Source organism: Taudactylus pleione, unplaced genomic scaffold (assembly GCF_031769625.1).
Source record: "Taudactylus pleione unplaced genomic scaffold, aTauple2 ptg000098l, whole genome shotgun sequence".
Taxonomy (NCBI): Eukaryota; Metazoa; Chordata; class Amphibia; order Anura; family Myobatrachidae; genus Taudactylus; species Taudactylus pleione.
Window position 1 is genome coordinate 1,353,456 of NW_028284500.1, and position 72,089 is coordinate 1,425,544.

A 72,089-nucleotide genomic window follows, 5' to 3' on the forward strand; every position below is an offset into this window, starting at 1 on the left:
TGACTCTCAAATCATTCAATTGTCTTAACCCTACCTCCCAACATTTGGACATGATAAGGAGGGACAGGTAGCGCGCGGGCAAAAAGGGACATGGCTTATGGGAAAATGGGTGTGGTTTATGGAAAACTGGGCGGAGCCTCGCAGCTTCCCCCGTTTTCGTCACTTTTGGGGCATGCACAGCCCCCAGGCAGTCCATAACATGAGAACAGATGCCGTGCGCATGCGAACGGCATCTGTTCTCCTCCTGCACACCCGCTGCTCTGCTATGCAGAGCAGCGGTTTGTGTTCCCCCCCAACTTCCCCCCCACCGCGGGACACTGCGGCCCACGGGTGGGACAGCGGGACAGTCCCAGAAAACGGGACTGTCCCGCTGGATGCAGGATGGTTGGGAGGTATGCTTAACTGTGTCAACTGACCCAGCCTAATGGGCTTAGACATATTAAATGCCCTCTGTCGCTCATATAACACATCAATTCTATAAGAATATAACGAAAAAACAATATAAGCTTTAATATTAGTAAATGCAAATTGTAAACATAATAAATAAATGTAATACAGACAGAAGATAGTAGGTTCGACCCACAGGCCCTCTTCTGTTTGAATGCACAAGACTTTTCTATGAATCCCGTCAGTGCCTGGAGCTGGTGATCGCCCTGTATGCTTCCTCTGCAATCCTACCCCATCGTTGCCGGGCTGGGTGGTTGTGGACAGAAATGAGAGACAGGGCGACAGGGAGAGGAGGAGAGAGATGAGAGACAGAGAAATGTGACAATGTGAGGGAGACGGAGTGGGGGTGATGGGCAAATACGGGGAACGGGGGGATGAGGAGAACAGAAATGAGATACGGGGAGGAGGTGGGTGTGTTGGACAGTACAAAGAAGGGCAACTAAAATGGTGCAAGGTCTACACCACAAAATGTACCAGGAAAGACTAAAAGCTCTCAATATGTATAGTTTGGAGCAGAGAAGTGAAAGGGAGGACATGATAGAAACGTTCAAATATATAAAGGGTTTTAACAAGGTAAAGGAAGGAGACATTCTTCAAAGAAAGAGAAGTATTTGAACAAGAGGACATGTTCTGAAACTGGAGGGTGGTAGGCTCAGGGGAGGTTTGAGGAAACATAACTTCACAGAAAGGGTAGTGGACAAGTGGAATAGCCTCCCATCAGAGGTGGTAGAGGCTAAGACAGTAGAGCAATTTAAACATGCGTGGGATAGACATAAGGACATCCTTCAGAAGAAGTAAGGATCAATCAGGTTTGAGGTAATAATAGGTTTAAAAATGGAGCAGACTAGATGGGCCGTGGTTCTTATCTTCTGTCAAATTCTATGTTTCTATGACAGAAATAAGAGATGGGGTTTAGGAGGATAAAGATGAGAAACAGGGAGACGAGAGACAGTGTGGGAGTGAGGGGGACGAGAAGAGAGACAGGAAGACAGTGGATGTGGTGAGGGGGACAGAGATGGAAGACAGTGAGAAGGGGGGTAAGAAGGGCAAGAGATGAGAGATAGGGGAGAATGTAAGGGGAACAGAGACGAAAGGAGAACAGAAATTTGAGGTTAAGGTGGACAGAGACGAGAGATAGTGAGATGGAGATGAGGGGAACAGAGATATGAGAATACATGAGCAAAGCATTATGGGGCATATTTATCATTATGCTCCATTTGCTCCGCCCCCGTTGAATTTGTTTTGAATCGGCAATGGTAGTTGTCAGTAGAGATGTGCGGGTTCGGTTCCCAGAGAACTGACAACCACCATGTTCGGAACCACTTTGGGATACTGAGTAGAACAGAGTCCCCGTTCGGATCTTCTTGCGCTTCTAAACATGTGAGGGTGGTTTTGCAAAACCAAAACACAGAGATGAATCCGGATCCAAAACCAAAGCAAAACACGGGGGTTGTTTCTTCAGAACTTGTTTTGTTGCAGATATATACTGTAGTTACTTGCTAATTTTTTGCTGTGCTCTCATCTCAGAATCAGCCCCCCTGCTTCACTCCAAATAACTAACCAGGCCTGGGCGGCGCTGCTGTCACCTTGTTGTGCCGTACTATTGATAGCTACATAGTCCATCACCACAAATATTATTAGTCCATAAATATAATAAGTTACTAACATTATCAGCTAATGACGTATAATTAGTCAGTTGGTTACAAAAATGTTGTCAGATACTCAGGGCCTGATGGTTTCTGCCGGAGGACACAGATGGGAATTGCATGGAGATCCAAGTAATTCCAATAGGCGTTCCTGGGCAGTGACTGGAGGGTGGGTTTGGCCACGGATCAAAGGTAGAGGGACCCCCAAACCAGTAACTTGCCCCATGTACTGGCTCATAATCATCATCCATAGGTTATTGTGCGGTGTTAAAGCCTCCTTGTTATTTCTTCTGATCTGTGTCACATTCTTAAATCTGTTCTTCCTGCAGCATAAGCCATTCTATTGTCTCTTCCACCTACTCCCTGTCCATCAGCCTTCTTCTGTATACCTGCTCTTATGTCCCAGCAGAGCTACTAGAGCCTCGACGACAGACACAGTCCCACAGTAGAGATGGCTAGTGAGTGAGTGTCTCAACACAATGACTCTAATCATTCAGATGTTCCAATGATTCGAGTCACTCAGCGATTGGTGAGTCGAGACACCCACCTCCCTAGCCTCTGTCAGTGGTAGCCTGAGTGAGTGGCAGCTCCGCCCCCTACACTGCTGATCCGACCTGATTATATGTGCAATGACTCAGTACAGAAGTATAATCAGGTCGGATCAGCAGTGTAGGGGGCGGAGCTGTCAGTGACTCACTCTAAGTCACACTGCTACTGCCAGGGCTCGGGGGAGTGCACTGACTAAGGAGAGTCAGTGCAGAACCTTCATCTACAGTGCTGGACTGTGGGGGGCGGAGCTGTCAGCGACTCACTCAGAGTCGCCGACACCTCTGCTTCCGACAGCTCTAAAAAGCCGTATCTCGAGACACACCACTAAAGCTGGCCACACACATGGCGATCTGCACACGATCAGCCGATGTGTACGTTTTCCCTTGAAACTCTCCCCGGCAGCTCTGCACACAATTTGGTGTCCAATCTTCATACGATCTCTCCTGCAGTCAGACTTTTTACAGTGCATCGCGTCCTAGATTGTCAGATCTGCCCTACTGCACGGCAGATCTGACGATGCGATGTGCGACCAGCGGGGACGCGCATCGTGAGTACACGATCTGTCATTCCAATGTGTCGGAATCAGCCAGATCTGGTAAAATATCGCTATGTGTGTGGCCAGCTTGAGGTGAGCGCTGCATTTATGCATTCTTACCCGCACTCTCTTTTTTTCAATGTCCACCTTTTAAATATAGCATAGTATACTTAAGCTCATAAATGTAAATCAAACTATATGTTGTTAAAACCAAATAAAATTGTGAAACGCGAATGAGACATCATTAAAAAAAAAGTATGTAATAAATTGTAGTTATTTTTCTTTCAACTGAATTGTAAGTTTTACATCTGCCCCTTTCATTGGAGCTTTATACTAGTACAACCGGACAATTCTCAATTTGCTTCACTCTGTACATGAAAATATTGTTTGGTCAAAGCAAAATGCTAAACGTGGCTGCAGCTGTGGGCTTGGATGTTGTGGAAGTGAGAACATATGTTATTCCCCATATAGTAATTAGCTGAGTTGTTGATATTGGGCAGTCATAGATATTTCATCCAGCCCCAGAAGATAATCATAACAGGAGCTCCGGTGACTTCTATCAGAGCCGGTAGCTGCCACAGTCCCCATATCTCTCAGATATCAGTAAGATTCCTACACAGCCGCTCACTCGCAGGGGGCTCTCTGGATGTTATTCCTCAGTTTCTCCATCAGTAGCAGGCCGTTCATGGCCAAGTGACGGCAGTCATCATCGGGGTCCTTCTCAGCGACATCTGAAAGAAAGCACCAAGCTCAGTGTGATGGAAAGGTTTGTACTTTACCAAACCATGCGGCTTCCATGTTTTCTTCACTTCTGCCTATATTGGGGGAGGGTACGAGATAATCTTGGCTTAGTTCTGATAATGGAGGATAACATGGAAGTCCGTTGGTAACACGACTGAGAAGGAACAATGAGAGAGATGTATCAGCTTTCTAAAGATTTGCCAATAGCACCCAAGCAGCTTCTACCTATCATTTTATAGAACAGAAGTAGGCCAACTGTTCCAGCTGCTGTGGAACTACATTTCCCAGGATGCACTGACACAGTTTTGCTATTAGGGCATGTTACAACTGTGCTAGGGCCTGCTGGAATATGTAGTATGACAGCACATTGAGTGCCACAGTTGCCCTCCTCTGTTATAGGATGTACTTGATGAATGCTATCTCGAACCTTATTCATTGCTATGGCCAACTTCTCCACTCTTTAGAAGACTTGATACAGTACATCCCTCCCCTAGTTGTGCTATAAAAATAATACATCAAAGAGTATAAGTCACCTACACTGAACTGGAAATGAAACAGATATCTGAGAAGGAGGTAGAATTATTCTACGTATAAATGTGCTTAGTGACCTCATCATACTACAGGAAGTCTCCAAGCCTTTAACACCTGCACCCGATTGGTCCTGAATGGTCACATGATGACACAGACAGACCCTTTAAATGACGCCAAGGTGTGTACGTATAAATGTAGAAGAGACAGCGGAGCAGTTTTATTCTTCATTTTCTCAAGAACGCTATGCAAGCCAAAACTGATATTACTCAGGCCGTGCTACTAATGTAATGAGGCTCATACATTTGCGATGGATTCTGCAGGCGCCAGAGATATCCAACTTGTTACAAATCTTTGATTTGCTGATTCGGACCAAACATTATCGGGATTAGTGCGTCTGGGATTTTTAAAATGTTGAATTTCCCCGACGAGGTGGAGGAAATACTGCTCCTTACCTTCCAGCCAGCATTTCATTTCCAGGGTCTCATCAGCCATGTCAGTCATTAGCCGTTCCCAGGGAACGCTCAGCAGAATGGTAGACACACAAAACAGGAGACCCTGTCTGACATATCTGTAGAGAAGAAGTTATATTAGTGTCCGGGAGCTCAGACACTATAGCACAGTCACACTTGTAAGGTGTAAAATGTTATAAACAAGTAAATGAACCAATGTTATCAGTCATATATACTGCAGGCCCCATCTTTCAGGAGTATTACCCGTGTGACAGAGAATGGAGACTACAGAAGGGAAAAGGATATGGAAGGAGGAAAGTCAGGGTGAGAGGGTGAGCACAAGATTGTCATACAGGCCTAGATCTATGCTGATCTCCCCAGAGAAGGTACATCCGGGGTTCTCCATCCTTGATCAAAGGAGGATATAGGTACTCCCAAGATGGCTGATGTGTTGAGTACATATATTTTGTACTTATGGATTGTTACCTACTCTGACATAGATATAGCATTTACTATGCAAGTTATGAACAGTGGATATAAATAAGACTTATTATAATGTAACATAACAGAGTAATAGAGAAAACAACAAAGTATAAGACAAACAGCAGAGATGAACAGAGATGAATGAGCTCAGTGCTGTGTGGTTGAAACTGAATGGGTATGAAACGGTTCATATCCCGACTACAGAGGATCCTTACTATGGCTGGTAAGTACCCTAACCCTCCCCCCCAACCCTTCTTTAGTGGGTCCTGCACCCTAAACCTAACCCTCCCGGGGGGGTGTGCCTAGCCCTAACCTTCCCCCAGTGGCGCCTAACCCTCCCCGGGGAGTCCCTAACCCTAACCCCCCTGTGGCTAAGTACTAAGACACCCAGACTTTCTCGATAGGTCCGGCGTCGGGATTAAGATAGGCGCTGAAATACCGACGCCTATGTTAAGTCCCCTGTCGGGCTTTAGACCGGCGTCATGTAGTCCGCCGGTCTATTAACTACTTCCCAGTGAAACACGTCAGCGAGTCTGAAGATGAATAAGTTAGTGGTCAGCGCTGAGCACACTTTGGCATCAACACTGGACGCAACTGAACCAGACGTGTAAGCACTGGACTATTCAGATAAAACCATCAATTCACTTCATATATTTAACTTACATTTTTTTATAATTATTAAAAATACAATTTTAAAAAGAAATTCTATAATTACTGTCCTAAAGGGAGAATATATTGTCATTGAGTGAGTCAAGCAATCCTTCAGATGGGGGAAAGGTAAGTGACATCAGAGCGCACTGCTGGATTTACTGAACCATAAGTGGAAGTCATCCATTGACCTGTAATATAACGGATTGCGCCACTCTGGCCAATATTACACACTCACTGGTCAGTATGAAAGCGCAGGATCCACACGAACTCCAGCAGCGATTTCCCCATCTGAGACGCCACCTGTGTAGGAACATGAGTGGGTTCACAGCTGTAATAGGAATAAGCTCACAACAACCCACCTCCCAAATATAGCAAATAGAAGTACTTTTTGCAGTGTACAGCGCTTCCAGCATTAACACTCCACTATAATGACAGCAATCTGCTATTTCTGGTGTTTTTTTTACAGGTGCAAATGGGTAAGAAATGAACAGCATTCAGTAACAAAAAATGGATTTATGAAGTTGTCATTAGTGGTCTGAGAGCAAAACGCAGAAGAAAAATTAAACTCTCAAATAATCTTCCACCAAAACCCTTCATGTTGCCAAGTTTGTGCATTATGCTTCTCCAAGAGAGAAATAGTGGATCCTACAAATAATATTCCTATGGGGACTGCCGTCAGGACTACTACAAGGTAGGGCATGATAGACCCTATTGATCTTTATTAGGGTGCCACAAAATGCCACTTTGGAAATGCTCATAAGAGAAGTGTAGAAGATCTTCAGGGTCCTTGGTCTTGAATATAGTTCCAGCCATTACGGTTTTGTGATGGTGTCATCGGCAGCCTATAGTATCTTATTCTATCTCTGCACTCTGATAGGGGAGACGTATCAAACCTAAAGAGGACAGGTAGAGAAGTTGGCCATAACAACCAATCAGCTTCAGCTATCACTTATTAAGGACATTCTATAACATGTAACGATACTGCCTTTGAACCTCTATATACCCCTGCCTATACCTTCTAATATCCTGCCTATAAACCTCTAAGGATGACGCTAATTTGCGTACGCAGTCATACAGTAAAGTCTCCAGACCTAGAACCTGTGGTTCCAAAGTACAAAGTATTATTCAAGTAAAAGTACAGCAGTTACACGCTATGATCCTCATATAATCTTAGCGCCAAGAGATTATACAGACCCAAGTACAATTATACATACGCAGCGCTCTCTGGTCCAGATGTAGGCATCAGCAAGAAACCCCTCGTCAATCAGCATTCAACACGAAGACTAGGAACCCAGGGTCAGAGCACACATATTTATACCCCCCAGAAATAAACAACACAATAGAGAAGTTTGTTGCTAATACAATTGGTCCTAAAGGAGAGGGCATATGTTACAAGGCATTTAACAGGTTGGTTCAAATAGACATAGCCCAGCCTCTAACAACTGGTGGTCTCTGGTTTCCCGCCTCATGCAAATCCTAACAGTGGTTCATATAATGTACATTTTGTTGCTTGAAGTCTCTGCGGTCCATAAGTTGAGAATGCATGTTGCGATCTCTCCATCGATATTACCGGAATACTGTTGAGAGAGTACACATCAGTACAATACCAAACATGGCTTACTTATCACGTATAAAACCTTAGTTACGAAATAACCTTTATTTCCTAGCAATGATAATAAATGTGCATACTCAAATTTTATACCTTATGGAACCTTGTATGTGAATATGTAATGTGTGAGTATGTGGGGTTTGATGTAAAGACGCTAGTTAAGTTGGGGAAGATGCGTGTGCATGTAGCTAATATTCAGCGTTTTCATACAGGGTCTTATGCATTCGCTAATATGCGACTAGTTAACAGCGCAATTGTGTGTATTAATGTGTGTATGAGAAATGGTGAAAGATGCAATCGCATGATGCTAATAGTAATATCGCCACATGTACTAAAATGTGACTTTATCTAAAATGGCGCTTATGCGGCGATTCGCAAAATGGCGTCTTGCGGCCAGTCGCAAGATGGCGTCGCTGCGATCCAATTTTAAACTGATCTTGTCTCAGACAATTATCCAGCTTCGACAGTCCACCCTTTGATAGCGAACAACATGCTATCACAATCTGATTTTAAATTATAAGTTAGGCTTACATTTATATACTATTTAGTGTTATTATGGGATGGCACAAGGTGGTTCTTAATCCATCAATAATGTGTCTCTGAGTGGGGACATAAAACTACTATTATACGCATACCGCGGATCTTGGAAGATCATGTGAAAGGTGTGGGGATACACCAGTCCTATAAAGGCAGTCTTGAAGGGGAAATTTGAGACTTTACATTATCTGAGGTGTTTTAAAAGAACATTTCAATAATACATTCTATGCATGTCTAAATATAATACATTAAATGATGGTATTTCCTAGTTCAGGGTTGTAATGCAGTTCTGTATTTACCTTGGTATTCATACTGACCACCATCATAATTTCGTTCTTTCGTTTTACTCTATTTTTACATTTTCCACACTTCAACACAATAGGAACACACCGGACACATATGCCAATTATTAAGATGACAATCAGTATAAGGATTAAGAATTTGCCGATGCTGGCGATCACTTCCTGGACCCATTCCCCTAGACCTGAGAAAAATTTCACTGGGTTCAGCCATGCAACCCATCCTTCTATCTTCTTCCCTACTTCAGCCACTGAAGCATTATGGTTCTCACGAAATTCCCATTTTAGCTGAAGAATTTCATCCATCTTCCGGTCTATCACTTCCTTAGGGTCGCTGGTATCATTGGTGACATAGGTGCAACATTTTACTCCAAATTGGGTGGCCAACGTTGCGCAATACCCTCCAGTAACAGCAGTTAAATAATTTAACACTAGTCTGTGTTGCACCAGTTCTTTCTTGTACGCTTACAATTCTCTCCCTGTATACCTGAATGTGTCATCGTACATCTCGGTGATATTATCTATCAATTTAGCAAGTTCCTGAATATATCTAAAGTTTAATGTACCCCGAGCGATCCTGGTGGGATCCAATGTGACTAGAACTTGAAAGCCAGTTGTCTCACTAATTAACTGAGTGGCTTTGTGCATGTCACTAGGTATCATATTTAATTTGCCTCTGTGTTCATATTGTGTGTGAAGATATGGTGACGGTGTGTTTTTATGTATACCAAGCATTTCAACATGTGTGAGGGTCATAACTTCTGGGACTACTCTTCCCAGGTAACACATACCTTTGGAACTCGGGGAGAGCCACTTATACGCTTTTCTTCCACATATAAAATATACATTATCAGGGAGAACATAAGGAATGGTATGCATCATTATCATTAAGCACATTTCTCTTGCAAACAATCCTATTTCTGGGTCTTCCATCTGGTACATGCAAGTTTCTGGCTTTATTATTTTAGCACAATAACCATCTGGTACCTTACCAATAATTTCTTTAGTGGAACTCAATGCACACCGGTACCTAAAATGTCTCCCACTAGATTTAATTGAGCGTAACAGATCATGGTTTATGGACTCATTATCAGCTCTTTGTGAGAAGGTCATCGTCTGATTATTCCCTGTCACTTCCCAAATCCCGGGTTTATTGGGGTTGGTTATGTTTAAACACAAAAGTGATCTATCTACTTGGAATTGATAAGAGTTTGAAATGAGGTGGTTTGGATGAGAGGAATTTTCCATCCAAGGTTTTCCCTTTCTGTAATTCTAAAATTTCCGTGCTATTCAGCGGAAATGGCACCAACCCTACATTATGCTGTCCCTGTGGCACATGTGAACACGTCCAGCAATCAGTTTGATTTAACACTTTGCCTACCATGCTATGATAATCCTCTAAAGGATACCCACCCCAGTACGGGTTATATTTAGGCTGGCACCGCTGGATACAATTCTCATCAACTAAGGACCCACAAAGCTCACAAATACAGGAATCTTCAGACGATAAACCTCCACACCGTCCCAGAGTATCCGGAATAACAGCTCTCTTAACAATAACAGTACTAAGATTGGTCAGACACTCCCCTGATTGGCATTGCACTCCTTCTGACTCCACTCCATCAGCACTGCCATCAACTCCCCTCTCCACAATCGGTCCCCCTTCACAGAAACCGGACATTCCCGAACCGACCAGGATGGTGAACACTCTAAAAGAGAACATGAAAATGAACACAGCAGGCCCGTCCATTGCCACAACAAGACCTGCAGATTTCTTTTAGTTCAGGTATCTCATTACAACCTTTTCAATCCTCCCAGAACAAGTTCGCGAGCGACAGGTCCACGCTATCAGCCTTGTCTCCGACTTGTTTCTCCACCGGTTGATTGACCTTTTTGCAGTGAGTGGAATGAACCCAGGTATCTCTCTCCACCACCTTCAACGATGTAGTACTTGTCAGCAGCACCTGGTACGGACCTTCCCACCGATCAGTTAAACAACCTGAACACAAGAAATTTCTGATCATAACATATTCCCCTGGTTCAACATCATGACAGTTAGTTTCAGGCATATCATTGGACAACAATTTCAGTTTCTGCTGCTGTTGTTTTAACTGTTTACTCATTGATATAAGATACTTTACAGTTACCTCGTTGTTACCTTTCAAGTCTTCCTGTGGACTTATAATCAAATGAGGTTGTCTACCGAACAGTATTTCAAAGGGAGACAGATTTAGAGGGGGTCTGGGAGTGGTCCTTATACTATGCAGGACCAACGGTAGTGCTTCTGGCCAACCTAGTCCAGTCTCTGCCATGATTTTACTTAACTTATTTTTAATAGTTCCATTCATCCTCTCTACCTTGGCACTGGCTTGCGGTCGGTAGGGGGTGTCAAGTCGGCTATTAATACCCATCAGCTTACACATATTTTGAAAAACATCACCTGTGAAATGAGTACCCCTGTCACTCTCGATGATTTTAGGGATACTGTATCTGCATAATAATTCCTGAACTATTTTCTTGGCAGTAAACGCAGCAGTATTAGTGGCCGCTGGGTAGGCCTCAACCCAATTAGAAAATACATCAGTGCACACTAATACATACTTAAGATTCCTGCAGGGTGGTAATTGGATGAAATCAATTTGTATCACCTGGAAAGGTCCATCGGTCGGTGGAATGTGGGACGGTTGAGTAGGGATCGCTTTCCCTATGTTCTTCCTGAAGCAGGTCAGACAGGACATTGCTATCTTTTCTGCTTGTGAAGAAAAACCTGGTGCGCACCAGGTGGCTCTCACCAACTTGCACATACCCTGTTTCCCAGATGAGTCAGACCGTGTGCTGCCTCAGCCAGGCTAATATGCCTTGGGGGCTACTGGCTTACCTTGTCCGGCCCTCCAGAGCCCGGAGGACTCTTGCCCACATCCCTTGGACTTCCAAATGGACTTTTCCTGGATTGAACACAAATTTTGCATCTCAATTAATTTCAGCATATCAATGGTTTGGAATGACATAAAATTGTTTCAATCGGGGAAGACATTTTTAACCCTGCTGCCCATTTTGCAGCTTCATCGGCTCTGTTGTTGCCCAGTGACACCGGGTCATCCTCACATGTATGGGCTTTACACTTGATTACTGCCACCGCTTTGGGCAGTTGGAATGCTTCTAAAATATGTTTTATGTGTCGTGAATGTGCAACTGGTGTGCCTGCTGCTGTCATAAAATTTCTCAGACGCCATAGAGCCCCGAAATCGTGCACCACCCCGAACGCGTATCTCGAGTCAGTGTAAATGTTAGCAGATTTGCCTGCTGCCAGTTCACACGCTCTAGTTAGTGCTACTAACTCTGCCACCTGGGCTGAGTGAGGAGGACCAAGAGGTTTGGCTTCTATGATGTCTGTGTCATTTACAACAGCATAACCTGTACATAATTCACCTGTGTCTGTTTGTCTATGACAACTCCCATCCGTGTAAAAAGTCACATCTACATTCTCTAAAGGTGTGTCGTGTATGTCAGGTCTAGCAGTAAAGGTCTGATTCAGATATTCCATACAATCGTGTGTATCATTATGTCCGCTGAACTCACCCTCCACCAGCAACTCGTCTCCTTCCACCCTTTGTAGATCATGTTGTACATATGGTAAATACGTTGCTGGATTCAACGTGCTGCAACGGTTAACAGTGATGTTTACAGGTGCGATTAGAGCTAGTTCCAATTTGGTAAACCTAGCAGAAGAGACGTGTCTAGTTTGAGCAGAGTTCAGCAGAGCAGATACAGCGTGGGGAGTATAGACAATCATAATATGACCCAATACTACGTCCTCACTTTTACTCACCAATAGAGCAGAAGCTGCTACACTTCTCAAACAGGTGGGGAGTGATCTCGCCACAGTGTCCAATTGGGCACTGTAGTATGCTACGGGCCTACTGGCATCACCATGTTTTTGTGTAAGGACACCTGCAGCACAACCATCGGCTTCCGTACAATACAAATCAAAAGGTTTTTCATAATCAGGTATTCCCAATGCAGGTGCTTTGGTCAGACTATCCTTAAGATTAAGGAAAGCCTGCTCTGACTCCTCTGTGTGTATGACAGGATCGGGCTTTGAGGAAGAGATTAAGTCCTGTAAAGGCAAGGAAAAAATAGAAAAACCTGGGATCCACATTCTACAATATCCACACATTCCCAAGAAGGTACGAATTTGCTGTTGATTCTGCGGCAGTGTCATGTTCTGTATGGCCTGGATTCTATCATTTGTGAGATGTTAGGCAGTGTCCCAAATATTTTACTCTGGATTGGCACGGCTGTAGTTTGTCCTTAGCCACCTTGTGTCCTGTATGCGAGAGATGAAGCAACAAAAGTTTAGTATCATTCAAACATGGCATAAACACAGCAATAAATCGTCCACATATTGAATTAGAACAGATCCATTTGCAGGTTGAAAAGATTGTAAACAGTCGTGCAATGCCTGGGAAAAGATACTGGGGCTGTCTATGAAACCTTGGGGAAACTGTGTCCATGTATATTGCACATCTCTGTATGTAAATGCGAATAGATACTGACAGTCAGGGTGGAGAGGCACAGAGAAGAAAGCAGAACAGAGGTCAATGACAGTGAAATGGGTTGCGTTTGGAGGGATCTGCATAAGAATGACAGCTGGATTTGGCACTACGGGGAATTGGCTTTCTACTACCTTATTAACACCTCTAAGGTCCTGTACCAGCCTATAACCCCTCCCACCACTCTTCTTCACTGGAAAGATGGGACTGTTGGCTACACTAGCTGTACGAACTAAAATTCCCTGTTGCAATAATCGTTCAATTATTGGAAAGACCCCTAATTCTACCTCCTGTTTTAGTGGGTACTGGGGAATTTTTGGAGCTTGCCTACCGCTTTTCAAATTTACCATTACGGGGCTTACGTTTGCCATTAATCCAGTGTCCTGTCCATCCTTAGTCCAAAGCGAATCTGGAATTTGGGACAACATTTGATCTACCTGGGATGGATTTTCTTTTAAACTGGTAGAGTGATACATTATCCTTTGGAGAATGTGCAACTCTCTCAGGGATATCTAAAAATACACCATCAGGGGTGCAATATATAACACATCCCATCTTACATAACAAGTCTCTACCCAGCAGGTTAGTAGGAGCAGCAGCAGCCAGAAGAAAAGAATGCCTGGTATGCAACGGCCCAATTGTAACCTCTGTGGACTTTGTTAAAGGATAATGTTGCACTTTACCTGTTACACCCATTGTTGGTACTGTCTCGTTGGTTTACCTGTAAATTAACGGGAGATTTTATCACTGACCTGGTCGCCCCTGTGTCTACAAGAAAAGGATATTCAGTACCAGCTACATCAATCATCATGACCGGTTCTTCCCTAGTACTTCCCGTTAACTTGACTATCTGTAGACTACAGGTATGACCTGACCCCTAGCGTTTGCTACCATTCTCCAATAAAGTATTAACGGCCACAATTGGAGCTGGTGCTTGCTGGATATTTGCTGGTCTCTGTGCGTATCCCTTATGGGGATATCCAGGTACTCTCTGGTTTGGGGGTCCTACCCTTTTTACTCTGCAGGTTCTACTTAAATGTCCTGGCTGGTTACAATTAAAACATATTCGTGGATCGGATGAAGTCACGGGTTGTTGTGAGGTTTGAGCAGGGCTAAGAGGTGGTGGATATGGGTAGGGATATGGAGGATAAGGGTATTGTGGGGGATATGAAGTTTGTGAGTAGTGTGGGACCTGTGGTTGTGTAGGGTTAGTAGAATAGAGCTGTGTTTGCTGTTGCGTGGGATTAGTGAGGGCATTTAACTGTTCAGGTGTAGGTGTGTGTATAGATGCAAGTGTGTCTGTTGGCTGTGATGTTACCGTCATTCCTTCCAGAGCTTGAATACTGACAGCCATTAGTTTTTCGCTCTGGGTCTCTCTCTTCTTTGAGATGTTTTTATCATGTTCTATGGCAGATTCTATGAGTGTATCTATTGTGACTCCCCTCCAGCCAGGTTGTGAGGTCTGAACCCGAGTATTTAAGTTTTCCTTAAGACCGTCCATGAGTACTGTGACTATCATTCCCCTGTGGTGAGTGCTCTCTTTAATATCTTCTATCCCAGTGTACTGGGTGATAGCCTGCAGAACCCGGTCGCAATACCCTTCTGCAAATTCACTCTCCTTTTGCTTTATGGTGAAAATTTTGTTCCAGGTAACTACTACCGGAAAATATATACCCAACTGAGTTACAATGCGGGAAATGTTACCTTGGTTTACTTGGTCCGTTAAGGGAACGTCACCATCCAATACACAATCCGTGATAAATTTTGTCACGTCGGTATTGCGTGGTAGACAGGCCCTTAACACCACACGTCAATCTTTATTAGTTGGCTCAAGAGAACTACCCAAATTCCTCAAAAATCTCTGACATTTGGCTAGCTCCTTTTTGGGATTGGGGAAATCATTTATGATGGAATTTAGTTCTGCTCTTGTCCAAGGACAATGCATTACCAACTTCCCTCGTGGGCACTACACCGTTCGCATCTGCAATTCCATTCTGAACAGTTTTTGCCCGAATGGGATGCAGACCGGTAGCGCTGCTACCTTTGACCTTGTTACTTGGCTGGGGGTTTAATCTGTTGCTGCTACGTATGGTATTAACAACTTCCTCTATGGGTGCAGAGGGTGTTAGCACTTCCCTTGCTGTTACCGATGGAGATGGCGGCACCACTCGTGATTGTCGTGGCGTAGAATCTATCATTTGTACAGCATGGGAAATGGCAGACATTACAATAGGCTCATCATCCACATCATGGATTTCTTTATAGTTGCTTAAGAGAGGGTACAAATTGCTTGTTACATTTTTATGGGTATTTTTGATAACTGTACTTGCACCTCCATCCACATAAGGTGGGGGTGGTGCGCGTGAACTGCTGGCAATACCTTCCACATCGCTACCTTGCTGCACGTGCGCGCCATTTTGCGGCTCGCCCGCATTGCAATTAGCGTCGCGGATGTATTCTCTGGCAATGCGCTCGCAACGCTAGTTTGCGTCGCTTGCGCATTTTTAAGCCACGCATCCCCTTCATGCTGCCACAACTTTAAACATCCATAATATTTGACCTCTCTCTCTCGGGAGCGCATCAGACTGATGTGATCCCGGACATTATCTAACACATCTTTATCAAAACTACCAATTCTGGGAAACGGTCTAACACTCTTCATCGTCATTTTAAACCATACATCACAATACCTTATTGCATAAGTACCGTACTTATTATGCATAATACGAAGGGCCGATCCAAACGGCGCTTCCATTAGCAGCACATCATTGTCTAACATCTCTATTGTTTGCATGGCTCCCATTCAGAGACAACTCCTATGTTTTTCAATAAAGATTTAAACTGGTGAAAGACAGTCAAGATACTTTCACTTACCTGTGGACGATTAAAACGGCAGCGCCCACACACCTGTGAAGATTTGAAGAAGGCTACTCCACACACCCGGATAAGATTTAAGAAGGCAACTTCCACACCTATGGAAGTTTAAGTCGGCTACTTCCACGCACCTCTATACAACAAAGACAACATGTACACCTGCTACTGTGTATAGAACGGTAAGCTGCTTACCGAGCGGCTAGCACTTAGCCCTTCAAGGTCATACGGAACAAGTTACCCCTACCAACAAATACTCACTGTTACACACTTTTTTCCTGCGCAGAAAAATACACGTTAACCCAGATATTGACAACAATTGAAAAGAATGTAAACCTCAACGGCTTTGTTTAAACACCGTGGCAGCACGACCGGAAGTACGTATACGCTATTGTGCGACCAGTTGCATACACAATAATGCGACTACCACACAACCATATGACAACTTTTAGCTGCGTACACAAAAATGCGTCTTTACTGTGCGCAAAACTGTGACTCAGCCGCGTGTTCAATACTGCGGCACCCCTTTAAATGTTAGGTTCTATCAACAAAGAAAAACAAACTTTTTCCTCTCCTGTCCCTGGATTCTAGTCAGCGTCCCTGGCTCACACGAAAACGGGTAGCGATCTCTCAGCACCGAGCTGTTGCAGGTAAACCCTGCATGTGGCCACTCCACCCTTTGGTGAGAAATCGATAACCGTAAGTGCCGTGTGAGCAGGTAAGTGACTTCACTACGAGCCCCCAACTAATGTTACTGCCTTTTTAACTTCTATATACCCCTGCCTATACCTTCTAATATCCTGCCTATAAACCTCTAAGGATGACGCTAATTTGCGTACGCAGTCATACAGTAAATAAAGACTCCAGACCTAGAACCTGTGGTTCCAAAGCACAAAGTATTATTCAAGTAAAAGTACAGCAGTTACACGCTATGATCCTCATATAATCTTAGCGCAAAGAGATTATACAGACCCAAGTACAATTATACATACGCAGCGCTCTCTGGTCCAGATGTAGGCATCAGCAAGAAACCCCTCGTCAATCAGCATTTAGCATTAAAACTAGGAACCCAGGGTCAGAGCACACATATTTGTACCCCCAGAAATAAACACCACAATAGAGAAGTTTGTTGCTAATACAATTGGTCCTAAAGGAGAGGGCATATGTTACAAGGCATTTAACAGGTTGGTTCAAATAGACACAGCCCAGCCTCTAACAACTGGTGGTCTCTGGTTTCCCGCCTCATGCAAATCCTAACCGTTTTTCATATAATGTACATTTTGTTGCTTGAAGTCTCTGCGGTCCATAAGTTGAGAATGCATGTTGCGATCTCTCCATTGATATTACCGGAATACTGTTGAGAGAGTACGCATCAGTACAATACCAAACATGGCTCATTTATCACGTATAAAACCTTAGTTACGAAATAACCTTTATTTCCTAGCAATGATAATAAATGTGCATACTCGAATCTTATACCTTACAGCTTATGGAACCTTGTATGTGAATATGTAATGTGTGAGTATGTGAGGTTTGATGTAAAGACGCTAGTTAACTTGGGGCTGATGCGTGTGCATGGAGCTAATATTCAGCGTTTTCATACAGGATCTTATGCATTCGCTAATATGCGACTAGTTAACAGCGCAATTGTGCGTATTAATGTGTGTATGAGACATGGTGAAAGATGCAATCACATGATGCTAATAGTAATATCGCCACATGTACTAAAGTGTGAGTTTATCTAAAATGGCGCTAAGGCGGCCATTCGCAAAATGGCATCTTGCGATCTCATGTCCAAGATGGCGTCTTGCGGCCAGTCGCAAGATGGCGTCGCTGCGATCCAATTTTAAACTGATCTTGTCTCAGCCAATTATCCAGCTTCGACACATGCCTTTTTGAAAAAGCCTCCTAGTGAGGAGAAACATGTTGAAGGATACAGAAGGAGCCTGTTATTAAGCAACTCTACATTCCTGGGAAACCTATTGCTTTGTGCCAAACGCTGGGTATTTACCCCAAGGACGCAGAGGTGCTATTCCATTGGGACTGTCTCAGCTTGTGCCATATTCCACCAGAGCACTGACTGCCGTGCATGGATGCATTGGAGGCGGTGCGTCCCTGCGGCTAGGAGTGGAGACAGAGACGACCCGTGCTGGTCATTGTGCCTTCGTCCCAAGTGTGACTTGAGTAAGCTCTGCCACAGACTTTACCTTTACACCTGTTACAGACGCTGGCATATTACTGGAGCTTACTGTGCTTCGCAGCACAGAGCCAGCGCTGAATATACAGTGCCTACGAATTGGTACATTGCTGGAGTACATTGGGACTGATACCTCACAGCTATCAAAGTGTCTGCTCAGGAGACTACACGGATACAGCAGCACACCTACTCTTTTAACATCAGTCATTAAGAGGGGCCTCTTATTATAATTATATATATTTTTCCCCAGGACTGAGTATATGGAATACCATTGATACACTGAATAGACCCATATATGCATTTTTAAATCCATTTTATTGGAACTTCAAATATCTGTGTATTAGCGCTACTGCAACATTGTATTGTAGTTCTTTATATGGCATATTGTTGGATTTTCTTGTACACATTTATTAGAAAGTGGACACATTAGTGTCTAATTTTGTGCCAATTGAATATATTATTTGAGTCATAGAGAGGACTTTCTTTCCTCTTTTATATGTTTATGTCCTATATAATTTTTTAGATTGTATTTTATTTATTGTGATTAAAATAGGATATTTTATTATCTGAATGTGTTGTTTCGTTTAGCGCCACCTTATACATTTTTGGTTGTAACATTGAATAACATGATTGCTAGAAGCTGATTGGTTGCTATGGCAAACTTCTCCAATTGTTTACTTAAGACTGTTTGATCAATTTCCCCATCTGTCCGTAAATTGCGCATGGGCTGCTTTGCTTATTTGTATTTTTCTTAAACTATTAATATGTATATTATTTTCTAACAGAAAAAACGAAAATATCACGTGACCGTACTGAGCAGAAGACTGCGAGCTGTGTATTACAGATATTTATATATAACGTGACCGTACTGAGCAGAAGACTGCGAGCTGTGTATTACAGATATTTATATATCACGTGACCATACTGAGCAGAAGACTGCGAGCTGTGTATAACAGATATTTATATATCACGTGACCGTACTGAGCAGAAGACTGCGAGTTGTGTATAACAACAGATATCACGTATCTGTACTGAGCAGAAGACTGTGTATAACAGATATTTATAGATCACGTGACCGTACTGAGCAGAAGACTGCGAGCTGTGTATAAGAGATATTTATATATCACGTGACCGTACTGAGCAGAAGACTGCGAGCTGTGTATTACAGATATTTATATATCACGTGACCGTACTGAGCAGAAGACTGCGAGCTGTGTATAACAGATATTTATATATCACGTGACCGTACTGAGCAGAAGACTGCGAGCTGTGTATTACAACAGATATTTATATATCACGTGACCGTACTGAGCAGAAGACTGCGAGCTGTGTATAACAACAGATATTTATATATCACGTGACCGTACTGAGCAGAAGACTGCGAGCTGTGTATAACAACAGATATTTATATATCACGTGACCGTACTGAGCAGAAGACTGCGAGCTGTGTATAACAACAGATATTTATATATCACGTGACCGTACTGAGCAGAAGACTGCGAGCTGTGTATAACAACAGATATTTATATATCACGTGACCGTACTGAGCAGAAGACTGCGAGCTGTGTATAACAGATATTTATATATCACGTGACCGTACTGAGCAGAAGACTGCGAGCTGTGTATTACAGATATTTATATATCACGTGACCGTACTGAGCAGAAGACTGCGAGCTGTGTATTACAACAGATATTTATATATCACGTGACCGTACTGAGCAGAAGACTGCGAGCTGTGTATAACAACAGATATTTATATATCACGTGACCGTACTGAGCAGAAGACTGCGAGCTGTGTATAACAACAGATATTTATATATCACGTGACCGTACTGAGCAGAAGACTGCGAGCTGTGTATAACAACAGATATTTATATATCACGTGACCGTACTGAGCAGAAGACTGCGAGCTGTGTATAAGAGATATTTATATATAACGTGACCGTACTGAGCAGAAGACTGCGAGCTGTGTATTACAGATATTTATATATCACGTGACCGTACTGAGCAGAAGACTGCGAGCTGTGTATTACAGATATTTATATATAACGTGACCGTACTGAGCAGAAGACTGCGAGCTGTGTATAAAAGATATTTATAGATCACGTGACCGTACTGAGCAGAAGACTGCGAGCTGTGTATAACAACAGATATTTATATATCACGTGACCGTATTGAGCAGAAGACTGCGAGCTGTGTATAACAACAGATATTTATATATAACGTGACCGTACTGAGCAGAAGACTGCGAGCTGTGTATTACAGATATTTATATATAACGTGACCGTACTGAGCAGAAGACTGCGAGCTGTGTATTACAGATATTTATATATAACGTGACCGTACTGAGCAGAAGACTGCGAGCTGTGTATAACAACAGATATTTATACATCACAAAAGAGAATAAAATGGACAAAAAAACAGAAGGGGATAGTTGGCAATACGTAGCCATGTGGGTAACCTAGTAAGTGTGGCCTATATGAAGAACAAACTAAATAAACAATAATGTTTAGAGGGGAGAAGACGAGGAAGGAAGGGCGGTGATAGGAGTGACAGGAATAGGGGCAGAGACTGCAGGCATTGTCAGGATAAAAAGCAGAAGACATCTAGGAAAAACACATGTGCATGTATAGTCTGGCTTTTCAGCTTTACATTACAAGTCTTTCAGAATCTGGAGGTAATGGGGGTCTGTGCACAAGGACCCCTCTGCAACAACATGCACCCAGCTCTGCTCTCCAGCAATGCCAGCTTCAATTCCACTGTGCGCCTGGATTTCCACCCATTTACAGACTAAGATGGTGGAGAAGCTTGTACAGATGTTAGTAGGAGTGAGGGTCTATCTTCCAGTGCAGAGTAGGGCAAGCTTTAGGTTTAAGCCTTTATGCATTTTTGGGGGCATTCCTTGCTGGGAGGAGCACATGACTTGAATCGGTCACCACTTTATAGCTGGTGGAGATCATATCTGGTTTTTTACATTTCATGGCACCTATGTTGCACTTTGGTAATGTAATGTAATAGAAATCTGCCCCCGTATCCAATTACTCAGGGTTCATTTAAGACATAAATAAGGACCCACTACTTCATCAAAGCCTTCCAGGTCTCATCCTAACCCGCTGCTACATGCTCAGTCCTCCCTGTCCGCCCCATCTGTGTCACGATAGTTTGTCTGCCCCTCCCCATTAGAATGTGCATCTAAGCTTCACGTCCCAATAGGGCACCTAACACTAGGTTGCTTACGCCCTGTTGCTTATTTGAGTGTTATCATCGCTAATGCAGCAATGTATATAAACCTTGTCCTGCATTGTATTGTACTGTCACTGGTTTCTTGCTCACTTATGTACTGTGTAAGGCGCTGCGGAACACTTGTGGCGCCATCAAAATAAAGGATAGTAATAAAAAAATATGAGCAGTATTTCAGGGGGAAAAATACAGCTATACAGTACACATTTATGTTTTTAACAAATAACTTATTTAATTCAATTTTATACATTACCATGGCATGTAATGACAGGTGCATCATGATGCCCAGGGTGTGGACCAATCTCCCGAGGATCAGACGGTCTTCCCCCAAAAGGTCAAAGGTCACAACAGGCCTTGGAACAATAATTATAGAAAATCCTTTACATTTATTGATATCATTTTGTTTAAAAAAACAAAACAAAAAACACTTATATTAAAGAACCAAAAGAAAAAAAAAAAAACAATAAAAAAACACCACCATACTGGTTGGTACAGGTATGCGATACATAATGGGAGTATAATAATAGTACCCTCACAGCAACAGAAAATGCATCATGAAATGATCAAAGATGGGAAACTTGCAAACCTACTATGGGCGTGATTCAGCATTGGACGGAATTGAAAGCTGCACACAGTCACGCAGGCAGCACACAGTCAGGCAGGCAGCACACAGTCAGGCAGGCAGCACACAGTCAGGCAGGCAGCACACAGCCACGCAGGCAGCACACAGTCACGCAGGCAGCTTTGCAAATCCATCCTTGCTAAAATGCAAATACAGCAGGAGGTGTATGACACCCCCTACTGCATTTGCAATCCCAGCACTGCGACCGAGGTCGCAGGCTGGGATTACCATCGCGACCATCGATGGTGGACGGTGCCTCAGCTTACTCAGACTGGCCAGCTTGCGAGGCCAGGAAACTGCGTCCGTCAACGCAGTTCCTGGCCTTGCCACTCCCGGAAAACAGGACGGACAAGCCCCCGTTTCTGGGAACGCCGGACGATTCCACACCGCCCCTTAAATGCCTCTGCCTGTCAGTCAGACCGAGGCATTGAAGGGGCTGTGTGCCATTACATAGCCCCTATATCCTTATTTTAAAAGAGGTTAAAGGGTGTAACGATAGGCTGGGGAGATGCATCTGAACATCGCTGTGATAGGGCTAAGGGAAAAGGAGATCCAAAGTAAATCATGCCTAAAGTGGAGTGTAGAGGAGGACAGCACACAGACATAGGTTAGAAGAGTAGCCCAAAGTTGGAATTCTTTTCTTGTCCTTGGGGGGGGGAAGGGGGGGGTGGGACGACAATCTTGTTCCACAGCGCTGTACAATCCGATGCCCATCATATCCTGCTGCAGCAGAATCTTAAACATTCTCCTGTGAAATCTTTACTACCTGGGTTATAGAAATGCTGGCACTGCCCATTGCAAGCAGAGAGTCACTCTTATTTCCTAAGCCAGCGGTGGGCAACAGAGAGCCTCCAGCCCCCAGCTCTGTGCCCAAAGTCAGACTATTCGCTACTTTGATATAAAGCAAAAAAGAGTGACCAAGAAAAGGAGAGAGTGCAGCGTATTCTGCACCGCCTAGTGGTGAGGGGGGGGATTTCTAGGTACCCGTTTCCATGTGTAATTTCAGAGCATCAGGAATTACAGGGGAAAAAAAAACTAAAGATTTTGGGTGGGGCGAGGAAACAGACTCTTTTGAAAACTGTGGGAGACATACCCATGCTGGCGGCGGATCCTAGAATCAAAGTACATACTGTCAGACAGATAGGAGAGAGCAGTGGGTCTCGGCTATTGATGCACATATACAATCATTAGACAGCACAAAGCAATAACTAGACATGGTACAATGGCGAGAGATGAGAGATTGATTGGTTGGAATGCTGGAGGCTTGAAAAAGAGGGCCACACCTCGAAACGTTGCCCAGAGGCATATTTTGAATACATTCATGTTTAATGACAATCTCCGAATACCGTCTTGTTACATGCTGGAACGTATCATATGATTGGGACAGGCACTGGAGTCTGCTGTACCCCTGTAATTCTGTGAGTGCCGGCATATTGTGGACACACACATATATATATATATATATATACACACACACATACACTCACACACATACATACACACATATATCCTGCTCACCTGTCGAAGTTCTGGATAAGTGGAAAAAAGAAGTGTCCAGCGACAGCATGAAATCGGTTTGGGGTGGGGGCTGGGGCGGTACTGGACTGACCCTACAGAGACAAACCCACAATATTTATTTACATACACAATGCATGCAATGCCTTACAGCATACTGTATATCACACTGTACATCACATACTGGGATCAGACAGACTATGATAGAGGTCACTAGGTTAGGAAGACTGAGACACTTACAGCCAGAGAGGTAAGGCGTGGGGACACACTGAGCATTGGGGACAGTAAGGCAATTTGGCTGCAGTTCTGACACATTTATTGGAAATTTTAAACAATTTTTTATTGGGTAATCATTTCAAAAACAGATGAGCATATTATTAATTATTACCCATGCCATAAATCAGGTAGGCAGCGGGAAGTAGCACACATCCTGGTCTGGCTGAATGTCATGTCCCGGCAATCTCGGCAGTGTTCATCCCCGGAGTCCCCAAATGGGAAGCGGACTTCCTAAGCAGTCAGGACATACACGCCAGAGAGTGGGATCTCCACCCGGATGTCTTTCAACTCCTGGTGGACAAATGAGGCCTGCCAGACGTAGAACTCATGGCCTCACGTCACAACCACAAGGTCCCCAGGTACGGGTCCAGGACAAGAGACCCCTCTCAGCCACATTCGTGGACGTTCTGGTAGTGAGGTGGGACTTCAATCTTGTATACCTCTTTCCTCTGATCTCCCTCCTCCCAAGGGTTCACCGAAAGTTCAAGCAAGAAGGCGGCACGGTAATGCTAATAGCCACAGCCTGGCCCAGGCGACATTGGTTCACAGACCTATGGAGTCTCTCTATAGACACTCCTTTTCCACTTCCTCTATGGAAGGATCTACTAGCACTGGGTCCTTGCCTGCACCCGGACCTACCTCATCTGTCTTTGACGACGTGGCTCTTCAGTCATCCCTCTTAAGAGCAAAAGGTTTTGCTAGCTCTGTGGTTCAGACAATGTTCAGGGCACGTAAACCTTCCTCAGCCCGCATCTATTACAGAGTTTGGCACTCTTACTTTCAGTGGTGCTCCCCCAGAGGCTATGACCCTAGGTTTTTAGTGTTTCCCAGGTGCTTGCCTTTCTCCAGACTGGGTTGGACCTCGGCCTCTGCCAGGCCTCCCTTAGAGTTCAGGTTTCTGCTCGGGCAATCGGGTTCCAGAGAAGGATTGCTCCCTTGCCTGATTTTAGAACATTCCTTCAGAGTGTTCTCCACCTTCAACCTCATTTTGTCCCACCGGTGGCTCCATGGGATTTGTCCTTGGTTCTCCGGGCTCTACAGGTTCCTCTATTTGAACCTCTGGACTCAGTAGACCTCAAGTGGCTGACAGCGAAGACGCTCCATCTCCTTTGCCCGCAGAGTATCTGATTTGGCAGCGCTCTCCTGACGCTCCCCATTCTTGATCTTTCATCTGGACAGAGCTGTCCTCCATACCCGGGCTGGGTACCTTCTTAAAAATGGTATCCCGGTTCCATTTGAATAAAGAGATTGTGGTTCTGGCCTTCCAGTTCTCGGATCTTTGTGCAGGTGAAGCCTCCTTGGATGTGGTACGTCCTCTTCAGATCTACGTGAATCGTACTAATTCTTTTAGGAAATCATATTTTGTTGTACGGCTTTCACAAGTGAGGCTGGTCAGCTAACATGACAATCTCTCAAGCCTACACGCAAGATGAACTTGCCGTTCCAAACAGGGTTACAGCACATACTACTCGGTCTGTGGAACCCTCTGTGCCATTCAAAGTGGTGCTTCTGCGGAACAATTGTGCAAGGCAGCCAAATGGTCTTCTGTCTCAGTTCTATGCCTTTGATACCTTTACCTCTCAGGATGCTTCCTTTGGGAAGATAGAATGATTATTTATGAAGTACACTGGAAGTAGGTAACCCAGAAAGAGGATTGCAATAATCAAGACGTGAAAGGGTGAGGGCAGTGCGGTTTTAGATAGCAATGCTTCCAAATTCATCCTACCAAAAGGAAAAAGAGGTAGGCTTGGGACACAGTGGTTATACGAGGTGGTAGGAGGGGAGCGTTTCCAAGATAACGTTTGTGAATTCTATCTGTTGCCTACAGTGACCATGAGGTTGGTAGTTTGCAAATTTCGGAAATTGTTAAATTATTCTTAAATTATAAAAGTTTCAACTTGACAAGAACACTATATAATAATATAACATTTATTTAGGACACATCCACTTTGGTATAATAAATTACAGTTAACACTGACACAAAAGGGTGGTGGCCATTTTGTGGGTTTGATCTAATACAAATGAAAATACAGCGAGCCCTCTCACTATAAATCAGAACCACATAGATTTCGGTCATGAACATTAGGTATAATGGGTCTCTGTCATGTCATTGGCTACCAGTAAATTGATTGTCGTATACTTAGATTTTACACCAAGACCACAAAATGGCGGCCTCCATTGGTATACACGATGTGTGCCCTCTCACACAAGATATGACATTCAGGTTATATATTCATCCCCTGCAAATACCTGGGCAATGCGCTTGGTGTTTTTTGCAATCCTTTCCTCTACAACTCTTCTCCAGTCGATAGGGGCATCTCCTTTCCCTGTCTCAGCCACGCTACTAGCAGGCCTAGAGGCCGCAGGTTTTTTGGGGGCCACAGATTCTGAAAGCTCCTGAGCTGCAGATGACAACACCTGAAGAAGAGAGGGAAGTATGTACATGGACAGTACAATCACGCTGACATAATCGCTCCTGTCATCTAGCTTTTGGCAGTGTCATGTTCAGTTGTATTATACTAAAAGCGGTGGACGCACAAATCAATGGCTGGCTGAAATGCAGACGTTAACTCTTTACGCAGAACGCTTTAGTGACATCACAAACCACAATAATAGGACATACATACGTCTAATATATCCAGTCTCTGTCGCAAGCTGTAGTTTAAGGAGCAGAATTCTCCGGTAAGATACTGGGACACCTGCAAAGAGGGAGAATTTTAATTTCACAGAAAATTCCCAAATTCCTGCCCAATATCATTATAAATCAAGAACCACGTGTTAAGACCATCTGAAAGTAGCCTCAAACATATATTTTTGGAACAATTGATGACACTAAGAAACTCTCTCCCTTTACTTGAATGAAATTATTTTCAAGCCAGATCTTGGTTGATGAGGTGAATGGTAGGTACTTAATAACAGGCTGCAAGAAGGCCCTCCAGATGGTGAGATAGATTCTTACCGGCACAGGATCGGTAACAGTGACTGCAACCATGGCCGCAAATCTGAACTCTGTGAAAAGCTCTACAGCGGGGCGGTCTTCGAGGTGCAGAAGGATTTTGGCAAGCTCCGTGCTGACCTACAGGGGACACACATGAATTGCAGCAGTGGTTCTATTTAGTTCCTTCTTAAAACCTGAAAAACTGATCCATTCCCGATCATCCGCAACTAGGGCCTGATACAGGAGTGAACACAGTGGAGCGATGTTTAGCTATTGCGCATGCATTCAGTCCCCTAATCTCTGATTATACCTCCTTGGTGGCAGCAGGGTTTGAGCGAATCTGGGTGGCTAGCGAGGCCATGGTCACCTCCAGCTTCTCCACATCTTCTGAAAACAGCACTAGGGAGATGGAAACAGACCTTGAGAACCACCAAAGTTCTCAGTAATCTCCTCTGGTACATGACAGAATGTGATTCATGGCGTCTGCCCTACCTTCCATGCAGTCCCGGATATATGCCGGTGTCTTACTCTTCTTTATCTCTGTGTCCGTGCTCATGTCATATGGAGGCAGGTCGTCATCGCTGTTGCATGGATTTGGGAAGACAATTATTACTATGTAGGTTAAAGCATAGTAGATAGACGGCTCTGGAAACCCATCACCCACTAATCACTGATAATGTGACCTCGCCCTCCAGTGATGATCACAGTGTTATAGGGGTTAATGATTTGTCCATATACATAGAACTACTACTATATTAAAGACCATATAGGAGCTTGGAGACACTTGCCTGTCTAGTTCAGATTCTGATCCGGATTCCATTTTGGGCTCCTCCTCATGTATCACTTCATTCTTGACAGGCTGGACTTTGGACAAGGAGCTGGGGGACAAAGTAATCATTAGAACTTACCACCCTGCATGTCTGAGCCCATATGATATATGCCCTGTATTTACTTCTGAGCTGGAACCTTCTCATGCTCTGCAGGGTCAGGACAAATGCGCGGAAGAGACAGCAGTGACTTCAGGTCTCTGATTTCTGCATCTTCTTCGTACTGTAAGATGTAATTGGCAGGTCAGGTACTACTAACAGTGGTGGTTACCTACTCGCACCTTCCTGACCATGCTCTAATAACCTAGATCATGGCGTGCCCTTATAATACCCCAAATGCTGCAAATGGTTACTCCTAGAATCATTGAACCTGGCATCTTCCAAAGGTCTTGGGGACCTGTTCTATATTAGGAAGATCGCACAAAGTTGCTGCACAGTCAGACATTACAGCGTATTGCAGGAGCAGGTGAAGGTGCAGACTTGTTTTTCAAACATACCACACTTCATCTTGCAAACAACGATCGCGACAAGCAATAAAATAACCCAGCGGAACTGATGCCCCTCATGGTCTTAATAACGAGGAAACTTACATTGAACGAGAGACTGGGACCCTCAGAATCCACATGACGGCTCAAACATTCAGCAACTACCATCCCCAAGCATCTGACCGGAGGAAGAGAACTGTCCAGATAAAAGCGGGTCCCAGAGGTTAGTGCGAAGAGTAACTCTGTGGATGAATTTGGAGGGGAGAGGGGAGTTGGCAGTGAGGAATGGAAGCACTGTTATAGGAAACTGCTTCAGTTTATCACCTCACCCTGCTTGCAGCTTTCAATTTCTTGTTTGTTCAGGAGACTCAAGCAGATGAAAATGGATCGACTCACGTGTAGCATCTGGGAATAAGGAGAGTGTTTCACTACACTGCCCGATGACCATACTTCCAGGAGGTCTCGCAGAACCTGTCAAAACAATACACAACCATCAACGTCTGCAGGAGGATGCAAAGTTTCTGCTATTGATAGAACCAGGAGAAGCCTGTCACATTCAGAGTTATGTCCAACTATAGCTACAATATATGGACTTTATATTAATTAAGTTGTAATTACTAATTATTTTAAAAGCCCATTGTTCACTTTTATCTGCGAAAGCCCCCCCCAAAAAAAAAAAAAAAAAAAAAGAGTCCTTGAAACGGGTGGGATACGGGATGCCGGCACTTGGGTTCCCGGTGGTCAAAATCCCCACGGCGACATCCCGACACCCTCTCAATAACACTCCTTCCCTGGTGCCTAAACCTAACTTTTCCCCTAGAGCCTAAACCTAACCTCCGCACCCTAAACCTAACCCTCCCCCCTTAGTGCCTAATCCTCCCCCTATCCCCACTACTTATCATCGGTATGCCGGCGCCGGGATTCTGACAGGTGTCGGGATTCACATACCATGTGCCGGGATATTGACCGCAACCCCATGAAACAAACAGCAGCACGTCATTTTGCAGTATGCCGGATATTTGGGCACACATTATTCATGATGACCGGATTTTAGATTAGTCTAAACAAAAGCTACATTTCCGAAGTGTAAATACATTACTTATCTACATTATGTGCATACACTATGTGTACTGAGCATGTATAACTCTCCATCTGCGAATCCGCTCGCAGTGTCTCCCAGCCACAGCCTGATTAAAAGGTTGCAGCAATTGGGGGGCGGAACGGGGGGAGTTCCTGGCCAGTTTTTCCGGAACCAGGGGCATGTTGCCCAGGTTTCCAGGAGGGACGAGGCCAGGGTGTGCGTTGAACACACATTTCCCGGCCTCGCAAGTGGCCAGGAAGCAGCCAGGCTGAGTAAGTCTCAGTTTTACGCAGCCTGGCCAAAGGGGCAACCATCAGGACCGATAGTCTCATTGGTGATCCCAGGCAGCGTCTAAGGAGGCGTCTAGTTCTTCCAGGTACCTCCTGATGCATTTATATTTCAGTTGGACGGTATTACACAGCCGCTTCTGTGTGTCTGTGCCATACCGTCCATCGCTGAATCAGGCCCTATGTGTGTTCCTCATTTTAAAGCACCAATCAACATATTAGACAGCTTCCTTGAACCTTAATCCCATTAGCTAGTCAGTATCCCACATGAAGTCACACCCATAGGAGGCAGGGCACAAACAACCACCAAGGAACAAAATAAAGAACCCAAAAACTTTGCAGCAAAAAAAAAAATAAAAAAAAAATACCCCAATGAATCCCTTCTCCAGGAAGACCGCGAATGTCAGGGAGGTCAGTGTCACCACTGGATTTGGAGAAAATGATTTCATCCGTAATCCCATTAAGTAACAGACTAAGTAATGGGGATGCTTAACATCCCTTACGTTAGGGAGGGCTCACTTGGACAAACTTCCAGGAGGTCTTGCAGAACCTACAGTCCCATTCGAAGATGGTGGTCGGAGACAGATAACCATCAAGAATCGGGGCAAGTAATACTAAGGAGTACAAGCTTGATTAGGTCTATCTAGATAGGCTGACACAATACTGAGACCACCCCAAGGATGTCTAACCTGGGGAAGATCCCAAGACTGGAAATGAGGCATGCTTCCCTGCTTCAGTAACACAACGGTGCATTCTGCAATGACAGATGCTCATACACCCATAAGTTACATTCACCTTAATCAATAAGGGTCTGCGACTGGTATCCAGAGACAAATATCCCAGAATGCTCAGCAGCATCTCTTTCTGCAGAAGAAGAAGAAAAACTACCAGTCATTTAATCTTAGTTCCAATCACAATGTATCAGATCTATTTTATAATAAGAGGACAAGAGCAAAAGGCTGACACTTACCTTGAGATTGTACTGCAGAAACAGCAGCTTCTGAGTGAGTAAGAACTTGGTCTTTTTATTCTTCAAAACCAGATCTCCCAGCAGCTGGGAGAGGGCAGCGGACCTGAGAATGACAGTGGCCTGTATAATAAGGACTGGCACATTACACTGCACTAAACAGCTTTGTGCAACGTTAAACTGGGTAACTGCAGTCTATAGGCCGCAGTGACACTTATGTTTGGAAACCAACCCTGAGGCACAGGAGTAGATGGAAGCAGAGGAAGGGAGATGTAGTGATATAGGAGTTTGAATAACTAAGCCATGCACCGTATGTATTATATTAAGCACAGCTTTCTGTGTGACTGTGGATATAATAAGTGATGTTTCGCCTATGCTTTTCTCAGAAACAATATGATGAATGCACTGGTTATAACCCAGCTGTATAGTTCTCAGGGGGATATTTAGACATTGACAGGTAATTAAGGATGTCTGACAATGTTAGCTCACATGTGCATGATTACAGATATCCATAAAACATGACCTGTTCATGGTACTTGGGGACTGGAGAACCCCTGGCTTAGAGCATCATTGTTGTCTAGCACTATTACCTTTGAGAGTACAGAGTACACATGTCAGCAGTGATTGTACATAAGATGAATAAAATACCGGCATGTGACAAAGAGAGAAGTAACAACAGAGTACATATAAAACATAACTACCAGTGCCAGAACCTGGCAACACTCCATCTAGAAGCTCTGTAGGAATACAGAGAAGAGTGACATTCAACAGCGACAGCGATAGGGGGAGGGGAGGGACAACATGGGTAGTGGTGGGAACTAAAGGGAGGCCGGTGGTTCAGTGTTCCATGACCTCACAGCTATTACCGACATACAGACCTCCTCACAACGTTATGATCAAGGACCACTCTGTTGTTTTCAATTATGCTCATAATGCTGGACTGAGCACCTGCGTCAAGGGATTACATATAGTTTCCATTGTTGGTAGAATCTAAATCAGGTAGATCTACTCTCCTATCCATGTACAGCTGGGTACACTCTAAACGATGTGTGTACCCAGCGATATTGTCAGCAGCGGGACCCGGTGGGGGTGCCGGCATCGGTAAGAGCATACACACTTGCCGATGCCTGCAGCAATGAACGACGGTGGGGAAGGGGAGCAGGGCCATGCCGCATTCGGCAGCATGGCATCGCTAACGATATCCCCAGATTGTACTTCAAGTACAGACGACTGGGGATATCGTTAACGAACCGCGGGAGCGCACATCGTTCATCGTATAGTGCGTACACACTAGACGATTTGAACGATATATCGTTCAAAGATGTCGTTATCGTTTAAGAAAATCGTCCAGTGTGTATGGGGCTTAAGAATAGTTATCTTTGTGTATCAATGCCCATTTCCCTATAGATTGTAGGCTTGCGAGCAGGGCCCTCTTACCCCTACATCGGTTTCTTATTATCCAGTTTTGTTCTGTTAATGTTGTTTCCAATTGTACAATGGAATATGCTGCGCTATGTAAGAAACTGCTAATAATTAGTAAATAAATATCAGCATTTTGTTTTGTGCGCGCAGTGCAAGTGTAATTGCCGTCGACTTGTGTGCAACTTTCAATCTACCCATAGGTTCTGGAAGGATACGAAGAACCCCCAAAAACTGCCAAGTGTTTATGATATTGGAGCAGACAGACTTCATGGTAAAAGATGCAATTTACCCGGGTGCCAAATGCACAAGTCCTGTTACCACAGGCTCCATCCACCGGTCAGGAACAGACTCTATCAATCTCCAACAGATCCTCTGCCAGATGCAATCTGATTGGATGAGAGTGTTCAGGCGTGGCAGCAAGAGAGTAAATATCTCCTCTGTAAGTAAATACAAGATGTTGTCATACAGCACTTCCAGCAGATGGCAGACTTTCATACCAGGAAATAAGTGTGTTCCTGTAAATCTGCAAATCAAAGCAAGCGGTTCCCCCGGGACATGGTTATATTTTACTGCCATTCAGCTTTTTTGTGGGGGTTACGAACTATTGTCGTTTGTAGCGGACAAATACTTACTCTGACGGCCCTGCATACAGACTTTACCCAGGAGCTGAGACACGAAAGAGATGGAGCAACCCTTACCATCTAGGAGAGAGAGAGAGAACGAGAAATATATAAGGAGTGCACATATATGTTTATCTATTGTATTCTACCGACAGCGCAAAGTATAAACATGTTAAAAATGTAATATTTCTAACCCAAAAATGGTTCCTTGTATCAGAATTTAGTGCCATGCATGGAGTCCGCTAGCTGGCATACACCTACCTCTTAGAGAGACAGACACCATCTGTAACACACGCAGTATGGCACTTCCCACCCGGGGGTAATAGTTTTTGGGAAAGAAAACAGATTTATTGTGTTTGTGGAGACAATTAGCCAGGTGGTCCGGCAAGCTGCAGATCTTCGCCAAGATGGCTTCATGCAGGATGGGTGTTGGGGTAGCCTCCAGCTGCTGCTGACAAACCTCCCAGATCACCTCGGCTAGGGCCCCGCGCTGTAGGAACTTCTCCAGCACATGGACACAGCGATCTAGGCGGATACAGGGCCTACAATAAGAAGAAAAGCCACTGCAGTATGCTGAGGGAAAGACACATGAAAGATTGAACAGCTATAGTACTCCTGTCGCCTACTCGCAACAGAAACAAGCTATAGATGGCGGCTTGGGCTTAGAAACTTTCCAAAAATACTACTTAGCTGCCCATTTTGCCCAGGTGGCTCTAGCCCATGCAGTCCCCCACCTTAGAGTGTGGGTGGAACTTTTTTTGGTCTCACCACAACCTTGTTCCCCCTACTATGAAATTCACACCTTCCATCTAAGACTGCTCCAGAATTGAACAATAAGACCTTAGCCCTAAAACTAGTCCTCCTTGTATCAGGCACAATATCAAGTTTCTCAGACTGCGGCCCCTCTCTGGGTTTCCTAAATTTTCAGAGCTCAAGATCATTTGAAATTCCTTCTCAGAATTCTTCTCAATATCTCCACCTGACAATTACTCACTTCCCTTGGGTTAGCCTACCGTAGAGTACAATACCTCCTGCATTTTACAATATTCCTCGAAGGGGCTATTTTCATTACTATATAACTTGCTGTTAGCATACAAACATCCCCCGAAGAAGCCACACGAGCTGGCCTGGGGGCAGAACATGGGGGAAGCCATGGACCTAGAGGAGTGGAAAACGAATTAGGGAAACCTGTACGTTCCACACTCACCCTGTTCTTCCCAAGCTGTCCATTAGCACTAAGAAAGCCTGGTCTGCTGGACCCTCTAAGAAGAAACTGTCCCATATCTCCAAACGTTCGGATGTCAGGAGGTCAAACCATTGTGGACCCATTTGGATTACCAAAAACCTGAGGAAAGGGGTGTAATGTGTTCTATTAAATTCAGCAATCTCCTGAGCAGATATTGGGTTCTCGCCTTTTCCAAGGTAATATTTCACGCTCGTCAGTGCTTCCACCAATCTGTCTCCATCGCGGATCTTAGGTAAGTCAGTTATAATATTTTGGACCGCAGAGCACACAGACAGAATGTCCTGATCCATCATAGAGGAACCTGCTAATCCTACAAAGCGAGAGAGATAGTGAGCTAGTAACCAATACCAACAAATAATGCAATACACTTCAATAGAACAGCACCCATCATCAAATCATAAGGCAAAAATAACAGAAAATGGCATGAACAGGCATTAATTTCTTAACAAATACCCTCAAGATGTATAAAAAGTATTTAACATAACTTTATTCAATCTGTAATCCACATATCTACATGTGGTTACTGGCATTTTCTTACTAAAAGGACAAAACCAGTTGCTTTGAGTATTTATTTACCAGTTATTTATATAGCACACACATATTCCGCAGCGCTTTACAGAGAATATTTGGCCATTCACATCAGTCCCTGCCCCAGTGGAGCTTACAGTCTATGGGCCGTTCCGCATGCTCACACACATAGGGTTAATCTTTGTTGGGAGCCAATTAACCTACCTGTATATTTTTGGAGTGTGGGAGGAAACCGGAGTACCCGGAGGAAACCCACGCAAGCATGGAGAGAATATACAAACTCCATACAGTTAGGGAATCTAACCCACGACCTCAGTGCTGTGAGGCAGTAATGCTAACCATTACATCGTCTGGGCTGCCCCGTTCATTGAAGACATGCCAATGGTAAAATATAAAACTTAGAATTGCACTACATTCGCCTGGCAAATCTATATTAAACGGCAATAATAATAAAATAATACAAATATTAATTCTACATTTAGCATAAGAGGGCCTAATTTAGATTTGGACACTATTCCGATGTTTACGGAGTTGAGCGATCATCATTTAACCGCACGTACGTCTAGTTACTCGCAGCGACTATTCACAGTGTGATTGACAGTCAGGGAGTAATTGGGGGAAGTAACGGTGTGGCGGAAGCAACGCAGGCGTGTCGCGACCATTTCGGGGACATGTCTCATCTTGCGACTGCAATACTGTACGCAATGAATACGGCTCTAATGTCTCAAATCCCGCGGCCATTCCGCTGGACCATAGACTCACTCAGGACTGCGACAATCGAATGATCTGCGACCGATGCTGAGTCTTTGTACGCAGATTCTGCCACGTGTTACCCAGTCGCTTGGGTTTGCAAAGCTGCAGGTGAGTGTCTCAGTACATCTCCCAGTGGCTGCGACATCTACATATTTTCGCATACAAATTTGCAGCTGCAACGGCATTAGTGTACAACTCTGAATCAGGCCCAAAGTACAACAGAAAGTTATACCGTATTACATTGGATCACTTTATGCCATTCTGGGCCTACATGTTGAGCATATTTATAAAATGCTTCCCCTTTGGAAGATCCTGGAGTAGAATAACCAGGTGGTAGGTGCAGGGAACATAGTGCCGTGAAATGTGTCATCACCCCCATCTCATATCACTGCTCAGAATCAGGATTGTGACATTTGCAGTGATCATGTAATTTTAGTTCCAGATCCTGAGAGCTCCCCGAGAGGTGGCAACAATTAGGATTTATGTTATAACAACTCAATGGTTCAGGTAACCTCTGCTCTCCCACTGATATGGAACTACAAGTCATATAGATAATAAGGCATTGCATGATGGGACTTGTAGTTTCACAGCTATAGAGCCATAGACTGCCTATTCATAGGGTACTGTCTAATTCCCCTTCACGGAGAGGACCCTGACGTCATCAGCCAGTGTCCAGCGTCATTCCCTGCCATCCAAATGGGCATAGAGGGGGAATATAACCATGTAGCGAGCCACCGTGCCAGAAGCGTGGCAAGCGCAGCGGACAACAAACTTGTTTAAGTAGGGACAAAGTACTTCTGTAGCTGGCTGTCATGGGCAGGAACTGCACTTCCGCCCTCACTCACGTCACTTCCAGGTCCCTAGCACAAAGGGGAAGTAAGCTCAACCCTATTTCCTAGCATAACAGACATTTGTGCTACCATTTTGGAATTTGCAGTTGTACAACAGATAGACAATAAAAGGATTTCATAGAGGGGCAGGGCATGATGGGACTGATAGTTGCACTTCACCTTTGGGGACAGTAGCAGCCTGCCCTTGCATTAAGATAAGAATATTTCTACTTTTTTGCAAGAATGACCAAGCAGACAGTGACTAAGTGTTGCTGGGTGAAATACATCATCAATTGCCTAGCACTGCTCTTCTACTGATATTACACCCGTACTCCAGTCACATCGGTTTATGCCACAGAATATACACGATATGTGTATGCATATACACACAGACATTGGATACATAATTCCGTTAGACACTCACCCCCTTCTCCTACACTGTCAACACGTCTAATTGATTTGATGGGCGCCGCCATCTTCCTCCTCTTAGCGGAAGCTCTGAGCAGCCATCTTACTACACCCAGACTGATCGCAGCAGTCAGAAGGTGAGGAGACAGTCATGTGACTCGCCCCTCTGATCGCTGTTGGATGATTATAGTATCACTAATTCCAGTTAGGCACAAAGTTCCCTTATCTAGCACTCTGCAGGGAGTTGGGATGTTGCAGTGTCATATGCACAGCATCTGGCTGTTCCCTTTCCAGAGACTCTGCACAGATTTGTAATTTAGTATTAATACATTGTGCTTTAAATTAATTACTAAAATATGGCAGGTGTGCATCATACTCACATATGTTTTTACTCTATATCAGTGTGGTTGTTTCATTGATAGTGATTTTATTTTAAATGTTTATGTATGTATGCTATCCAATGTGTACGTCCAGTTATTATATGGGTGGTCAAGTCATCTGTTTTCTGTATAGGTGTGGATTATCCAAACTACCCCTATCCAAGAGGAGGATATACTAGTGCTCTGCAGTTTTCATAAATATATATTAACTTTCCAGCTTTTGCAGATTGTTTTTGTTAAATTGATGTGATAAATAAATATGTTTAATTGCACCTTTCCAGAAGTACAGACTAAGGGGTCTATTCATTATGTTAATTATCGGGGACCCTGCTATTTAACATATTAACCTGCGGCGAGCAGCCGGAGCAATTTATCAATGCTCTGGCGTGGAGACAGCTGATCTGAAAATCAGCTGTCTCCGAAATAGTCAGCAGTGCTAGTGCGCCTGCGTGAACTAGAGTTCACTCGGGTGCACAAAGCCTCATCGTCCGGTGGAAGGAGCAGGACAAGGGTGGAGGGATCCCAACGGAGCAAGGTGAGCGCCGAGTGCAGGAGCTAGCATCATCTGAAGATGGCGAATGCTCCAGCAATCAAGCTCCCAAAATATTGTATTTTCAGAGCTTGATGAATTTCTTTCCCCATACTAGTGTATGGGGACAGCGGGCCACATCGGAGAGAGAAAGGTAAGCAGGAGATATCTGTTATATCTCCTGCATTACCTTTTTGATGAATGGCCTCAAAACTTAATTTCTTTTGTAGAAATTTTGTGATAATTAACTCTTCCTTGGTATCATTGTGAAATAGATTTAATTTGGTTCTATAGGTAATATATAGGGAAACTTGGGAAATCTTTAAAAACAAATACTTTCATTGAGCCTTTCCTGTAGTGATTTAATTTAACTTCTTAAATCTCTAATATCACGCGCTTGTTTAAGGCTAATTCTGGGTACACACTGGACAATATGTATTCCTATCCCGCAGATCGGTGCGGCATATCGGGTACATCATCTAGTGTGTATCCCTGATATGCGCACTCCTGCGGGTCGTTAGCGACATCATCCATCAGCCCTACTGCAGGGCCGATGAGGGATGACGCTAACGACGTTATGTTGCAGAATACAGCATGACACGTCCCTCCCCCCGTCAGACCCAGCATCGGCAAGTGTTTATGCACGTGCAGAGTGCCGTGTGTGTGTACCCAGCTTAAAGTTTCCTGGGATTCCCCACAAGCCAGAAATGTTTCCAGAAAATGCTAACAAACGACCCCCATACATCAGCAATTGATTGCAGCAATTGTGCAATTTGCAATCGATTGTGTATAAAAATATTTCCCTTTTTCAATCGATTGTGGCAATTCTGCAATCGATTGAAAAAGGGAAAGATTTTTATACACAATCGATTGCAAATTGTACAATTGCTGCAATCAATTGCTGATGTATGGGGGCCTTTAGTCATATAATGTGTTAGTCATATAATTGGTTCCTAAAGGCGGCCATACACTATGCAATTATTGGTTCTATCAACCAATTATCAGCCGTTTATGGCAGTAATTATCAGCCTGTCAGACATGCGATTTCTTCCAGAATGCCAAACAGATGTGATAATTGCTACTGGGATCTGACAGTGGAAATGCTCACCATCAGACAGACCAATTATCTGTGTATGGCACTGTATGGTAATTGATCTTAGATAAATAAATACAATCTACTGTGATCTGCGGCGCTGAATGTGTTTGATTTATTTTTCTATTTAATTTTTTACTCTCCATTAGGTGGTAATGACACTGGACAAGTGAATTCTAATCCTTCATACCTGCTTGTAGGTTCTCCATCCCCCTTTTGCACTAGCTTTATTTGATGTGAGAGCATTGTGTGTAACCAGTAAATGTCTTTCCTTTCTACTCTGGGTCTCCGTGATATAATGCCAGCAACCCATGCTGGGGAAAGGAAACCTCCATATGTCACAATTTTTTGAAAAGCAGAAAACATGGAGTGCAGTGCTCATGCATTACCATTTTATTAAAAAACGAGAAAAAGACGTACATAGCAATCACTTTTAAAAACTTTCTTACAAGATATTGCACAGGAAATTCCGGTCCTTGTAAATCTTGCCACTAGACTCTAGAGTCAGGCGCCTGAGCACAGTAAATCATATGCACTGGCAAGATGTAATATGGCCCGGGATCCCGGTTCCAAGGTCGGCTTCAGGAGTTGCTGCACCCTGTGAATGTCTGGTGATTGTCGCCCCTTAAGTCAAATGGGGGCGTGCCCTAATTACCATAGGCCACACCCCCTAAATGATGTCATTTGGGTTGTGCCCATATGGCACGCCTCCAATTAACGTCAGGCTGGGGGCAAGCCCAGCATTACATCAGTAGCTGGGCTGCCCCCAGCTCTCTCCCTGCACTGAATGGATGCCGCCTGTCAGTCATTTCAGTGAGGAGGATGAGTTAGTGGGGAGGGTTACTGTCGGGTCAGCAATTCCCGAGTAAGGTCAGACCTTGTGCAAGTGTGCGTGAGGCTGCGATTGTACTCGATGCTACCGATGGTTTTGTAGTCTTGCTAAGTATTACGGATGTGTGTAAGGTAAGGTGGGTGTCCTTAGGTTGTGCTGCGATGGCATAGCGTTTGCTGTCATTAGCATACCATCACAGTGGGACTGCACTGGTGGGTGTCAGCATTGTGCAGAACATCAGCTTTTCCTTAAGGTTACTAGAACTAGAAAGTTTATTTTTATAGGATGAAATGAAAAGGGCATTTTTGTCTGCTTAGTTTTTTTTTATATACATCGCTCATATTGCTGAAATTAACTTAAAACGTAAAGGTGGACTCAGAGGCGTTCTTCTTGTGGTTCTGAAAGGACTCTACAATTTTCTCCACAAAACTGACTTGCAGATATGTTCCATTGGAACTTAGGAATCTTAAAAAAAAAAAAAAAGTAGGAATCTCAAGGTGTACTAGAAGTAGCGGGACCCCACATGTACCCCCCGCCCCACCTACAGTATACAGTACATATTGGCATCACAGTTGTGGACAATTTAAATTGAGTCTGAGTAATTGCAGTCATCTCACCATAAAATTCCCAGGGTAATCTTTTTATTCTTTTTTGTTTTAACGTTTTTAATGAAGCTCTGCCAGCAGCAGCGTGGTAACAGTCACAGCGCTGCTGCTGCTGGGAGAGCTGCTCCTGGCTGCGGAGACAGGACACAAGCAGAATCGCTCCCTGTGCTGTACTAGAGGAGGCTTCAGAGTCTGCACCTGCCTCATAGTGGTGCGGGAGCAAGGGCAAATGCAGGATTTATAAGGGGGGGTTTCTGCATAAGTATGTGTATATATCTATAATATATATATATATTACCACCCACGTGACTCTCGCACATGGATGTTTTTTTTACTTTGAAAAATTTAATTTTTTCATTGTATTGAGTAAGTATAGCTCTATTCCCAATTTGGACTGCCCCCCTCCCACACACAGACACTCAGACTGCAGATTACACACACAGACACTCAGACTGTAGATTACACACACAGACACTCAGACTGCAGATTACACACACAGACACTCAGACTGCAGATTACGCACACAGACACTCAGACTGCAGATTACACACACAGACACTCAGACTGCAGATTACACACACAGACACTCAGACTGCAGATTACACACACAGACACTCAGACTGCAGATTACACACACAGACACTGGGATTTGAGACCCCCCCTTCCCCCCAGATTGCAGACTGCCCCCTCCACCACACACACACGCTGGGACTGCAGACCCTTCTCCCCCACACCCAAAAGGAGCAGGCAGGTACCTGTGATGACCGTTATTTGTAGCAGGGGTAAATTACCTGCTGTCCGGACTTGTCTTGAGCTGAGTAGGAGTGCAGTGAGGGATTCACTGACACTGAAAGGCCCATAGGAGCTGTCAGGGAGGAGTTGCGCACCGCAGCAGCTTCCCTGTAACGCTTGCCCATCTCCATGGCTACGAGGAGACTGCCGCACATGACCGGCAGCTCTGATCGCAGCCCATTCGGAACTCCGGGACTGGCCTAATGAGATGGAGACAAGCTCTCCATCTCACTACAAAAAAAATAAATATAATAATAACCGGTGTGCTGTGGCGATTGCTCAGCCTGGCAGGGGGGATTTCTAAGTACTCCGCAACCCCCCCTGCGTGCGCTACTGGGGAGGTGGAAGCACACTGTGGGCACAGCCAGGGGGGGGGGGGTAGTGCTGACAACAGGGAGAGGGCCCCCCTGTTTTAAGTGCCCCGGGCTCCCAAAATGCTTAATTCGGCCCTGGGGTGTGCCCTCTATGGGGTGGCGCCCCTGTTCGACCGCACTGGTCGAACATAAGTTGAGCCGGTCCTGCTCGGTTCAGACATGCCGCGACGCAATAACCATCTGCTGGATGGTCCATTTGGATCAAGAGAACCAGCCCCACCTGCCCCCAACGCATTTCAACCTGAAGGTCTTGCCCTCGCATCGACCATCGTTTTAAAGGGGCCAGAAACTGGTCGATATCGTTATCGTTCAAATCGATCAGGGAAATCTCACCGTGTTTATGCACCATTAGGAGTAAAGCGAAAAGGAGCAAGTAACTGCACCTGGACAAACCATGCTACAATGCAAGGGGTGCAAATACATGTATTGTTTTTTTCATGCAGCATAAATACTGGCTGCTTCTGCATGTAGCCCACAAATGCTGGACAGCTTTATTTTTACACTGTAATTTAGAGTTTGGACACTCTCCCTTCCTAAATCTAAATCCCTCTGTGCATTTTATATCTGCCCCACCTGCATTGCAGCATGGTTTTTTACTTCACGTTTACAATACAGGATCCCATATCCTAACGATAAATCTCTCTATCCACACACACAATGCAGGATTCCATATCAAAAACATTGTGGAATAGTTCAGACAATGTACTCCAGGGCTCCTTATCGAACCAGCTGCTATTCTCTGCAACTGCCACATGCTAACAATATGTAAATACACCGAAAAGCCCTACTACGTTACTTCATTATCAGCTTGACAGCTCACCCTAGGGTTGACCATCGATGTATAACAAACATCGATGTTCGGAGTTTGGTAGGGGTATATTTACTAAAGTGCAGGTTTACAAAACTGGAGATGTTGCCCATAGCAACCAATCAGATTCTATTTATTTATATAGCACCTTCTAGAAAATGATAGCTAGAATCTGATTGGTTATTATGGGCAACATCTCCACTTTTGTAAACCCGCACTTTAGTAAATATACCCCGAGTCCAATATATAGCCTCTCCTGATGGCTTTGCCCCAATATTGACCTAGTGTTTTTCTTATGCAGCAGTGACTTGGTTTATAATCACTGGGGTTAACCCTTCCAGTGCTGTGTGTTAAATTAGCGATTCAACAGTTAACCAAGCCCAGCTAGTAACAATGTCATAATGTAATTTCCCACTTTGCATGTTGTGTGGATGCTGGCACCTCAGCAGTTACTACCTGAGTGGTAGACCATTGCTTGCTGTATTAGTGTGTAAATAAGCTTTCATAGCATTTATTTATATTGCCGTTTTAAACCTATTGGTCATAGCCAGGGGCACCGAGAGGGGGGGGAGCGGGTACAGATTACCGGAGCCCGGGCTTCTTGAGGGGCCCGGGCTTCCTGAGGGGCCCGGGTCCGGTGCCGCTCCCCCTCCCTCACAGCAGCCCAGCACACAGCGTGTGCTGAGCTGCAGTGGAGACTGCTCGTGGCTGGTGAGCAGCAGCCACAGCAGTCTCCTATGCCTGTGGGGGGGAGCGATCACACTGATCGTGCCCCCCCTGGCTTTGAGCAGTGCTGAGGGGGCCCAGAGCGCCCCCTTCCCCAGCGTGCAGCGCTGCAAATATATATATTTTTTACGGAAAGGGGGCTTGGCCACACCTCCCGCAATTAGGCCACGCCCCTATTAACCGGGCCCGCCGCGGCTCTCAGCAGGCCTGGTCATAGCCGCCGATGATCACCAGCTTTGACAACCCACAGGTTAGTAAATATATCCCCCATGTGTATTCATGTATCCTAGTAAGCCCTGACGAGCTGTATTGCAGTTAGGAGGACGGTTGCATTGGTTCCTCCTCCTGTTATATTGCATTCACTCTCTGCATTCCCTGCCGGTGATAGCTTATACCTTGTGTTGCTGCCTGGTCTGTTCCATATGTATTGTTGCTCTGATCTCCTGCTCTGCATATGCCCAGCCGTGTCTGTTCCCAGTTTACTACGCTCTTGAGGAACTAATTATTGTTTCTACCACTGCAAGTATTACCAAACCTACACAGTGAATATCTGCCTGGCACACCTATGCCATACATGCCTACCCTCCCGGTTTTCGCGGGAGGCTGCCGATTTTTCGGGTAATCCCCCGCACCCCCGGAAGGGTAGGCAATTCTCCCGCATTCTGCCCACTTCCTAGTGAAGTGGGCAGAATTAGGAGAATACCCGCGGCAATCGCGGGTCTCCGTGAAGGGGGCGGGGCTTAAGCTGTGATTCTGCATGAATCACAGCATTTGGCCCCGCCCCCTATGTAAATTGCGCCCAATCGCGGCAATTTTACCGCGAGGGGGCGGGGCTTAATGACACGAATCATCAAGCCCCGCCCCCGTCGGCCCCCTGCTGCTTCTCTTACCCGGACTTCTCCCGGGAAGAGAATATTAAAGGTAGGCAACCCTGACCTATGCTGACACAGTGATTATCATCTCTGCTGCAGTGTTGCTTCCAATACAAATATCTGCCTTGCCTAACACTAGTCACCCCCGGGCCTTTAAACTGGGCGACTATCTCACCATCAGGCTCAGTTTCCCCAGTGTCTCTGCAGTTCTTAAACCAGCCTCACACGGTGTCTGTAATCAGGTGCCTTCTAGATTCTGATTGAGGCAACACCTGAACTGGACATTACACAATCCTAATGCCTTTGCTCTGCCAAACCTGGGAGATCTGGATATTCCACATTAAGCACATGTGGAATTATGCTGACCCTGTCAAAAAGTTACAGCAATGGACATATACAATAAATAGCACACATTGAATTAAGCATATAAGAAATGAAACATTGTTTCTATTAATGAATAACGATCCTAAAAAAATACAAAACAACTGAGAAAGTCTTGTATCTGTGTGCTCTAGTAGAGCCAAATGCTTCTAATTAGAGGTGATATTGGTAACTGTAAAACTCAGCCGCGTCCGGCTGAAAAGAATGTTTAAAAATAAAATGAAATGAGACAAGTCCAGAAAATTCATCTTCAATAAAGTCACTGTGGGTGTATATTGGAATAACCATTAACCCAGCACAAATGTCTGTACCCCAGTGTTGCTGTATGGATTATTGGGGCTGTCTGCTAATTCACCTGTTTGCTATCCAGACTAACTGTCCTGCAATTAACCCTGTGGATGCTGGTTCTGATTCTGCCATTACCCTGACCCTGTAAAGTATCTGTATCTACTCCAGCCAATATCCTGTGATCAACCTTGTATTGTATAAGCCCCTACTGCCTGAGCTTAAGACCTGGCATCCACCTAAGTACCGGTACCTAAGTGTATTCAACTCTATGGGAACAACGGGTGGTTGTTATAGGCAGAAGATCTCAGTAGGAGGCTTTAGGGGTCTTATACACATGTAACACCTGTAGTGCCACCCAGGCATTATATGAACAAAAAGCAGGTATCCTGTGTGCAAGCGTGGGCCATCAATGTTCCAAACCATCAATGGTTTTCTGCCGATTGTCAATACAGCATTGATGGATATTATTGATACCGATCCTTTGATTGTCCAACCCTAGCTCCTCCTCTTCTCTCCAGCAGCTTTGCATACGTGACCGAATAACATCACAATGTTTCCACGGACAGACAGTGGTGGCCATCGATTACCATACCATCGATGGTTATAAACCATCAGCAGAAAACCATTGATGGTTGAGCCATTGATGGCTGATTTCTATGTATGCACAGATCTACAACATAGTGCCGCCGCAGATGTTCCTCAAAATCGGGCTACCACAGCCAATCGTGTAGCATTGGTGACCCACCATTGATGGCAAAAACACTTGCCATCTGGCATAGAACATCGATGGCAATCCCTACTCAGGAGTGAGGGGAGCAGTGTCATATGGTAGGTTTATGGAATGAACTATCCAGGGGGGAGTTCCCAGTGGGCTAATATGTCACTGACAATGCCTGTACTCCCTGTACACTGTGGGGTATATTTATTAAAGTGAGAGTTTTTAGAAGTGGAGATGTTGCCCATAGCAACCAATCAGATTCTAGCTATTATCTTCTAGAAGGGTGCTAGTTAAATGTTAATTAGAATCTGGTTGGTTGCTATGGGCAACATCTCCACTTCTAAAAACTCTCAATTTATTAAATATACCCCTGTGAGTGAACCACTCCTAATGTAATAAAAAAAAAATCATTTAAATGAGTAACACAGCAGCTGTAATATAATTGGTACATGTGCGAGTGGTAAGATTGAAGTTTTGCATGAAACATTTATGAATAAAGTGGATTTTATCTTTGGTAATTACACAGTACACAACCCTTGAAGCACTTTGTTTGCGAGGAAACAGTGTGTCCGCTCTTTGACAGATAAAGACCACACACAGAGAGCTTAATAGAAGCATAGCTGCAGGTTTTAATGGAAAGAAAGTGGAACTCAGCAGCGCCCTCTTGTGTTTGCATAGGTGTAAACTAAATTCAGCCAGGACATTACAGTTACTTTGGCAATGCACCATTTATTCACTGGCAATGGGTTTGGCACACACCATAGTTGACAACCATGACTTAACTTACCATCAGTCAGTATAAAAAGTCACATTTACACTGATCAGTAAGAGGCAGGGACCACTTACCACTGCAATAATACACAAAAAGTACAGCCACAATAATTTTATGTCTGGCTGTAAAGCCTCTTTGTAAAATCCCCCGATTTGTTGCTGATATCACCTCTACTTTCTGTTCTGGACATGATTTAAAACCACTTATTAATAGTTAAGTAAAAAACACTATCTTTCAGTAAGTTTTAAATACAAATGCCAGCAAATATTTTAAAGGACTTTCAACCCACACTAATAATAGTTCTTTGAAGTCTTTGCAAAAAAAAAAATTCATTGTCTGCTAATTGTTGTAGTGTGAACTCCATAGAAAAGTCTGCTTCACAGATTAATTGGGCAAACTGCAGTAGTGAAGTCCCCCCCACACTAAGATATGGCATAAAATCATACTTTTATCAAATCATACTCGCCTACTCTCCAGGAATGGATGGGAGGCTCTCGAAAATCAGGTGGCACTCCCGGCCTCCTGGAAGAGTGGGCAAGTCTCCCAGAATGGGCCACCACTCACCACTTCCCCTGCAGCCTCCCTCTTACTGAGCAAATATGGTCGTAGCCCCACACACTGCTTTACAATGCCTGTGATCCCGACTCTGGTTTAGGGCAAAAGTTGTCTTTTGTTACTGATCAGGGTTGGACTTGCCCATAGGAGTACAGGGGAAATCCCTGGTGGTCTCCACTGCCTTAGGACCCCACCCCTTTCCTCTAATGCCAGATCCCAGACCGAATTATACATGGTGCAACAAAGGATCTGCAGCACCTTACAAACTATGGAAACAGCAACAGTATGAGCAAAGCAATAAAAAAGGCTATAATGGTTTGTCACACCCCCTGTGGTGGCTGGCCACACCCCTTTCCTTAATCATGGGCCCCTACTACTGCATTCTCCTGGTGGTCCTTTCATACCCCAGTCCGACACTGTTACTGATAGCATATTATTATCTTATTTATTAACATATTATACTCTGCTGGACAGGAGCCATCAGACCCACCAAAAAATGACCACAAACAGCTATAATAATAGGTGGTAAGTGTCCTGCACACAAGAGCTTACCATCTAAGAGGAATCTGTGCTAATGAGGCTCAGAAATTGGGAATATTGCAATTGCCACAACCGGTTTGGATTCAATGATGTATCACAGCATATCAGAAAAGGATCCTGGATATAGGGGTCGATCCAATTAAGTATGATGCCAGAGAAGTCCACATCATCCAAACATACTCTAGGCCCAATATTGTGCATTTGAACATGCACCCCTATGGGGCTGGGAACTAAACTTCTTGATTTAGGGATGAAATGGGGGCACGTAGGGTGCCAACTAGGTCACAACGGTGCATCGGTGACAAATGCACACAGTGCCCCTAATGGAATTGACCATGTAGTGTTAAGGCACTTTATCATTTGAATACTGATTAACAATCCACCCAAATGTAATGGTGCGTTTCGATGATTCAGAAGCTAGATTTAAAGAGCCTATAATTTCAAGCCAGGTTGGTTTTGCCTTTTAAATGAATGCTCCTTTAAATTTAGCAGTTAAATTGATTAAAATGCTCCGCTGCCTGTAACGCGCAGTCTATCACATTTGGGCCAATGAATCAATGATAGCATGAACTAGACAGCATGTGGATAAGCTTGTCTCTAAAGGTTCTTCTGTGCAAACATTGAAGATTTGTGTAAGATGGGAAGCTGGACTGATCTTCAGTGGTGATGTATTTCCAGAAAACCGGATACGGTTATGAGAGTGTAGGACAGTCTCCATTATGAGATGAATGAAAGGAGCTGTTTGGGAAGCACATCAGAAAGAGCTTTACTACCGAGCTGGAATTAGGACAGATCTGAGGGTGCAGACCTGCAGATAGCGAATGTTCCCACGGTCAAGCGACGAAAATATTGTATTTTCGGAACTTTATGAATTTAGGTCCCAATACTAGTGTATGGGGACAGCGGGCCAGATCGGATCTGAAAGGTAAGCAGGATATATCCGTGGTATCTCCTGCATTACCTTTATAATAAATAGCCCCGATTGTTCATTTATACAAAAGTAGGTGAAAATTTTAAATTAAATTTTTACCTGCTTTTGTACAAATTAAGTGATAATAGGTTTGATACATTTCTCCCATCCATAAAGTTGATAGCAACTAAACTCATCAATATGTAAATTACTTATAGAATCCTTCCATCACCAATTTATTTCCTCATTGATATTGTCACGTTCCTCCCATGGTTCAGGTTCCCCAACACTGCTCTCTCCCTCTCTCCTCCCATCTTTCACTTGTCACCTCTCTCTACTGCCTGCTCTCCCTGTCTCCACTCCAGTCATGACTCTGCGGGAATGACACATCACTGTCTGTACCCTTCATTTGTCACCCCTCTCTACTGCCTGCTCTCCCTGTCTCCACTCCGATCATGACTCTGCGGGAATGACACAGCACTGTGCCCCTCATTTGTCACCTCTCTCTACTGCCTGCTCTCCCTGTCTCCACTCCGATCATGACTCTGCGGGAATGACACATCACTGTGCCCCTCATTTGTCACCTCTCTCTACTGCCTGCTCTCCCTGTCTCCACTCCGATCATGACTCTGCGGGAATGACACATCACTGTGCCCCTCATTTGTCACCTCTCTCTACTGCCTGCTCTCCATGTCTCCACTCCGATCATGACTCTGCGGGAATGACACATCACTGTGCCCCTCATTTGTCACCTCTCTCTACTGCCTGCTCTCCCTGTCTCCACTCCGATCATGACTCTGCGGGAATGACACATCACTGTTGGTACCCCTCATTTGTCACCCCTCTCTACTGCCTGCTCTCCCTGTCGCCACTCCAATCATGACTCTGCGGGAATGACACATCACTGTGCCCCTCATTTCTCACCCCTCTCTACTGCCTGCTCTCCCTGTCTCCACTACGATCATGACTCTGCGGGAATGACACATCACTGTCGGTACCCCTCATTTCTCACCCCTCTCTACTGCTTGCTCTCCATGTCTCCACTCCAATCATGACTCTGCGGGAATGACACATCACTGTCTGTGCCCCTCATTTCTCACCCCTCTCTACTGCCTGCTCTCCCTGTCTCCACTCCGATCATGACTCTGCGGGAATGACACATCACTGTTCCCCTCATTTGTCACCCCTCTCTACTGCCTGCTCTCCATGTCTCCACTCCAATCATGACTCTGTGGGAATGACACATCACTGTCTGTACCCATCATTTGTCACCCCTCTCTCCTGCCTGCTCTCCATGTCTCCACTCCAATCATGACTCTGCGGGAATGACACATCACTATCAGTACCCCTCATTTCTCACCCCTCTCTACTGCCTGCTCTCCATGTCTCCACTCCAATCATGACTCTGCGGGAATGACACATCACTGTCTGTGCCCTTCATTTCTCACCCCTCTCTACTGCCTGCTCTCCATGTCTCCACTCTGATCATGACTCTGCGGGAATGACACATCACTGTGCCCCTCATTTGTCACCTCTCTCTACTGCCTGCTCTCCCTGTCTCCACTCCGATCATGACTCTGCGGGAATGACACATCACTGTTGGTACCCCTCATTTGTCACCCCTCTCTACTGCCTACTCTCCCTGTCTCCACTCCAATCATGACTCTGCGGGAATGACACATCACTGTGCCCCTCATTTCTCACCCCTCTCTACTGCCTGCTCTCCCTGTCTCCACTCCGATCATGACTCTTTCAGGAATGACACATCACTGTCGGTACCCCTCATTTCTCACCCCTCTCTACTGCCTGCTCTCCATGTCTCCACTCCAATCATGACTCTGCGGGAATGACACATCACTGTCTGTGCCCCTCATTTCTCATTCCCTCTCTACTGCCTGCTCTCCCTGTCTCCACTCCGATCATGACTCTGTGGGAATGACACATCACTGTTCCCCTCATTTGTCACCCCTCTCTACTGCCTGCTCTCCATGTCTCAACTCCAATCATGACTCTGCGGGAATGACACATCACTGTCTGTACCCCTCATTTGTCAACCCTCTCTCCTGCCTGCTTTCCATGTCTCCATTCCCATCATGACTCTGCGGGAATGACACATCACTATCAGTACCCCTTATTTCTCACCCCTCTCTACTGCCTGCTTTCCCTGTCTCCACTCCGAACATGACTCTACGGGAATGACACATCACTGTGCCCCTCATTTCTCACCCCTCTTTACTGCCTGCTCTCCCTGTCTCCACTACAAACATGACTCTGTGGGAATGACACATCACTGTGCCCCTCATTTCTCACCCCTCTCTACTGCCTGCTCTCCCTGTCTCCACTCCGATCATGACTCTGCGGGAATGACACATCACTGTGCCCCTCATTTCTCACCCCTCACTACTGCCTGCTCTCCCTGTCACTACTCCGATCATGACTCTGCGGGAATGACACATCACTGTCTGTGCCCCTCATTTGTCACCCCTCTCTGCTGCCTGCTCTCCCTGTCTCCACTCCAATCATGACTCTGTAGGAGTGACACATCATTGTGCCTCTCATTTGTCACCTCTCTCTACTGCCTACTCTCCCTGTCTCCACTCCGATTATGACTCTGTAGGAAAGACACATCACTGTGCCTCTCATTTGTGATCTCTCTCTACTGCCTGCTCTCCATGTCTGTACTCCGATCATGACTGTGCGGGAATGATATCACTGTCTGTGCCCCTCATTTCTCACCCCTCTCTACTGCCTGCTCTCCATGTCTCCACTCCGATCATGACACTGCTAGAATGACACATCACTGTGCCTCTCATTTGTCACCTCTCTCTACTGCCTGCTCTCCATGTCTCCACTCCAATCATGACTCTGCGGGAATTACACATCACTATCAGTACCCCTCATTTCTCACCCCTCTCTACTGCCTGCTCTCCCTGTCTCCACTCCAATCATGACTCTGCGGGAATGACACATCACTGTCTGTGCCCTTCATTTCTCACCCCTCTTTACTGCCTGCTCTCCATGTCTCCTCTCCAATCATGACTCTGCGGGAATGACACATCACTGTCTGTGCCCTTCATTTCTCACCCCTCTCTACTGCCTGCTCTCCATGTCTCTACTCTGATCATGACTCTGCGGGAATGACACATCACTGTGCCCTCATTTGTCACCTCTCTCTACTGCCTGCTCTCGCTGTCTCCACTCCGATCATGACTCTGCGGGAATGACACATCACTGCTGGTACCCCTCATTTGTCACCCCTCTCTACTGCCTGCTCTCCCTGTCTCCTCTCCAGTCAAGACTCTGTGGGAATGACACATCACTATCAGTACCCCTCATTTCTCACCCCTCTCTGCTGCCTGCTTACCCTGTCTCCACTCCGATCATGACTCTGCGGGAATGACACATCACTGTCTGTTCCCCTCATTTGTCACCCCTCTCTCCTGCCTGCTCTCCATGTCTCCACTGCAATCATGACTCTGCGGGAATGACACATCACTATCAGTACCCCTCATTTCTCACCCCTATCTGCTGCCTGCTTTCCCTGTCTCCACTCTGATCATGACTCTGCGGGAATGACACATCACGGTGCCCCTCATTTCTCACACTTCTCTACTGCCTGCTCTCCCTGTCTCCACTCCAAACATGACTCTGTGGGAATGACACATCACTGTGCCCCTCATTTCTCACCCCTCTCTACTGCCTGCTCTCCCTGTCTCCACTCCGATCATGACTCTGCGGGAATGACACATCACTATTCCCCTCATTTGTCACCCCTCTCTACTGCCTGCCCTCCATTTCTCCACTCCAATCATGACTCTGCGAGAATGACACATCACTGTCTGTGCCCCTCATTTGTCACCCATCTCTACTGCCTGCTCTCCCTGTCTCCACTCTGATCATGACTCTGCGGGAATGACACATCACTATTCCCCTCATTTGTCACCCCTCTCTACTGCCTGCCCTCCATGTCTCCACTCCAATCATGACTCTGCGGGAATGACACCTCACTATCGGTATCCCATATTTGTCACCTCTCTCTACTGCCTGCTCTCCCTGTCTCCACTCCAATCATGACTCTGTAGGAATGACACATCATTGTGCCTCTCATTTGTCACCTCTCTCTACTTGCTACTCTCCCTGTCTCCACTCCGATTATGACTCTGTAGGAATGATACATCACTGTGCCTCTCATTTGTCATCTCTCTCTACTGCCTGCTCTCCATGTCTCCACTCCGATCATGACTGTGCGGGAATGACACATCACTGTTGGTACCCCTCATTTCTCACCCCTCTCTACTGCCTGCTCTCCATGTCTCCACTCCGATCATGACTCTGTAGGAATGACACATCACTGTGCCTCTCATTTGTCACCTCTCTCTACTGCCTGCTCTCCCTGTCTCCACTCCGATCATGACTCTGCAGGAATGACACATCACTGTGCCCCTCATTTCTCACCCCTCTCTACTGCCTGCTCTCCCTGTCTCCACTCCAAACATGACTCTGTGGGAATGACACATCACTGTGCCCCTCATTTCTCACCCCTCTCTACTGCCTGCTCTCCCTGTCTCCACTCCGATCATGACTCTGCGGGAATGACACATCACTGTGCCCCTCATTTCTCACCCCTCTACTGCCTGATCTCCCTGTCTCCACTCCAAACATGACTCTGTGGGAATGACACATCACTGTGCCCCTCATTTGTCACCCCTCTCTCCTGCCTGCTCTCCATGTCTCCACCCCAATCATGACTCGGCGGGAATTACACATCACTATCAGTACCCCTCATTTCTCACGCCTCTCTACTGCCTGCTCTCCCTGTCTCCACTCCAATCATGACTCTGCGGGAATGACACATCACTGTCTGTGCCCTTCATTTCTCTCCCCTCTTTACTGCCTGCTCTCCATGTCTCCTCTCCGATCAAGACTCTGCGGGAATGACACATCACTGTCTGTGCCCTTCATTTCTCACCCCTCTCTACTGCCGGCTCTCCATGTCTCTACACTGATCATGACTCTGCAGGAATGACACATCACTGTGCCCTCATTTGTCACCTCTCTCTACTGCCTGCTCTCGCTGTCTCCACTCCGATCATGACTCTGTGGGAATGACACATCACTGCTGTTACCCCTCATTTGTCACCCCTCTCTACTGCCTGCTCTCCCTGTCTCCTATCCAGTCATGACTCTGCGGGAATGACACATCACTATCAGTACCCCTCATTTCTCACCCCTCTCTGCTGCCTGCTTACCCTGTTTCCACTCCGATCATGACTCTGCGGGAATGACACATCACTGTCTGTTCCCCTCATTTGTCACCCCTCTCTCCTGCCTGCTCTCCATGTCTCCACTGCAATCATGACTCTGCGGGAATTACACATCACTATCAGTACCCCTCATTTCTCACCCCTATCTGCTGCCTGCTTTCCCTGTCTCCACTCCGATCATGACTCTGCGGGAATGACACATCACTGTGCCCCTCATTTCTCACCCCTCTCTACTGCCTGCTCTCCATGTCTCCACTGCAATCATGACTCTGCGGGAATGACACATCACTATCAGTACCCCTCATTTCTCACCCCTATCTGCTGCCTGCTTTCCCTGTCTCCACTCTGATCATGACTCTGCGGGAATGACACATCACGGTGCCCCTCATTTCTCACACTTCTCTACTGCCTGCTCTCCCTGTCTCCACTCCAAACATGACTCTGTGGGAATGACACATCACTGTGCCCCTCATTTCTCACCCCTCTCTACTGCCTGCTCTCCCTGTCTCCACTCCGATCATGACTCTGCGGGAATGACACATCACTATTCCTCTCATTTGTCACCCCTCTCTACTGCCTGCCCTCCATGTCTCCACTCCAATCATGACTCTGCGAGAATGACACATCACTGTCTGTGCCCCTCATTTGTCACCCATCTCTACTGCCTGCTCTCCCTGTCTCCACTCTGATCATGACTCTGCGGGAATGACACATCACTATTCCCCTCATTTGTCACCCCTCTCTACTGCCTGCCCTCCATGTCTCCACTCCAATCATGACTCTGCGGGAATGACACCTCACTATCGGTATCCCATATTTGTCACCTCTCTCTACTGCCTGCTCTCCCTGTCTCCACTCCAATCATGACTCTGTAGGAATGACACATCATTGTGCCTCTCATTTGTCACCTCTCTCTACTTGCTACTCTCCCTGTCTCCACTCCGATTATGACTCTGTAGGAATGATACATCACTGTGCCTCTCATTTGTCATCTCTCTCTACTGCCTGCTCTCCATGTCTCCACTCCGATCATGACTGTGCGGGAATGACACATCACTGTTGGTACCCCTCATTTCTCACCCCTCTCTACTGCCTGCTCTCCATGTCTCCACTCCGATCATGACTCTGTAGGAATGACACATCACTGTGCCTCTCATTTGTCACCTCTCTCTACTGCCTGCTCTCCCTGTCTCCACTCCGATCATGACTCTGCAGGAATGACACATCACTGTGCCCCTCATTTCTCACCCCTCTCTACTGCCTGCTCTCCCTGTCTCCACTCCAAACATGACTCTGTGGGAATGACACATCACTGTGCCCCTCATTTCTCACCCCTCTCTACTGCCTGCTCTCCCTGTCTCCACTCCGATCATGACTCTGCGGGAATGACACATCACTGTGCCCCTCATTTCTCACCCCTCTACTGCCTGATCTCCCTGTCTCCACTCCAAACATGACTCTGTGGGAATGACACATCACTGTGCCCCTCATTTGTCACCCCTCTCTCCTGCCTGCTCTCCATGTCTCCACCCCAATCATGACTCGGCGGGAATTACACATCACTATCAGTACCCCTCATTTCTCACCCCTCTCTACTGCCTGCTCTCCCTGTCTCCACTCCAATCATGACTCTGCGGGAATGACACATCACTGTCTGTGCCCTTCATTTCTCTCCCCTCTTTACTGCCTGCTCTCCATGTCTCCTCTCCGATCAAGACTCTGCGGGAATGACACCACTGTCTGTGCCCTTCATTTCTCACCCCTCTCTACTGCCGGCTCTCCATGTCTCTGCTCTGATCATGACTCTGCAGGAATGACACATCACTGTGCCCTCATTTGTCACCTCTCTCTACTGCCTGCTCTCGCTGTCTCCACTCCGATCATGACTCTGCGGGAATGACACATCACTGCTGTTACCCCTCATTTGTCACCCCTCTCTACTGCCTGCTCTCCCTGTCTCCTATCCAGTCATGACTCTGCGGGAATGACACATCACTATCAGTACCCCTCATTTCTCACCCCTCTCTGCTGCCTGCTTACCCTGTTTCCACTCCGATCATGACTCTGCGGGAATGACACATCACTGTCTGATCCCCTCATTTGTCACCCCTCTCTCCTGCCTGCTCTCCATGTCTCCACTGCAATCATGACTCTGCGGGAATTACACATCACTATCAGTACCCCTCATTTCTCACCCCTATCTGCTGCCTGCTTTCCCTGTCTCCACTCCGATCATGACTCTGCGGGAATGACACATCACTATTCCCCTCATTTGTCACCCCTCTCTACTGCCTGCCCTCCATGTCTCCACTCCGATCATGACTCTGCGGGAATGACACATCACTATTCCCCTCATTTGTCACCCCTCTCTACTGCCTGCCCTCCATGTCTCCACTCCAATCATGACTCTGCGGGAATGACACCTCACTATCGGTATCCCATATTTGTCACCTCTCTCTACTGCCTGCTCTCCCTGTCTCCACTCCAATCATGACTCTGTAGGAATGACACATCATTGTGCCTCTCATTTGTCACCTCTCTCTACTGCCTGCTCTCCCTGTCTCCTCTCCAGTCATGACTCTGTGCGGGAATGACACATCACTATCAGTACCCCTCATTTCTCACCTCTATCTGCTGCCTGTTTTCCCTGTCTCCACTCTGATCATGACTCTGCGGGAATGACACATCACTGTGCCCCTCATTTCTCACCCCTCTCCACTGCCTGCTCTCCCTGTCTCCACTCCAAACATGAGTCTGTGGGAATGACACATCACTGTGCCCCTCATTTCTCACCCCTCTCTACTGCCTGCTCTCCCTGTCTCCACTCCGATCATGACTCTGCGAGAATGACACATCACTGTCTGTGCCCCTCATTTGTCACCCATCTCTACTGCCTGCTCTCCCTGTCTCCACTCCGATCATGACTCTGCGGGAATGACACATCACTATTCCCCTCATTTGTCACCCCTCTCTACTGCCTGCCCTCCATGTCTCCACTCCAATCATGACTCTGCGGGAATGACACCTCACTATCGGTATCCCATATTTGTCACCTCTCTCTACTGCCTGCTCTCCCTGTCTCCACTCCAATCATGACTCTGTAGGAATGAGACATCACTGTGCCTCTCATTTGTCACCTCTCTCTACTGCCTGCTCTCCCTGTCTCCACTCCGATTATGACTCTGTAGGAATGACACATCACTGTGCCTCTCATTTGTCATCTCTCTCTACTGCCTGCTCTCCATGTCTCCACTCCGATCATGACTGTGCGGGAATGACACATCACTGTTGGTACCCCTCATTTCTCACCCCTCTCTACTGCCTGCTCTCCATGTCTCCACTCCGATCATGACTCTGTAGGAATGACACATCACTGTGCATCTCATTTGTCACCTCTCTCTCCTGCCTGCTCTCCCTGTCTCCACTCCGATCATGACTCTGCAGGAATGACACATCACTGTGCCCCTCATTTCTCACCCCTCTCTACTGCCTGCTCTCCCTGTCTCCACTCCAAACATGACTCTGTGGGAATGACACATCACTGTGCCCCTCATTTCTCACCCCTCTCTACTGCCTGCTCTCCCTCTCTCCACTCCGATCATGACTCTGCGGGAATGACACATCACTGTGTCCCTCATTTCTCACCCCTCTACTGCCTGCTCTCCCTGTCTCCACTCCAAACATGACTCTGTGGGAATGACACATCACTGTGCCCCTCATTTGTCACCCCTCTCTCCTGCCTGCTCTCCATGTCTCCACTCCAATCATGACTCTGCGGGAATTACACATCACTATCAGTACCCCTCATTTCTCACCCCTCTCTACTGCCTGCACTCCCTGTCCTCACTCCAATCATGACTCTGCGGGAATGACACATCACTGTCTGTGCCCTTCATTTCTCACCCCTCTTTACTGCCTGCTCTCCATGTCTCCTCTCCGATCATGACTCTGCGGGAATGACACATCACTGTCTGTGCCCTTCATTTCTCACCCCTCTCTACTGCCTGCTCTCCATGTCTCTACTCTGATCATGACTCTGCGGGAATGACACATCACTGTGCCCTCATTTGTCACCTCTCTCTACTGCCTGCTCTCGCTGTCTCCACTACGATCATGAATCTGTGGGAATGACACATCACTGCTGGTACCCCTCATTTGTCACCCCTCTCTACTGCCTGCTCTCCCTGTCTCCTCTCCAGTCATGACTCTGCGGGAATGACACATCACTATCAGTACCCCTCATTTCTCACCCCTCTCTGCTGCCTGCTTACCCTGTCTCCACTCCGATCATGACTCTGCGGGAATGACACATCACTGTCTGTTCCCCTCATTTGTCACCCCTCTCTCCTGCCTGCTCTCCATGTCTCCACTGCAATCATGACTCTGCGGGAATGACACATCAATATCAGTACCCCTCATTTCTCACCCCTATCTGCTGCCTGCTTTCCCTGTCTCCACTCCGATCATGACTCTGCGGGAATGACACATCACTGTGCCCCGCATTTCTCACCCCTCTCTACTGCCTGCTCTCCCTGTCTCCACTCCAAACATGACTCTGTGGGAATGACACATCACTGTGCCCCTCATTTCTCACCCCTCTCTACTGCATGCTCTCCCTGTCTCCACTCCGATCATGACTCTGCGAGAATGACACATCACTGTCTGTGCCCCTCATTTGTCACCCATCTCTACTGCCTGCTCTCCCTCTCTCGAATAACGATCATGACTCTGCGGGAATGACACATCACTATTCCCCTCATTTGTCACCCCTCTCTACTGCCTGGCCTCCATGTCTCCACTCCAATCATGACTCTGCGGGAATGAAACCTCACTATCGGTATCCCATATTTGTCACCCCTCTCTACTGCCTGCTCTCCCTGTCTCCTCTCCAATCATGACTCTGTAGGAATGACACATCATTGTGCCTCTCATTTGTCACCTCTCTCTACTGCCTACTCTCCCTGTCTCCACTCCGATTATGACTCTGTAGGAAAGACACATCACTGTGCCTCTCATTTGTGATCTCTCTCTACTGCCTGCTCTCCATGTCTGTACTCCGATCATGACTGTGCGGGAATGATATCACTGTCTGTGCCCCTCATTTCTCACCCCTCTCTACTGCCTGCTCTCCATGTCTCCACTCCGATCATGACACTGCTAGAATGACACATCACTGTGCCTCTCATTTGTCACCTCTCTCTACTGCCTGCTCTCCATGTCTCCACTCCAATCATGACTCTGCGGGAATTACACATCACTATCAGTACCCCTCATTTCTCACCCCTCTCTACTGCCTGCTCTCCCTGTCTCCACTCCAATCATGACTCTGCGGGAATGACACATCACTGTCTGTGCACTTCATTTCTCACCCCTCTTTACTGCCTGCTCTCCATGTCTCCTCTCCGATCATGACTCTGCGGGAATGACACATCACTGTTTGTGCCCTTCATTTCTCACCCCTCTCTACTGCCTGCTCTCCATGTCTCTACTCTGATCATGACTCTGCGGGAATGACACATCACTGTGCCCTCATTTGTCACCTCTCTCTACTGCCTGCTCTCGCTGTCTCCACTCCGATCATGACTCTGCGGGAATGACACATCACTGCTGGTACCCCTCATTTGTCACCCCTCTCTACTGCCTGCTCTCCCTGTCTCCTCTCCAGTCATGACTCTGCGGGAATGACACATCACTATCAGTACCCCTCATTTCTCACCCCTCTGCTGCCTGCTTACCCTGTCTCCACTCCGATCATGACTCTGCGGGAATGACACATCACTGTCTGTTCCCCTCATTTGTCACCCCTCTCTCCTGCCTGCTCTCCATGTCTCCACTGCAATCATGACTCTGCGGTAATGACACATCACTATCAGTACCCCTCATTTCTCACCCCTATCTGCTGCCTGCTTTCCCTGTCTCCACTCCGATCATGACTCTGCGGGAATGACACATCACTGTGCCCCTCATTTCTCACCCCTCTCTACTGCCTGTTCTCCCTGTCTCCACTCCAAACATGACTCTGTGGGAATGACACATCACTGTGCCCCTCATTTCTCACCCCTCTCTACTGCCTGCTCTCTGTCTCCACTCCGATCATGACTCTGCGGGAATGACACATCACTATTCCCCTCATTTGTCACCCCTCTCTACTGCCTGCCCTCCATGTCTCCACTCCAATCATAACTCTGCGAGAATGACACATCACTGTCTGTGCCCCTCATTTGTCACCCATCTCTACTGCCTGCTCTCCCTGTCTCCACTCTGATCATGACTCTGCGGGAATGACACATCACTATTCCCCTCATTTGTCACCCCTCTCTACTGCCTGCCCTCCATGTCTCCACTCCAATCATGACTCTGCGGGAATGACACCTCACTATCGGTATCCCATATTTGTCACCTCTCTCTACTGCCTGCTCTCCCTGTCTCCACTCCAATCATGACTCTGTAGGAATGACACATCATTGTGCCTCTCATTTGTCACCTCTCTCTACTGGCTACTCTCCCTGTCTCCACTCCGTTTATGACTCTGTAGGAATGATACATCACTGTGCCTCTCATTTGTCATCTCTCTCTACTGCCTGCTCTCCATGTCTCCACTCCGATCATGACTGTGCGGGAATGACACATCACTGTTGGTACCCCTCATTTCTCACCCCTCTCTACTGCCTGCTCTCCAAGTCTCCACTCCGATCATGACTCTGTAGGAATGACACATCACTGTGCCTCTCATTTGTCACCTCTCTCTACTGCCTGCTCCCCCAGTCTCCACTCCGATCATGACTCTGCAGGAATGACACATCACTGTGCCCCTCATTTCTCACCCCTCTCTACTGCCTGCTCTCCCTGTCTCCACTCCAAACATGACTCTGTGGGAATGACACATCACTGTGCCCCTCATTTCTCACCCCTCTCTACTGCCTGCTCTCCCTGTCTCCACTCCGATCATGACTCTGCGGGAATGACACATCACTGTGCCCCTCATTTCTCACCCCTCTACTGCCTGATCTCCCTGTCTCCACTCCAAACATGAGTCTGTGGGAATGACACATCACTGTGCCCCTCATTTGTCACCCCTCTCTCCTGCCTGCTCTCCATGTCTCCACCCCAATCATGACTCTGCGGGAATTACACATCACTATCAGTACTCCCTCATTTCTCACCCCTCTCTACTGCCTGCTCTCCCTGTCTCCACTCCAATCATGACTCTGCGGGAATGACACATCACTGTCTGTGCCCTTCATTTCTCACCCCTCTTTACTGCCTGCTCTCCATGTCTCCTCTCCGATCAAGACTCTGCGGGAATGACACATCACTGTCTATGCCCTTCATTTCTCACCCCTCTCTACTGCCTGCTCTCCATGTCTCTACTCTGATCATGACTCTGCGGGAATGACACATCACTGTGCCCTCATTTGTCACCTCTCTCTACTGCCTGCTCTCGCTGTCTCCACTCCGATCATGACTCTGCGGGAATGACACATCACTGCTGGTACCCCTCATTTGTCACCCCTCTCTACTGCCTGCTCTCCCTGTCTCCTCTCCAGTCATGACTCTGCGGGAATGACACATCACTATCAGTACCCCTCATTTCTCACCCCTCTGCTGCCTGCTTACCCTGTCTCCACTCCGATCATGACTCTGCGGGAATGACACATCACTGTCTGTTCCCCTCATTTGTCACCCCTCTCTCCTGCCTGCTCTCCATGTCTCCACTGCAATCATGACTCTGCGGTAATGACACATCACTATCAGTACCCCTCATTTCTCACCCCTATCTGCTGCCTGCTTTCCCTGTCTCCACTCCGATCATGACTCTGCGGGAATGACACATCACTGTGCCCCTCATTTCTCACCCCTCTCTACTGCCTGTTCTCCCTGTCTCCACTCCAAACATGACTCTGTGGGAATGACACATCACTGTGCCCCTCATTTCTCACCCCTCTCTACTGCCTGCTCTCTGTCTCCACTCCGATCATGACTCTGCGGGAATGACACATCACTATTCCCCTCATTTGTCACCCCTCTCTACTGCCTGCCCTCCATGTCTCCACTCCAATCATAACTCTGCGAGAATGACACATCACTGTCTGTGCCCCTCATTTGTCACCCATCTCTACTGCCTGCTCTCCCTGTCTCCACTCCGATCATGACTCTGCGGGAATGACACATCACTATTCCCCTCATTTGTCACCCCTCTCTACTGCCTGCCCTCCATGTCTCCACTCCAATCATGACTTTGCGGGAATGACACCTCACTATCGGTATCCCATATTTGTCACCTCTCTCTACTGCCTGCTCTCCCTGTCTCCACTCCAATCATGACTCTGTAGGAATGACACATCATTGTGCCTCTCATTTGTCACCTCTCTCTACTGCCTGCTCTCCCTGTCTCCTCTCCAGTCATGACTCTGCGGGAATGACACATCACTATCAGTACCCCTCATTTCTCACCTCTATCTGCTGCCTGCTTTCCCTGTCTCCACTCTGATCATGACTCTGCGGGAATGACACATCACTGTGCCCCTCATTTCTCACCCCTCTCTACTGCCTGCTCTCCGTCTCCACTCCAAACATGAGTCTGTGGGAATGACACATCACTGTGCCCCTCATTTCTCACCCCTCTCTACTGCCTGCTCTCCCTGTCTCCACTCCGATCATGACTCTGCGAGAATGACACATCACTGTCTGTGCCCCTCATTTGTCACCCATCTCTACTGCCTGCTCTCCCTGTCTCCACTCCGATCATGACTCTGCGGGAATGACACATCACTATTCCCCTCATTTGTCACCCCTCTCTACTGCCTGCCCTCCATGTCTCCACTCCAATCATGACTCTGCGGGAATGACACCTCACTATCGGTAACCCATATTTGTCACCTCTCTCTACTGCCTGCTCTCCCTGTCTCCACTCCAATCATGACTCTGTAGGAATGACACATCATTGTGCCTCTCATTTGTCACCTCTCTCTACTGCCTACTCTCCCTGTCTCCACTCCGATTATGACTCTGTAGGAATGACACATCACTGTGCCTCTCATTTGTGATCTCTCTCTACTGCCTGCTCTCCATGTCTGCACTCCGATCATGACTGTGCGGGAATTATATCGCTGTCTGTGCCCCTCATTTCTCACCCCTCTCTACTGCCTGCTCTCCATGTCTCCACTCCGATCATGACACTGCTAGAATGACACATCATTGTGCCTCTCATTTGTCACCTCTCTCTACTGCCTGCTCTCCCTGTCTCCACTACGATCATGACTGTGCGGGAATGACACATCACTGTGCCCCTCATTTCTCACCCCTCTCTACTGCCTGCTCTCCCTGTCTCCACTCCAAACATGACTCTGTGGGAATGACACATCACTGTGCCCCTCATTTCTCACCCCTCTCTACTGCCTGCTCTCCCTGTTTCCACTCCGATCATGACTCTGCGGGAATGACACATCACTGTGCCCCTCATTTCTCACCCCTCTACTGCCTGCTCTCTCTGTCTCTACTCCAAACATGACTCTGTGGGAATGACACATCACTGTGCCCCTCATTTCTCACCTCTCTCTACTGCCTGCTCTCCCTGTCTCCACTCCGATCATGACTCTGCGGGAATGACACATCACCGTGCCCCTCATTTCTCACCCCTCTCTACTGCCTGCTCTCCCTGTCTCCACTCCGATCTTGACTCTGCGGAAATGACACATCACTGTATGTGTCCCTCATTTGTCACCTCTCTCTACTGCCTGCTCTCCCTGTTTCCACTCCGATCATGACTCTTTGGGAATGACACATCACTGTCTGTGCCCCTCATTTGTCACCCCTCTCTACTGCCTGCTCTCCCTGTCTCCACTCCGATGATGACTCTGTGGGAATGACACATCACTGTGCCCCTCATTTGTCACCCCTCTCTACTGCCTGCTCTCCCTGTATCCACTCCAAACATGACTCTGTGGGAATGACACATCACTGTGCCCCTCATTTCTCACCCCTCTCTACTGCCTGCTCTCCCTGTCTCCACTCCGATCATGACTCTGCGGGAATGACACATCACTGTGCCCCTCATTTCTCACCCCTCTCTACTGCCTGCTCTCCCTGTCTCCACTCCAAACATGAGTCTGTGGGAATGACACATCACTGTGCCCCTCATTTCTCACCCCTCTCTACTGCCTGCTCTCCCTGTCTCCACTCCGATCATGACTCTGCGGGAATGACACATCACTGTGCCCCTCATTTCTCACCCCTCTACTGCCTGCTCTCTCTGTCTCTACTCCAAACATGACTCTGCGGGAATGACACATCACTGTGCCCCTCATTTCTCACCTCTCTCTACTGCCTGCTCTCCCTGTCTCCACTCCGATCATGACTCTGCGGGAATGACACATCACTGTGCCCCTCATTTCTCACCCCTCTCTACTGCCTGCTCTCCCTGTCTCCACTCCAATCTTGACTCTGCGGGAATGACACATCACTGTCTGTGCCCCTCATTTGTCACCCCTCTCTACTGCCTGCTCTCCCTGTTTCCACTCCGATCATGACTCTTTGGGAATGACACATCACTATCTGTGCCCCTCATTTGTCACCTCTCTACTGCCTGCTCTCCCTGTCTCCACTCCGATCATGACTCTGTGGGAATGACACATCACTGTGCCCCTCATTTGTCACCCCTCTCTACTGCCTGCTCTCCCTGTTTCCACTCCAAACATGACTCTGTGGGAATGACACATCACTGTGCCCCTCATTTCTCACCCCTCTCTACTGCTTGCTCTCCCTGTCTCCACTCCAAACATGATTCTGTTGGAATGACACATCACTGTGCCTCATTTGTCTATTTCAGTTTCCGAATGTGTGAAAATGCTGTAAATAATGAAGTTATTATTTGCAGAGGTAGAGACGGCAATGTAAGTGGAGGGTCCCCAGCCACAACACAGTTTCCACTTAAAAAAAGTAAAATCAATTTTACACTGTACTGAAGCTCTGTTGTAGTATACGTGTGACTCTTTTATAAAAAAAAAAAGAAAGAAAAATAAATCTATGCCCTTTCAATAATAGTATTTTGCCGGGGCTTGTTATTATTACTGTAGATTGTGGTGATGAAACAGTAGATATTAATCACCTGACAAAAATCATGATTAATAGTAAATAGGCCCCTAAGACTTTCAAATATAGCCACTGTGTTGGTTCTACCTCGCCATGGAGAGAACTTGGCAGCACCTAAGGGGTGATTGGCAATGTGACTACCGGAACTTTGTATTGGTACATTGCCATATCAAAATATTGCTCCTTAAATATCTATCTGGACAATGTGTGCATCTACAAATAGCTGTACAGTATATATACAAGGAATGAATGTGGTTGGGTGCAGCAAAACAATACCTAGACCAAGGGCCAAATGTAATAGTCTGCAGGTTACGGCAATTTAGCCACCAGATTTAAAGCGGAAATCTTTCAAGGCAAAAGGAGATTGGTTTTTACCTTTAAAAGATTTGCTGCTTTAAATCTCACAGGTAAATTGCAGACACACCTTCTGCATCACAGTTGAACCAAGCGAACAACACCTTTCTCTGTAGGGTGTGAATGCTGTCAGGTCTGGAGGTGAGGATGGCTCGGCAATGCAGCTTCAAGGCCTATGCTACGCAGCATTCTGCTCTTATGGTGCCCAGCGCTTTCACAGTAACTTGCTGTTTGGATTTCTGTCAGGGAGTATTGGCAGAGGTTGGTTAAGCCATGAGTCAGTGGGCAGTTAGACAGTCCCTTCAGATCAGGACTTTACTGCCTATGTCAGGATAGTAGGGAAGTGTGGCCTGGGCTTCCAAATTGAGCATAGAAGCAGCTAAGATGTCACAAAGAATTTCCCTAGATGAAGGGAAGCCTTAGCAGCTACTCCCTGTCAGAGCTCATACTTACAGGGCCTTTTGCAGCGATAGATGCAATTTGCATCCAAGCGCAAATGTAAAACGCGTCATGAAAAACAAATGCATTATGCTACCTTTGCAGAGTTGGCCATAAACGTGACATGTGACCAGCTCTGAGTAGGTAGCAAATGTACCTCCTTCTCCCTGCAAATGACAGGAGTGGATGCAGCAGTAATATGACACGAGGTGTTGGCCTAACTGTGAGTGCAGACAAGATGACAATTCAAGTCACATGGACACAAATAGAAAACTTTAACTCTAATAAACATATCACTTCCCCTTCACAAACTGATTGGGAAACTTAATAGTATTATTATTTTGTTTAAGTGAGTGTTCAGTACACTGTTTCAGATGGCAGCCTTATCAGTCATGCTAAATATGCATAATAGGGTGTGTCTAAGATGCATTCAGCAAATCAAACTTGGGCAATGGCTGTCAACATCATCACCTCGCAACTTGCACCGTGGGTAGAGAACCTGCAAGTCATCTCACTGCAAACAGACACATGGCGGCCATCTTGAGATGCTTTTGGCTACGACACCTTCCCATACCCAATGAGAGTTGTTCGTGTCAAATGGTTTTACGTCACTAGGACAAAAGACGCGTATTGCAAATTGGCACACATGGGCCCTTAAACATTAGCAAGCAAAGAAAAAAAAGGTGCATCCAACTCCGCAAGTGCTCCAGAGTCTACAAGATTGGTTCACATTGTGGTGTCAGGGTATGGAAGACCTGATGCAGACAGCAGGCTCCATTTTATTTTATTAAAAAGCATAAAATACATATTTAAAAAAACGCCTTACTTTATTTAATTTAAAGGTAATTTATTGTAAGTGTAAATGTCTAATTATGCATTCATTAGGCAAAAGTCACTATACATATCGTGGAAAAGGGTATTATTTTTTTTTTTTTGCTGTTCTTTCTCTCTGTACAATTAGTTTCATCATTCTATCAAAGAAAGACCTATTCCTCTCAAAAAAAATAAAAATAAAATAATAATAATAAAAATAAATAAATAAATATATATATATATATATATATATATATATATATATAGTGCAATTTACTGGAATAAACATTATAGTACAATAACACTGCATAGTAAAATTGTCAAATGTGCCAGATTGTGTATTGTAGTTTAGTCACAGATCAGGGTGACTGTACAGTATTGGGCGCCAGAAACTGCACGCTGCATTGGGGGATGCAGATGACACAGTCCTGCAATAATGGTATAGGACAGGAGACCTCTCTGGAGAACCATACAGCTCCGATGTACTTTTACAGTTCATGCAGCATTGCTCAGTCAGGTAATTGGGATTCCCAGAGGGGGCCGATTGTTTCTCTGCTATATCGGAAGGAGGCTTTGCATCCTGTAATGGTGTGAAGAAGATCAGATTATAATGTTGAAGGCTTTTTTGGCATTTGTAGTTACGATTACTGTTTTGAATTATTTACAACAAACACAAATCACTTGCTGCTGATCTATGACATTAAAATGTGGTTTTGGCTCGACTGTTAGCATGACTATTTGAGATCCTGCACTCTCGCATTTTGACTACTGTAACCTACTTGTTGGGGACCAGCCAGGCACTCTTTCCATGTTCCGTTTTATCACTATGCCACTATAGGAATTTATAGACTTCTCTTCTACTACACGCAACCCTAAATTTGAGGGTCTATTTATGATAGTTAGAACATACATTTTACCAGAATTTAGGGCTTCTGCATATTTATCAAAGCTCCCCTGCTGGTGAAGGCTTCCGCAGTCTATACTGAGCAGTAGCCTTCACTAGAGGCATTCTGCTATGTCAGGCGCACACAGGAACCAGTAAGCTAGATGCTGAATGCACCGATGGACTACTCACTGGACCACTTTATGCTGCTGGCCAGTGTCTCCCCAATGGAATAGAAAATTCAAAAAATAAACCAAAATTTGGCCTAGGCTCAGAGGCGTTTTGAGAGAGGAAGGGGGCCGTGTGCAGACTCAGTGCGGGCCCCCTTCTCTCTATGGCGGTGCCGTGGTGCAGTAGAATCTGTCTTAGTGCCAGAATCTACTGCACATGGGTAGGCCTACGCGAAAATGGCGCCTGCTCTGTTTTCCTTGGGACAACAGTACTGCGCATGCTCAAGTTACCAGGAAAATGGCCACTGCCATTTTCCCAGTGATTTTTGCTGCTCTGCGCTGGCCCGGCACTGCAGAGCAGCACTCTGGAGACTACGGATAGGTAAGTATAAAACTCTATGGGTGCACGGTGTGCGATGTGGGGCCCCCCCTGGACACAGGGACCCGCGTGCACCGCACACCCTGCACCCATTGCAGATACGCCCCTGCCTAGACCAATGGTGGGAAAAATTATTCCTTTTTGGGGCACACTTTTAGTAGTAGAAGTTTATGTAGTTATTTTTTTTATTCTCTTTATTTTATTTTAGTTATTTTTATTATTCTCTTTATTTTTCAAAATATTTGAAGGTACAAAATACATACATGTTATTACATATGGTGTACAATATCAAACTAGTAATGGTCAAGCATTAATCACATACTTTATAAATGAGGATGATCAGGATGGCGCTGTCAATAAACCGCTGGTTCAAACAGATGATCAGTCCTCCAATACAGGTAATACACAGAATGCACAATAGATAGATGAACAGCGCTTGTAGACTTATAGCTATAAATAAATAATTTGATTGGTGGATTCACAAAACAAAATGTAAGTGAGTAAAAAAACACAATAAATAATAAAATACTACTCTCATACACAATGTGTTAAAGGTAAAATACACTCATATATGACTAAACAGCTTGGTTGAATAAAAAATGGCTATTATTGCTGCAATATTCATGCAAATATAAAAAACACAATTACTTGTTCAATTTCACTAAATAATAATGAAAACATGATAATGAGAAAGTAGTATCACAAATTTGATAAAAACTCTATGAATAATAATTGTAAAAAAAGATTGTGATATTAGATGGATGAATATAATTGATAGAAAAAAATGCTGGAGTAAGCAATAAACATCATAAGTCTTAGTTCCAAGGGGGCTATCGGCATAAACAAATCTCAGTCACTGGTCTCTCTATAATAATCCGGAAGAATATCCAGCTTGTAGGTATTTACCAGTCATGTGTTGGAAATATCACGTCCTGATGAGCATGCAGAGGTAACTGCAATGGCGTGCTTGAATAGATGAAGCTTGAAAACTGGATGGAAATGAATGGTGCCGGTCCGGAAATGTGTCCAAATGAGATCCCAATGTTTGGCGTAGCCGACGCCAGTGGGGTGCTAAACGCGTTTCCCTGTGGAATGTCCTCAGTAGCAGTCAGTAATCACATACTTGTACAACAATGTTATTGTTCAACTAAATTTTTTATAGCAAAAGGAGAAAAACACATATATACAAAAATAATTATATAATATATATATATATATATATATATATACATAAATACATACACCTATATACAGTATACATAGTTACATACACTTAAAAAAACACAAAAAATCGCTAATGGTTATATACATTAGACCTACGATGGGAGCCCGGCATACCGAACGGTGGTAAACCGGGCGTGGACAGCCACGGAGGGGGATGGCTAGGTTTTAGGGCTCCAGGGGGGACTCAGGGTTAGGCACCCCCCCCCGGGAGGGTTAGGCTAGGGGAAGGGGGGTGAGGATTAGGCACCCTGGGGGGAGGTTAGGGTTAGGCACCCCACCAGAGACTTTGGGTTAGGCTGTGGGGAAGGGGGGATTAGGTTTAGGCACTTACAGGGAGGTTTGGCATCAGGGGGCGAGGTTAGGGTTAGGCACACCCTCAGGAGACTTAGGTTTAGGCTGCGTGGAAGGGGGAATTAGGTTTAGGCACTTACAGGGAGGTTAGGCATCAGGGGGGGAGGTTAGGGTTAGGCACCCCTAAAGGAGGGTTAGGGTAGGCGGTAGGGTTAGGGGTACTTACCCAAATTAGCGATCTGGATCTTCACCCCTGCCGGGCTTCCACTGTCGGGATTAGAACCGCCGGCCATATACTGATGGGAAAGAGGAGGGAGGGAAAGGGGGATAGGAAGGCAACACGCTCATTGTGCAACCTAGACTGACTGAATACCTGGGGTCCCAAGTAGTATGACATTTTGGCCCAGTATCATGTAGCAAAGCAGTGATACATTCCATGGATGCTATAAAACCACACTTTGAAATTGTCAAGGCAAAATAATGAATCCAATTCAGAGCTATCAATAATTTGCTGCATTATAGATATGGCATTAAAACGTAGCTTTTACTATGTAGCGATCCTTTAATATATGGGGGTGAATATGACACATAAATAAAGAACAGTCTGGTTTGTCAATCCCTGCTTTAGAAAAGATATATAAAATATTTCATCTGTTGTGCATTAGGCACAGATTTATATATAAACACATTTTTTTTACATAACTGACATTTGTAATTTTTTTATGTACATTAATTAACAATTCTTAATAAAATATTTGCTCATAGTGGATAGATATCTATCCGGTTACCTATGGCAACCTCTGAATAATATGAACAAAATGCGGCTTTAGAGGACAGAGGGAGGGGTGTATGATGCATCGAAGCGGCATCAGCGCACGTTATGTGCGCTGATACCGCTTCTCCCCAATGTATGATCGGGGAGTTTGGCGCTACGTGCCCCTGTCATTATCAGCACTGCTATCTACAAGATAGCAGCGCCGATAACCTGGGCCTGATAACCTGGGCCTGACCGTTCTGCCTTCTGCAGCTGACGCTATCGACAGCTACAGCCTGGCGATGCCTTTTCCCCATAGCAGGGAGAGCGCTGTCCCTGCTGTGGTGGCTGCCGGGTCCAAGGCTGCATGTGGGATCTCGTGAATTCTTGCGAGATCCCACGCATGCTCAGTGGAGCCAGCTGGGACTGAGACACAGTGCATCAGCACTAGGCTAATACGCTGTGTACTCAGACAGGAATCGCCGGAGAGGGGGAGTTATCACTCCCCCGCTCTGGCCGATGAGATGTTCATACATCTCATCGTTAGTGCTTCCTGCTTCGCCTCGGTAAAGAGGCGAAGCAGGAAGCGATATAGCGGCACTTAATGTGCCACTATAATACATCTCCCCCTCAGTTAGTACAATGTTTGAGAGAGGTCTCAATCCCCTCTGCTTTCTGCTGTCTCCAAAGGACAGATCGGAAACCACATTGATAGAAAATAAAGGGAGAGGTGTGTTGGTTTGTGTCCATGTGCCATTGTTAGATGATCCTTGGTGCACTGGGATGCGCTGTATATCAGCCCTGGCAGTCCACCCTGCACTCGCGTGTGAAGGGAGGCGTGGTTAATGCAAGGGGGCATGCCGCGAGTCACGGGGCTGGCCTCGCGGCATGTCCCCATCTCTTCCTGGCCCAGCACAGCCACCGCCGGCCCATACACGCCTCCACCCCTTCCATCTCCGTGATATATTAATGATTCCGGAGCCGTTGGGTGGAGGGCGGGGGACTCTTCTTTCCCCCCTCCTTGAGCCGGCCCTGCTGGTGCGTAATGCTTTGCAGGGATCGTATGCACCGAGGGATGTATGCCCTCACACTAGAAGGAAGTACCTGTGGAGAAAGTGATACAGCAATGATTCCAGGTACTCTGCTTTGTAGAATGCAGCTCCTCCCTGCACTGAAGAGCTTGTATGCACTAATCACACAGCAGGATGTAGGTTTCACCACTCTGGCTTGATCACCTGTAGTGCAGGCCGATCAGAAGATATCTTGAATGACACCATGCTCCTGGATGTGGCCAGTGAACAAAATATTGTGCGGTCCCACAATATATAATTTAGTAGGCCTGATTCAGAGATGTACATTTATCCGACGAACGTACATCTCTGATGTACATCTCATTCACATTGGTCCCAGCCCCAGGTTACCTTGAGCTGGGTAAACACTACATGATCCTGAAGCTTACCGCAGCCTGACCGCGTGCTAGTCACGTAAGAATCTGCATAAGCCGACGCAGACCATGGCCTCGTCTTTCCCAGAAAACGGGGTTGAGAAGTCTGCGAGCAAGATCATAGGACCCGTTCTGCCCATGCCCAGGCTGGGACCAATGTGAATGATTATTCTCTGTAAAGTGCTACAATTATGTTTGCGGTAAATAAAGGTTAATAATATTTATTTCATATCTATCAAGATTTCTCTTGTAGTGGTTCATAGAGCCTGCAGGTGGCACTGTTACTACTGCTGCCCATGAAGAGGTTTATCTTCTGATGCATATAGTAACGTAGTAAAGAGAAGCAAAGAAAACAATACAATAAAAAACTATATTTTGTAATGGAAAAACACTGTAGCCTACACGTAGATTATGCTTCATTTCAGACATGAATGCACCTCATTTTCAGTAGTTATATTGGAAGTTAAACTGAGAGCGTTAAGGGCTCACTCACTCCTGCTTTGGCAAAATGAATGCACCCTTTCCATTCGTTTTACTGTGTTCTCTGAGTGCCTTACATGCATTGTAGCTTTACCATTACCGACTTATTTACTGGCAGCATGCAGTAACGCATAACAGAGATTTCTGTATGATAGTTATATGTTAAATTAAATTAATCATAGTAATATATACTTATATAGTAGAGCTGAGCGGTTTGGTTTTGATTTGGTTCTTTTTGCCAACTAGCGCAAGTTTAGATCTAAAAACATCATCTTATTGGCTATCCAAAACACAGCCAGATAGCCAATAAAATGACGTTTTCAGATCCAAACGTAACTGAGTCAATAAAGAAATGCTCATATCAAATAAATAGTCACATTCTAACATGCTGAAAATGTAAACATCGTACTGAGAGGTGGTAAAACGCGTTGTGAGAATGAGCCCAAATAAAGCATTTATCCTATTTAGGTGTCAACTAGCGTCTGAAAAGTGCATCTGATTGGTGTGAATTAGCAGTCAAAGTAATTTATAAGCAAAAACTGAAAACCCTACTGTAAATGCTGTTCTATAATGCTGCATGCCTACATCTGCAAATTGCACTGTCTGAATGGAGGAGATGGGCAGAGGGAGGCAGTTGTCTGCTAAATGCAGATTAGGGGCAAAATGCTAGATTTCAATTTCTGGGATGGGATATTATAAATGTGACAAAGGGGTAGTGCACATGTAGGGTGTTACCTGCTTTTTATAGGGGCGTGCAACTGTTTCCTCAGCATAAATGGCTTTAAATGAGGTCCGTGGTCAGTGGGCTAATGCAGAATTGGTCATGGGGAGAAGTACCAGGACTTCTATAGAATGGAGAAGTAGACAAAAGGAAAAGTTGCCCAGAGCAACCAATCAGCTTCGAGGTAGTATGTACTAAATGCATTCTGTAAAATGGTAGGTAGAAGCAGACTGATAAGGAGTGCATGTATGACAAGCATGCAGGGTCACACGCATTGTGATCATATCTGCACATGCGACCAGATAGGCAGAATGGGGGGGGTGTTCTCACGTAGGCAAGAAGGACGTGCTTGTGCAAATGTGGCTCATGTCAGCACGTATCTGTTTGTGGGCCAGATTCTGAGTTGGATGCTATTGCAGGCCACCTCCCAGTCACTGTCCAGTAACACCCATGGCTTTGCCTCGC

General features: G+C 45.9%; 1 protein-coding gene across 3 annotated transcripts; it reads right to left on the bottom strand.

The window, feature by feature from the left end:
• Positions 1-2,723: 2,723 nt before the first annotated feature.
• Positions 2,724-36,240, bottom strand: TELO2 (telomere maintenance 2). 3 transcript variants are annotated; one of them, XM_088470355.1, is made up of 21 exons: positions 36,160-36,240; positions 33,586-33,934; positions 32,640-32,920; positions 32,391-32,459; positions 32,048-32,195; positions 30,340-30,442; positions 30,165-30,233; positions 28,331-28,472; positions 28,107-28,243; positions 27,642-27,739; positions 27,478-27,567; positions 27,182-27,270; positions 27,000-27,088; positions 26,711-26,827; positions 26,379-26,450; positions 26,002-26,169; positions 23,479-23,570; positions 21,592-21,691; positions 6,268-6,332; positions 4,902-5,017; positions 2,724-3,908 (listed from the first exon to the last, which is right to left on the bottom strand). In XM_088470355.1, the coding sequence occupies exons 1-21, from the start codon at positions 36,209-36,211 to the stop codon at positions 3,802-3,804; spliced, it is 2,553 nt and encodes an 850-aa protein (XP_088326481.1). In that variant the 5' UTR covers positions 36,212-36,240; the 3' UTR covers positions 2,724-3,801. The 3 variants fall into 3 exon arrangements, with proteins under 3 accessions (XP_088326481.1, XP_088326482.1, XP_088326483.1); XM_088470356.1 differs by lacking the exon at positions 36,160-36,240 and adding an exon at positions 35,146-35,618; XM_088470357.1 differs by lacking the exon at positions 6,268-6,332 and having other exon boundaries at positions 3,826-3,908.
• Between the last annotated feature and the right edge of the window lie 35,849 nt (positions 36,241-72,089).

Bases quoted from the DNA above. Each gene is read 5' to 3' on its own strand.
- TELO2 (XM_088470355.1), bottom strand. From the start codon at position 36,211: ATGGCGGCGCCCATCAAATCAATTAGACGTGTTGACAGTGTAGGAGAA. The intron at 28,473-30,164 runs GTGAATGTAACT...TTGTTTTGACAG, and splicing joins GCAGACCCTTATTGATTAAG to GTTCTGCGAGACCTCCTGGA. The intron at 27,271-27,477 runs GCAAGTGTCTCC...TCCATGCAACAG, and splicing joins TCAGAATCTGAACTAGACAG to CGATGACGACCTGCCTCCAT.